Source organism: Primulina tabacum, chromosome 12 (assembly GCF_025594145.1).
Source record: "Primulina tabacum isolate GXHZ01 chromosome 12, ASM2559414v2, whole genome shotgun sequence".
Classification (NCBI taxonomy): Eukaryota; Viridiplantae; Streptophyta; class Magnoliopsida; order Lamiales; family Gesneriaceae; genus Primulina; species Primulina tabacum.
The window spans coordinates 5,676,269-5,748,357 of NC_134561.1; the positions used below are offsets into that span (position 1 = coordinate 5,676,269).

The following is a 72,089-nucleotide window of genomic DNA, read 5'->3' on the forward strand; positions in this document are numbered from 1 at the left end:
GAGAAATAAGGAGTCTATACAAAAGAGGAGCTCCAAATTGATTCACTTTTAACCACTCCAACTGGTGAACTTATGGAAGAAGATCAGATAATATCTCCAGAAAATATGACCATCAAGGACATAGTGATTCACAACGCCTTTAAATAAGAAGGAAAACATGTCCAACCGAGACCGTAATAAATGGAAGAATTGGAAAACCCATAGCCCAATCAAAATCAAACTATATGTCCCAACCCTCTTGATATGTTCAAACTTGGACCTTCAACATCACAAATCACTCAACTCTCAGAACCAAAGGACGAATAGATTGAAGAGTTTTTGGCCCCAACAAGTTTTGAATCAGTTGCATATTGTCTATTGATCAATAAATTCACTTGAAATCAAGTATTTTGCCCATACAATGGCATTCGATAATTTCAAATATCAAATTATGAAGGAATTGAAATCCATTAGGATTCAAAGCCGCATACTTGCTGCTGATCAAGTCAAAATGAAGCATCAAACTGTAAACATGAATATTGAACTATTCGGACAGATGCCCCAACTAAAGAATCATATGGATCAGCAGATGGATCATCTTCAAATAACCATTGGTAGCCAATTGCAAGAAATCCTTGAATATATGCAGCGTGATGACGTCAAAAAAGAGAAGATGTGGATTAAATAAAGCTTGAAGAGAAGGAAAGGCGGGTTGAGAAAGGAAGATATGAAGAATCAAAATAGGCAGATGAGATAAGAAGGCAATAAGAAGGAGCCATAAATAAAAAAGGAGGCATAAGCAGTGGTGGCGGCAACTCGATTCTACGCAGATAGGTTTTCAATTTATATTTTAGGTCTAACCGGCTGTTATTTTTCTTATGCAATGTATCAATGGGCTTCATTATTTCAAATTGGAATACATTTTTCAATTCATGTATTATTTGCCTTAACTGTTTATCTGTAATTTTTTTAGTTTTACAGCTTGGTTTTGTCATTACAAAAAGAAAAAAATTGTTAAAATATAAATCACTATAAGTTTTGGTAATGACAATAATAACATCAAGTTGTTTCAAGAGTCCAAATGTCATTTGTATTGCAGGACTTTCAACCCACGGATCAACTCAAGATACTCAACATATTATCAGTGTTTCGATATGGAAACTTCATAATATCATTTGTCTCTGACCGGACAATTGAGATGGTTTAAAACTTAGATTTATCCGACCAGTCAGACTGTGGATCAAAGTGGATAATTTTAACTCCAACAGTTCAGAGAATACCAGTTAAAATATTAATGTACAATATCCTACCAACTTTTGATTTACAAAATGTTTCCTAAAGTATCTAAATTCAATCAGCTTTTTCAAAAGATATGAGCTAAAAGTCGCAAAAAAAAAAACATTAAATGGGTATTTAATGCTGTGAACAATGATTAAAAGCGAAAAATTCATTATGTCAAGAGATAGTACGGGTGATCATTGAAAATAATTTTCGAGTATTGGAGCTTTTCAAGTAGATTCAGAAGTCGAGAAAAAACGGAAAAATATATAATCAACTTAACTACGCGTACTTCAATAATATTCAGTTTATTTTGATGACATTTTTGTAAATAAGTTGAAAAATAATGAATTAATTTTAAGGACAAAATGGTAATTAGAGATATATCTTTGTCATATGAAGTCCAAATGATGTGAAATTTGGATATAACGTAGAACACTCAAAGATATAGAAGTTTCATATTTTAAGTTTTGAAAAATTTGATCGTTTGACTGATCTAAAGGGATATACCAATGTTAAAATGTTAAATATTATATATTATATTAATAATATAATATATTATAATATAATTAAAAAAAAGAAGATAAATGTGAATGAATATTTCATCTTCCACCGAGAGAGGAGAGGTGAGAGAAAAATAGATATAGGATTTTTTTATTTTTTTTGATCTTGCGACTTATCGGTTTATCCAATCGACAAACATTCAGTTCTGGGATCGTTGACACGAGGTCTTCGATTTGAGATATAAATTTTATATTTTTGATGATGTTTGAAATTCGTCGATTTCTGGAATAAATCCGATAAATTGTTAAATCATACAGAAATTGAAGATTGTTGAATATTGTATGATTTTAATGAAGAAGAGATGATTATAGTGATGTTATTTTCAATTATTCTCAATTTATTATAATTAAGAAATTTTTAATCGTTGGATTGAGATTGAAGAATTAATTGTCAGTTGTTATTAATTATGATTATATATGTGGTAGAATAACCGACAAGAAACTAAGTTTTGAAGTCGGAATTGAATTATATTCTGATTTCGATTTGATATGAATTTTCGAAGTTTCAAAAGATATTTGAAACTTATATTGTTGAATTTGAATAAAATTATTGATTGAAATGAATATGTTATTGATGTAGATAGATTATTATACTGATATCTTCAAGCTACATCGACAGGAACGAAGAATCGAGGTATGTTGCGACCGAGTAACATACGACAGGTATTTGTATCATATGATATATATTTGATTGATTTGATTGATTTGATTGGGAATATATGTCTATATGCCTTATTTGTTGAGTTGATCTGGCATACATGACATACACGTTGAGCTATGATCCTTGGATACCTTGATATGATTGGATTTGATTCTTGGGTTTGTGAACACGATGCTATGTTTGGCATTATGTGGCCCTTAAAACATAGTCATTAGTGGCCCCGCTGATTGATTGAGATTTGAGATTTGATAGCGCTTTGTCGACGTTATCATACGAGTATCCCTGATTGAGGCCGGTGTGCCAGCTCGAGCATTAATTTGATAGCGATTCGATTGATTCTGACATGTCCTCAGTGGATGGCATTTGACCTGATACCTCCACGACATACAGGCATTGCATATCATATATCATTGTTTAGATATATGTGGTATATATTGTGGTTGCTTCAGACTGAACTTTTCTCACCCCAGAGGGGGCTGTTGTTGTCTTTGTATGTTGACAATGACAGGTACTTCAGGTTATCAGGAGACCGGAGATGATACTTCTGGAGGGAGTCATGGTTGAGCCGAGGTTATGTTTTGTTCCCAGCATATATATATATATATATATATATGTATCTATATACCGGGGCATGTCCCTAGGATATGAGTTGTTTGTATGTGATTGGTTTTGATTATGTGTGGGCATGTTTTATGATATGAGATTAAATACTATTTTTAGTATTCAAACAAAATGTTTTGGGCTCATTGTAAAGAAAAATTTAAACTCGTTTTTTGCTGTAATTAATTAACCCTAATCAAATTGCATTGTAATAACGATTAGGAGCTAATGGCCCCATATTTATTCAATCAAATATTAAGATCCTCAACTTAGCACACTCTTATCAGATTATATCAGATCTTCTAAGGATCATTTTGTCCTAACCCTACTATCTCAAGCTGCAAAGCTAAACGATGGTATTTGTATTAGTTTATGGTGAACTGAGGGTACTTAAACAACCATAAATTGTTGTGTGATAAATAAGAGTTTTGATTTAGACAGAGTCTTATTCGAAGTGAGTTGTTATAAAATGTTGTAAAATCAAAGTTTTTTTTTATTGCATTTATTCCTAAATGAAAGAAGTGGTGACGCAGGAGTAATCATCTCCGAATATCCATAAATTATGTCTTATTTACCTTACACACTTTATATTGTCTATTTGCATATCTAACCGTTGTGTTAACTGCTGCTTGATTTGAATATTTAATATATCACTAGTATAATCAAATTATTTTCGTACTTATTCACGTTAAGTGGTCCAAAAAATTCTAGTTGTTTAAGAAAGTACCTTAACAACCTAAAAATAGTTAAAGCAAGTTCGATTTTATACCAAATATTTTAACAGAATTTATTCACTCCTTTTAAACTTTGTTCTGATCCCAAAAAAATACCAACCCCATCTCCTATGAATCGATGATAATATAATAATTAGATGCATCATAATTTTGCGAACTTTGTATATTTGGAGATCCCATATGATATAATTATTCATATCATGATGGAGTAGGTGAATACTTGATCAATATTAGTTTTGACTTCGATTTTCTTATACAAACATTTTATTGGACGAGCATGTCGCACAGGATTTTCCCAATACTATTTACCTAACTGTAAACGTGATCCACAAGATATTATATTAATATGTAGGTTTACATAGTTGACACCAAATTATAGCAACTACACATCCATCGTCATAAAAAAAAGGTGCATTTAGCTAACGAAACCATCGTTCTAGTAGTCAGCCCTTAAATCCAAAAAATATATATACATATGAATATATAATTAATTAATTAATTAATGAGAATAAATAGAAGCTTCTGAGGAATTTTGTTCCTCGGTAAAGACTTGACCCACCACAGCCAATTTTCTTGATCATATCCTCCAAATAATTAACCCATCACGAATAATATATTAATTGTCCATCTAGAAGCATTGTTTTCATATGTATACGAAACATATAAATTTAATATAAAACTTTTAAATTGAATAAATGTGTTCCTTTCTTAAACTATCATATAACTTAATATACACCAATATTCAGAGGCGGAGGTACATGCAATGATACCGGACTTTAGTCCGGGTGGCCCAATTTTTTTTAAAAAAAAATTTATATGTAAATTCTGTATAATTTTGAAATAACATGATATTAGCCCAGGTAAATCAATTTAAAATATTAAAAGATTTTAGAGTTTAAAATTCTAGTCCGAACAAAGCCATATTTCTGACTCCGTCACTGCCAATATTGTTCGGCACACGATATGCACATGCATGTATATCAAACTTTAATATAAATATCATTTTGTATATACTATATGTTCATACAACTAGTAATTATATTATATTATAATAAATATTTATTTTCACAATAATTCATATTTCAGAAAAATAAGTATATTATCGAGAGGGAATTTTTTTAGAAATTTTTTTTTTTTGATAAACTTGGAAGTTTCTCCAAGAGTTTCACACTAGATAATACTTTAGTTTACATAAATTATATATATATATATATATATATATATGACATTGACTGCTTGGTTCTCATTTTCTTCGATTTAATCCATTCAACTGAAGAAAAAATAAATAGCCCGTCGATCCAAAAACATCATAGAAAGGAACCAAATCAAAATTAGACACGTTAAAAACCAGATGTTCATCTGTGGCAGTGCAAGCTTCAGTCATCAAGATGAAGATGATAGAGTAATCAGTTCGTATCCGGCACCGAAGAGAACGACGAAAAAGAGCTTGAGTTTCTGCAGAATCGGCAAGAATTACACCACGAAGAACCCTTATGCAAATCGAGGATTGGACAAATTCTACGCCCTTTTGTCCGAACTTGACGAGAAGCGACAGATGATCTACGCACGGTTGGGTTCCGAAGCGATCTCCTTCGTGCAGTTTGTCTACTCTAACGACTCGGATAAAATCAAGCCGATAGTGGTGAGGGTTAAGGAAAGAAAAGAAGAAGCTAACCCTACAAACCTCGCCAAGAAACCGGTCATTGCTACTGTAAATAATCCGGTCGGAATACGCAGGAGTCATTCCGCGATAGGATCCGAAAAAGTTCATCAAGAGAAGATTAATCAGGTACCCGATGAAAAACAAACGCAGAAGAAAAAGTCATGCCTCACATGTAGCGAGAGTTTTAAGGTTGAAAACTTGAGACAACCTTTTTGCTCTTTCCCAATGATGGTGGTCTTGATTTTGGTCTTTCTGGCTACCTTTGGACGATCTTTCGCGATATTATGCGCTTCGATCGGATGGTATTTGATCCCTGGAGTCATCACAGGAGATAGCTGGAGTTCGTCACCACACGCAAGAAAGGCGAAGAGGAAGGATTTCGATAGGAAATCGAGTGAAATAACGAAGATTGCGAATAAGGAGAATAATGATATTGGTGTTCAAGCTTATCCAACAAGTGTTATCAATAAGTCTGCCAAGTAACATATTGGCCACTGAAGAAGATAGTGAACATTGGTGCTCCTAAGTTCTTCATTTTCTCAAGTTTTTTTTTTTTTTTTTTTTTTTTGTAAAATTTGGAATCTTGAGAGGCCCGAAATGTAAATACTTTTCTTCGATTCGTGTTAATAAGTTTGTTCGAATGTTTGCGAAAAACCGAGGCAAGAGTAGATCATTTCTGGTGTTAGATCTGCCTAGTTCTGGTCTTGTTTTAATTTTTCTGGTTTTGTGCATGCATATTTGTTCTTGTTATTATTTTATTTGATTTTATTTTTAGCTGTTTGATTTTGAGTATGTTGATTTGATTAATTGCATTGAATGAATCCATATATTTGACTTGTTCTTTGCGCGTACATTATGTATGAAATCAATGTTCATGTTCAAATTCAACGCTCTTCATGAAATACGTGTGATCTGCTCAAAATTTGTGTTCTTTTTATGTCAATGTTGGTATTCTCTGAAATAGGAACAAAAGTTCAGTGAAGTTCATATCTTATCATCGAAAAATTTGGTTTCAATTTTCTTGCTTATGATTTTAGAGATAAAATGTTGGATATTTTATGAAGGGAAGATTACGATTTTTGGGTTTTAATCATGTCAAGTTGCGGAACTTGTTTTGGGTTTTAGTTATGTAATTTGTCCAAATTGGTGGATAAAAATCAAAAATTGACAAGTTACATGATTAATATACAAAATAGGTCAACTTACGTTACTAAAATCATAATTTTCTCTTTTATGAATTATATATGTGTGATTTTATGGCTTGAGTACAAGTTACTTTAAGTGTGTTATCTTAATAGTTGATTTAATGGTCCATATTTACCACATTAACAATATAAATATTAATATTAATCATAAGATATAGACTTTTTGATACACAATCAGGTTATTACCTTAAAGATAATAGCATCTCATCAACCGATTTTATGTATTCGAATGAGGCATATATTGACTATCCAATTTGATCATAATGACATTATGAGTAGGTCTCTTGTGAGATGATCTCACTAATCTTTATCTGTAAGACGGATCAACTCTACCGATATTCACAATAAAAAGTAATACTCTTAGCAAAAAAATTAATATATTTTAATGGATGACCCGAATAAGAAATTCGTCTCACAAAATACGACTCGTGAGACCGTCTCACAACTTTTTTGCCAAAAATTATTCCTCGATATAATTTTTAATCAAAAAACAACTTCCGGGGTGTTAGAGCATCTTATAAATTGTTCAAAACAACTTATAAGTTGTTTAAGAGCTTATAATTCCTTTTTGATAAATTTTAAAAAATTTTATCAATTGTCCAAATAAGTTGTTTGATAACTAAAAGTTGTTTTTAAAATTTGGGGTACCCCAACTTATATGAAAATGTATTATTTGAATAAAACAAAATTATTCTTATTAATTTTATCATATCTCAAATATACCCTTATATAGTATATCATCCAAATTAATTTCAAGAACCATAATAATTATTAATAATAATATTTTAAATTATTATTAATTTTTAATAATAATAATAATAATAATAATAATAATATTGAATATTTTTAAAATTATCATAAAACTAAATTTCAAATTCCATTTTATATATTTCATATTATTGAAAAATTCTGAAAATTTAACACATATATTCAAAGTTGCACTTTAAAAATAGGTCAAGTGGATCGCTTGATCATAGCAATATAAAATTAAAGTAGGTACAAGGAGTATCTATTTATCATGTATATTTGCCAAAAAAATTAGCATTAATGCAATAAATTGAGTTTGTTTTTTGCACATTTATTAATCTGATTTTCGACGAACTTCACAATTTTAGTCTAAAGTGTCAGCAATATCGAGTGTCATGTTAGCGACGTTCCATATCAATATTCCGACGAAAATTGGATTAAAAATATTAAATATCAATTATTGTACAAAGATCAAGTTTTGACCAATTAAAATGAAATGTTATTAATTTTATCCCTTTCAGACTGAGAAAAATTAGTTCATGATAAACCAAATAGAACATCGATTGACCATGGATTTAGGGTAGATTATTAACAGAAGGTTATGACCGTCATATTAAATAAATAAATCAAACAGAAGGTTACTTTTAACAACCTCTTCACAATCTTGTATTTTTTACTAGTATTTTATTTTAGAGCAAGTATTTATGAGACGATCCAACGTGAGTTTTTGTATTTATTTTAGACTAGGTCTTTTGTGAGACAGTCTCACGAATATTTATCGACGAGTCAACCCTACCGATATTCATAATAAAAAGTAATATTCTTAACATAAAAATAAATAATTTTTCATGGATGACCCAAATAAGATATCTGTCTCACAAAATACGACCCGTGAGATCGTCTAACACAAGCTTTTGCCTTTATTTTATGTTATATTAGCGGATCCTGACATATACGATGCGTGTGTTCGTGTCTTATGTAAAAGTATTTTAGACAAATCCAAAATTAAATCACGACTCCAAATATAAAGTTAGCACAAAAAATTAAGATAAATTTAGTTATTTCTAATCAAACATCAATGAAATTAACATAAAAATATAATATATCCAAACCTAATTCATAAAATTTCAATTTCTCAAAGATACAAGATACTCAAAAATTCAATCATTCTGAAATATAATATATCCAAAACTAACGTCATAAAATTTTGATATGGATATTGTAAGGAAAGAAACCCAAGTCATTTAAAACTCCATATCAAAATTTTATTGTAATGTCCGGTTATCTCTACAAATGATCTCATTGCTAATTGTGTTGTTATTGCTATCATTACGGGTTTAAAATCTTCATTATCATACATTTAAGTTCTATATGACATGTGAAGGACCGTGTGTTGGGTACCTTGAGGTGCTTCAAACACAATATTCTCCAAGAGCTGCAATAGCTCGTGTCCTAAGTAAACACCGATGAATTAGATCAGATTTGGTTTTTAAACCAAGCGAAAAATATCCGAAATAATCATTTGTTAAGAAAGCTGATACATTTTAAAAGCTTTTAAATTATGTAAACTTGTTAACTGAAATAAGAGGAATCTGTTCGAGCTTGTATCAGTTCAGTTATAGTGAAAACTGAACTAATATCAGCTGAACTGATCAAATTAGTTTAAAGAAAAAGTTAAGCAGTTAAATACACAAGATATATTTATGAATGTTCTAGGACTTCAACTGCTCCTATGTCACCCCTTCTACCTCCTTGGGTAGGATACACTAGAAGAATTTGATTTATACAACATCTTGTACAAACCTACTCAGCTTAGGACTTACTCTACTGCCTAACTGATCTCCTAGTCTAGAATGAAGGCATCACCTTCCAGCCAACACTTGTTTAACGTCTATGTGTCAAAGACTACATACACAAGTTTTACGTCTTTGTGCAAGACGATCTTTGAGTGGTGGTGTGTGTGTGTGAGAACGGATATCTGAAAACTACCCGAAAGTGTTATCACACACTGAGGGAAATATGCTTCTAAAACTAAGCTGATAACACGTTGAAGTGTTCCTTCTGGGCTGATTGCTTCTTCAAAGCTGATAAGCATTATGCATGCCCTCTTTGTTTTTCCACACACTTATTCTTTATTGGTCTTCACTAATCTTCTATTTATAGGCGGGAAGCAGATTGTACAGTGAGACTCAATAATTGTATCCGTTGCAGCTTGAATGCATTCCTTGAGATTCGTGTCTCGCCTTTTCCGACATCTATGATGAAATATTTTGTCTTTGAGCTTTGCTGCAACATCATTATTGTACTTTAATTGTAGAATTGCTTTTGTACCTTTGTGCACAGCTGGATTTCATCGTATAATCTTGCTGAGATCTGCAACTGATTGAATCCTAACTGATGCACCTAACTATTTGATATAGGTGGATTTTACATGTTTTTTTATGTTATGTGATGTCTCATTGTGTTTCACATATTGTTTAGATTGCATGTATTTTGTTGTGTTTTGTCATTTGTTATATTTTTTTATTTGCTCATATGTCGTGTGGTTGAAAATGCAGGCAATTCGGAAATAAAAAGAATAGAAGTGATCAAAGGCCGAAAGATATCCGCTCGGGCGAAAACTTATTTGCACCCGGGCACCTGCAAGATGTGGATTGGAGAAGAAGGCCGAAATATATCTGCCCGAGCGGAAACTTATGTGCACCCGGGTGCATCAATGGGAAAATAAAAGCAGATTTACGAGGGACATCCGCCCGGGCGGAAACTTATTTGCACCCGGACGCATTTGATTTTTGGAAAGATTCTAGGGTCGATTTGCTTCCTTATTTTGGAGGCCATGACTGCTATGGAAGGTTTTTAGAGACGAATTTGAGGGTAAGGAGGATTCTTCGGCAGCCACCAAGGAGCTTTGGAGAATGGAGGAGCTTGGAGTTGAAGATTATCGAGATTCCAAGCATCGTTTTGCGTTTTTCTTCAAATCTAGTATTTTTAATTTAAGGAGATCATACCCCGAATCTTTGGTTTGATGTATTAATATTCGACGTTTGTTTTGTGTTTGAGTATGTTATTACGTTCATTGCGTTATTAAAGCGTAGCTAACTTTAATAATAATCACATATCACAAGTGAGTTTGAGAGAATAACTTGTGCTAGGAACGGGTAATATAGTCCGTGGATCTACAATTTACATAGAAATATGAAATTGGGTACATGTTGATAGTTATAGTTCTAAGTGTGGGGACCCGGACGCTAATCAAGTTCTTAATCATCATTGGGACTAATTAATCAATTATAAAACAGGGTCTAAATTTTTTTTTTTTAAAATGCGGAACGTAGTGACATAGAAACATATATACATCTCAGTATATAAAGTACCAATCCTGTACCACATACATTTATTCAACTACGGTTTAACAACTAATGTCAAGTGTCCAACCCTATCTCTAATCCAAGTCCGGAGCCTCCACTCTAATCACGATCTCTCCTCATCTCCTGGACCCTGATCCTGTCCCACCTGTTGTCATGTACACATACAAACAAGAAAACAGCCGGATAACTCAGGTGAGAATAAAATCCCAGTATAAATCAACGAAACATGCAATCATATAAACAAATATAAAGCATGTAACAATATCAGCAATATGTATCAAATCTAAAATATAATCAATATCAAGCTGTCGACAATGCTCTTAACTGTGCAATTCAGACTAGACTCAATCCTAGTCTAGGGATCCCGATTTCCAGAAGTTGGCATTCTTATATCGACCAACAGTAATAGAAAAGACTCCAGTTTTATTCACGTCGATATGGTATCGATCACCAGTAATAGAAGAAGCTATGATTCTATCCACATCGGTATAGTATCGATCACCAGTAATAGAAGAAACTCCGATTCTATCCACATCGATATGACATCGATCATCAGTAATAGAAGAAGTTATAATTCTATCCACACCGATACGGTACCGATCACAAGTAATAGAAGAAGCTACAATTCTATCCACATCGATAGCCAAACATCCAGTGACAGACTTTGACACAATCACCAATACACTAACTTATGACATCGTGCAATGTGCCCGTGGCGATCCCGCCACTATCAGGCACTTCTGTCATAAGATTACTCTTCTAATACCTGCTATCTATAAATCAAGAGAACAAGTATATCAATCAAATCAATGCAACATCAATGCAATAAAGTAAAGTATGTGATTTAGGGAAACTCAAGTCTAAACTGACTCAAGTCGATCTCCCAATACCACATTGACTTATACCTTCCGTTTGTAGTCCCGGTCTGAAGCAATATCAGTTCTAAACTCAAGAGTGTCTCTGTAAATCTGAAACGATATATTGAGAATCATAATATCAATGTTCTATTCTCAATTCAACACTGAATCTGATTAATCTGGATTCAATTCAAATCACGGTATAACGGAACAATTTCAGTATCCCCGTCACTACCATATCAACAGACATCAATTACAAATCATAATTCATATCCGATATAGTCCGTAACTCATTCATAATCTAAATCTGTCCGATTTCAAATCAATATAATCATAAAATCATAACAATTCCATAATCAGTCTGTTTCTCAATCTGATTTCGATTCTATGATGTCTAACATGTCAAGAACATCATATATGAATCCTATTCAATTCTGACAATGACATAATTTCAAGACATGTCAAAACTTAATAAAACTTACGTCCAGTTGAAGCCTGCGTTGATAGAAACACAGTACTGAAGTCAGATTACAATTCGGACTGACGGATTGAAGTATAAAGGCGTAAGGATTTTTCACTCTTTCACAGAAACCTTTTCTCGATTCCTTCTGCTGGTTTTTGAAGAATATAGCAAGATATACGTATATATATATCAAGTTGCTCGGTTAATGATACGTGTCTGTTTTTCATGAATTTCGGTCGGCGCTCGGGCGGTGCTAAACTACCACTCGGGCGCAGCATTCTCTGTCCATGCGCTTGTTTATTATGCACTGGCGCTCGGGCGGTCACAAAATACCGCTCGGGCGCCGCATCCTCTGCCCAAAACATGCTCCTGTTGAACAGTGGCGCTCGGGCGGTTATTTTCTACCGCTCGGGCGCCAATAGTTCTGTCTAAAAATTGCACTCTTCATATGCTTTGGCCGATCTGGTCTCGTAATAGCCCGTCTATAATTATATCAATTCATAATCAATAATATCATATTAACAGAATCAAAATCTCGGGCATTACACTAAGGGTCGAAAGTTAGGGGATTTCATAGACCAAAATGCAATTCACATTTGATAAATAATTAAAGAAATTTAGTTACGTCACTGAGTGGAATTAGTTTGGCATAGCTCGAGAGAACATGTTCAATTGTGTAGGAAATCCTAACAAAGGCATAAACAATTGTCAATGTTAATTGGTTAAATTAGGGAGGGATAGGTGAACCAGAATTCCCAACAAATTCATTTGTCATTAAATTTTAATTAATCATTTTAATCAATCATTTAATTTTTGAATATTATAGTTATTTATTAGTTGCGTCATTTCAGTAGTTAACTATCAATCCAATTATCGTTGCTAAAAGTTGAATAGTTGAAAATAATAATTGTATAAAACGATATATGTGGGAACGATACTCGTACTCTCGTACACTATATTATTACTTGACATCGTGCACTTGCGATTATTTCGAGCTTAAATATTATAAATTTTTATTAAGGATTTTACAGTGCAAGTTTTTGGCACCGTTGCCGGGGACTGTTAATTCACAATTTTATTTTTAGTTATTTTCTTTAGCATTGTTTTATTTTTCTTGAGCTAACACTCCATATTCCATTCCAGATATCTTTTCTGGTGCATGCCAAAGACACTTGACGTGGAGCTTGAGCAGTTTGACTCTGAAATTGAAAGAAATTTCCGCAAAAGAAGACAACAGCAGAGACTTAAGGAACTGATGGAGAGGCACGAGCGCAAGCCTGAGGAGGAAGACCATAATGATAGACATGTTGAGGTGCCACGCCGTATACCGATGCTAGAGTATGCCTAACCTTCTTTGGATGGTTCACGCCCCAGCATTGTAAGGCCTATTGTGTGGGCGAACCAATTCAAAATCAAGCTAGCTATAATTCAGATGATCCAGAATGCGATCGAGTTTGGGGGATCTATGTTAGATGATCCAAACAGCACATCGCAGAATTTCTTGAAATTTGCGATACTTTTAAATTTAATGGAGTTTCTGATGATACTGTTAGATTGCGTTTGTTTTCTTTCTCCTTACGTGACAAAGCTAAAATCTGGTTAAATTGTTTTCCTGTAGGTTCTATCACCACATGAGAGGACATGACGAAAGCATTTTCAGTAAATACTTTCCTCCATCTATGACCATGAAGCTGCGGGCAGACATCACTACATTTGCTCAATTCGAGCAACAGTCTTTATATGAGGCATGTGAGCGTTTCAAAGAGATGCCCACATCACGAACTGCCACTTGGGTTAGTCGTTCAAACATTTTATTATGGCTTTCTTACTCCTAATCGTACTATGATAGATGTTGCTGCTTGTGGAAACCTATTGAAAAAATCTGCTGAAGAAGGATATGAGTTGTTGGAGGAGATGACTTTTAGCAGCTATCATCCTCAATCTGAAAGGAACAACCAGCGGAGAAGTGCAGGAGTTCACCAGGTAACTCAGCTTTCTGCTATTACTGTGCAACTTGATGTCTTGAATAGGAAATTGGACAGCTTGAATATGGGTGGCACGACTATACGTGTTCAAGAGATATATTATGATAAGGTGCAGGTGAACACTTTGCGAAGGACTGTCAAGATGGCAATCCCTTTTATGTGAAAAACGAGGCACCAGTGAATCAAGTGGGAGTCCAAAACCGTCCAAGAATGATCTGTATTCGAACACATATAATCTTGGATGGAGGCAACATCCCAACTTCTCACGGGGTGGACAAAACAGTCAGGATCGACCACAGGGAGGACAGACGTATGCAAAACAACCCATGTACAGATCTGACCCTCCCAGAGAAGAAAAGTCCAATATGGAGCAGATGATGTCTAAGTTTATCTCATCCACCGAAACTAGACTCTAAAATCAAGATGCATCGATAAAGGGGCTAGAGAATCAGATTGAACAGTTAGCTAAGATGATAGCAAGCAGAGAGCCGGGCACCTTGCAAAGTAACACAGATACCAATACAAAAGAGAAAGTGAAGGCCATCGAGTTGAAGAGTGCGAAAATTTTAGAGTCCAAAGAAAAGGACAAAAGTCAATTACCGGATGAACAAACTGAGACATTCAAAGGTAAGTCTTCTTGTTGAAACATTTCATGTTCGCAATCTTAATTTTGATGTTAACAAAACTTGTTTTGTTTGTTTCTAATAATCTACCTTAGTGCGCAGATAGCTGAAACTGAAATAATCAATTACGAGCCATAACTGAAGCTGTCGAAGATGCCAACTGAAAGCATCAACTGATCAACTAAATTAGATCAATTCAACTGACGTATCGTAAATGAGTTCAACTGATTGTTCAGTTAATAGGAGGTTCAGCAGGAGAACCTCAGAAGCCCGGCCAGCCGAAGGAGTGTTCAACTGATGAAGAGCCCAACTGAGATCAGTTCAACTGAACAAGAGTGAAATCAGTTCAACTGACGAGTCAACTGATTTCACCAGCCCAACTGAAGACCTGTTCAACTTATCAGTTCAGAACATCAGTTAGGAGCAATTAGTTGCAGATTAAGACAAGATGAACTTAGTGGAATATAGCTGTGCGCAAAGGTACAATAACTTTTGTCCAATAAAAAGGCAATGATGGACGTTGCATCAGAGCTTAAAGACAAAAGTTTTCCAGAAAGAACAAGACAAATTTCGAGGAACAGATTCAAAATGCAACGTATACAATAATTGAGTCTCACTGTACGATCAAACTTCGCGCCTATAAATAGAAGGTGAAGATCAGTGAAGAATAATAAAAAGACATATACAACACAAGAGAGAAAAGAGAAGGGCTCGCGTATAAGTTATATCAGCTTAAGAGAGAAGCATTCAGTCCAGTTGAGGGAATATTTCAACGTGTTATCAGTTTAGATTAGAAGCATATTTCCCTCAGTGTGTGAGAACACTTTCGGGTAGTGTTCAGAGATCAGTCCTCACACATACACACACACACATCAACACTCAAATACAGTCTTGCACAAAGACGTTAAACTTGTGTATATAGTCTTTCTCACATAGACGTTAAAGAAGTGTTGGCTGGAAGGTGCTGCCTTCAGTCTAGTCTAGGAGTTCAGTTTAGACGGTAGTGTAAGTCATAGCTGAGTGGGTTTGTACAAGGTGTTGTATAAATCAAAGTCTTCTAGTGGATCCCACCCGAGGCGGTAGAAGGGGTGACGTAGGAGCAGTTGAAGTCTCCGAACATCCATAAACATATCTTGTGTATTTAACTGTTTAACTTTTGTTTTCAAACTGTTTGGATCAGTTAGAGTATTCGTCAGTTCAGTTGTCACCATAAGTGAACTGATGAATGCAAAAACTAATCTAGTCTTTTGGTTATTCATTTACACAAGATATACAAATATATCAGTGTTTCTTAACGAAGGATTATTTCGAGTGTTTTTCGCTTGGTTTTAACTCCAAACTCGATCTAATTCATCGGTGTATATTTTCTTAGAACACGAGCTATTGCAGCTCTTGGAGAATATTTTGTTTGAAGCACCACAAGGTGCCAGGCAGACGATCCTTCACTTCTAACTCTACACCGACACTCACTGCACAATCCAAAATTGTTATACCTCCTCCTTTTCCTGAAGCATTTAAAAAATCAAAACTTTATGCGCAATTCGGTAAGTTTCTTGAGGTATTTAAAAAATTGCACATCAATATTCCTTTTGCCGATGCTTTGATGCAAGTGCCTAGTTATACTAAATTTGTGAATGACATATTAGCAAATAAGAGAAAGTTGGAGAATCTAATGACGGTAGATTTAACTTAAAATTGATCTGCTTTGGTGCAAAATAAGATCCCACCAAAACTTAAAGATCCAAGGAGTTTTTCTATTCCTTGCATGATTGGTGATGTTGTTTTTCATGAAGCCTTATGTGATCTTGATGCAAGTATTAACATCATGCCTTTGTCTGTGTTTAGGAAACTTGGAGTGGGAGAACCTAAGCCAACAAGGATGTCTTTACGGCTAGCAGATAGATCTGTCAAGTATCAATGATGAGTTATTGAGGATGTGCTAGTGAAAGTGGACAAATTTATTTTTCCTGCAGATTTTCTGGTGCTTGACATGGAGAAGGACATGTAGATGCCGTTGATATTGGGAAGGCCATTCCTTGCAACTGGCAAGGCCCTAATTGATGTGCAAGAAGGGAATTTGAGATTGAGAGTAGGGGAGGATGAGATTACTTTTGATGTCTTTAATGCACTTAAACACACACTCCATTCTGATAGTTGTTTTAGAATTGATGCTTTTGATTCGCTTGTGTGTAGCTATGTGCAGGATGGTATTAAGGACCCTTTGGAAACCACTCTCACTATTGAATTGAGAGAAGACGAATTGGATGAAGAGAAAGCTGAAATAAAGACATACTTTAATGCCAACCATCTATGGAAGATGCCAATAAGGATGAGATTAGAGGACCTAGGGGATCGGAGAGACTTGACCCCTCAGAAGTCAAGCATAGAGGAGCCACCAACTCTTGAGCTAAATCCATTACCTCCACATCTGAAATACGTCTATCTATGTGAAAATAATAAACTTCATATGATTATTTCTTCTAATTTGACATATGTGACGGAGGGAAAACTGCTAAAAGTTTTGAAAGCGCACAAGAATGCATTTGCGTGGAAGGTGGCAGATATCAAATGGATCAATCCATTAGTCTGCATGAACAAGATATTAATGGAAGATAAGTACTCACCTCTTGTGCAACCTCAAAGAAGATTGAATCCAAAGATGCAAGAGGCAGTAAAAGCAGAAACTATCAAACTCCTTGATGCAGGTACTATCTATCCTATATCTGATAGTGCATTGGTGAGTCATGTTCAATGTGTGCCAAAAAAGGGTGGGATTACTGTTATAAAAATGAAAAAAATGAATTAATAACCACTATGACAGTTACGGGATGGCGTGTGTGCATCTATTATACAAAATTGAATGATGTCACCAGCAAAGATCACTTTCCGCTTCCTTTCATTGATCAAATGCTTGAGAGATTAGCGGGTAATGAGTTTTATTGTTTTTTGGACGGGTATTCAGGGTATAACCAAATCATGATTGCGCCCGAGGACCAAGAGAAAACCACTTTCAGTTGTCCTTATGACACCTTTGCTTTTAGACGGATTCCCTTTGGTTTGTGTAATGTCCCTGCCATTTTTCAACGATGCATGACCGCTATATATCATGATATGATAGAAACTTTTCTTGAAATATTTATGGATGACTTCTCGATCTTTGGCTCTTCTTTTGATGACTGTTTGCAGAATCTGGAGGTGGTGCTTATGAGATGTGAGGAGACGAATTTGGTGCTGAATTGGGAAAAATGCCATTTCATGGTACAAGAAGGCATAGTATTAGGGCACAAAATATCGGAGCATGGAATAGAAGTTTTCTACGACACGCCGGTTTTTATCGGAGTTTTATTAAATATTTTTCTAAAATTTCCAAGCCTCTATCTTCTTTACTTATGAATATGTGCCGTTTGTTTTTAATTCTAACTGTCTACAGGCATACGAGGATTTAAAGGAGCGCTTGGTGACGGCTCCTATTTTGGTGGCACCGGATTGGGATCTACCCTTCGAGATCATGTACGATGCCAATGATATTGTGGTTGGTGTTGTTCTTTGCCAGCGGAAAAACAAGGTATTTCATACAATTTACTACGCAATTAAAACCCTAGATGAGGCTCAATTGAATTATGAAACCACTGAAAGCAATTACTTGCAATAGTATTTTCGTTTGACAAATTTCATTCAAATCTTGTTTTGTCCAAAGTCATTGTTTACACAGACCACTCTGCACTGAAATATTTACTTGCTAAGAAAGATGTAAAGCCACGCCTAATTCGGTGGATTTTATCGTTACAAGAGTTTGATTTAGAAATAAAGGATAAGAAGGGTGTTGAGAATGTGGTAGCTGATCACTTGTCTAGATTGTGGCTTATTAGGAATGACTTTGTAGATCATGCCATTAATGATTGATTTCCTGATGATCAGCTATTTGAGGTGAAACACTGTCCTTGGTATGCAAATTTTGCTAACTTTCTTGTCACATGCACACCACCACCCAATCTATCATTTCACCAACAAAAGAAATTTTTTTCTGACTTAAAGCATTATTTTTGGGAGGAACCATTTTTGTTTAAGATTTGTGCAGATTCCATGATAAGAAGGTGAGTTGCAGAGGAAGAGTTTGGTCAAATTCTCGACCATTGCCATGACCGTGAGTTAGGTGGTCATTTTGGACCAACAAGGACGACATCTAAGGTACTTGAATGTGGCTTCTATTGGCCGACTCTATTTAAAGATGCTCGTTTTCACGTGTTTTCCTGTGGGGCCCTTAACTCCTAATTGTTATCACAATGCAATTTGATTATGGTTAATTAATTACAGCGGAAAACGAGTTTAAATTTTCTTTACAATGAGCCCAAAATATATTATTTGAATACTAAAATTAGTATTTCATCTCACGTCATAAAATATGCCCACACATAGTCAAAACCAACTGCATACAAACAACTCATATCCTCGAGACATGTCCCAGTATATAGATACATATACATATATGTACTGGGATAGACCACTAAACCTCAAATCAATCGTGACTCTCTCCAGGAATACCCTCTCCAGTCTCCTGATAACATGAAGTACCTGCCATTGTCCACACACAAAGACAACAACATCCCCCTTTGGGGGTGAACAAAGCTCTGAATGGAACAACCATCATATATACAACAGATATCTACACAATGATATTTGATATGCAATGCATGTATGTCGTGGAGATATCAGGTCAAATGCCCATCCACTGAGCATATATCGGAATAAATCGAATCGTTATCAAATCAATGCTCGAGCTGGCACATCGGCCTCAATCAGGGATACTCGTATGATAGCATCGACAAAGTGCCATCAAATTCCAAATCTCAATCAATCATTGGGGCCACAAATTACTTTGATTTAAGGGCCACATAATTCCAAACATAGAATCGTGTTCACAAACCCCCAGAATCAAATCCAATCATATCAGGATATCCAATGACCATATCTCAACGTGCATGTCATGTATCAATGTATGTAGCAAATAATGTGTGTTAACAAAATATTTCTTTTATACATCGATAATCAATCATAATGTCATGTATGTCACATCAACTCAACAAATAAGGTACATACACACATATTCTCAATCAAATCAATCATACATATATCATATTAGACAGATACATGTTGTATGTTACTCAGTCGTAACATACCTCAATTCTTCGTTTCCAGTCGATGTAGCTTCAAGATTCTAGTATACAAACTCTATTTACATTAGTAACACTTCAAATTCAACAATATAAGTTTCAAAAATCTTTTGAAACTTTGAAAATTCATATCAAATCGAAATCATAACATAATTTAATTCTGACTTCAAAACTTAGTTTCTTGCTGGTTATTCTACCATATATATGAATCTCGACTTCAAATACATGCTATTCCAGCATTTCACTAATTAAAGTTGTTGAAACCAAAAGAATATTACCTCAAAAGAAAGCTCTCGATGCGAGGATTCCAAATATATAATTTTTTTCGTGTTTGTATAAAGTTTCGAGGTAGATTCGGATGATAGAAATCAGGGTACGGAGCCATGAGCTTAAAAAATAACCAGGGTACGGAGCCCTGGGCCAAGGAGCGGATCCCGATAGTTGGAGTGGTCGAGGTGCGGAGACTCGAGCCAGGGTGCGGAGACTCGTGCCAGGGTACGGAGCCTGGACTTAATAAATAACCATGGTACGGAGCCCTGGGCCAGGGAGCGGATCCCGGGACTTGGAGTGGTCAAGGTGCGGAGCACCGAACAGGGGTAGGGAACCCTGAGCTTAAAAAATAACCAGGGTACAGAGCCTTGGGCCAGGGAGTGGATCCCGAGACTTGGAGTGGTCGAGGTGCGGAGCCCCGAGCCAGGGTACGGAGCCCTGGGCTTAATAAATAACCATGGTAGGGAGCCCCGGGCCAGGGAGCGGATCCCGGGACTTGGAGTGGTCAAGGTGCGGAGCCCTAAGCTAGGGTACGGAGCCCTGGGTTAATAGATAATCAGGGTACGGAGCCCTGGGCTAGGGAGCGGATCCCAAGACTTACAGAATGGTCGAGGTGTAAAGCCCTGAGCCAGGGTACGGATCCCTAGACTTACAGAATGATCGAGGTGCGGAGCTCCGAGGCAGGGTACGGATCACTGGACTTACGGATTGGTCGAGGTGCGGAGCCCCGAGCCAGGGTACGAATCCATGGACTTAATGAATAGCCGGTGTCTCATATCTCCCAGGCTTACAGAATGGTCGAGGTGCGGAGCCCCGAGCCAGGGTACAGATCCCTGGACTTACAGAATGGTCGAGGTGCGGAGCCCCGAGCTAGGGTACAGATCCTTGGACTTAAAGAATGGTCGAGGTGCGGAGCCCCGAGTCAGGGTACGGATCCCTGGACTTAATGAATAGTCGGGGCCTCATATCTCCCGGGCTTGAAATATGGTGTCAGGGCCTCATATCTCCCGAACTTGCAGAATGGTCGAGGTGCAGAGTTGCGAGCCAGGGTACGGATCCCTGGACTTACAAGATGATCGAGGGGCGGAGCGCCGAGCCAGGGTACAGATCCCTGGACTTACAGAATAGCCGGGGCCTCATATCTCCCGGAATTTAAATATGGTGCCGGGACCTTATATCTCCCGTACTTTGCAGAATGGTCGAGGTGCGGAGCCTCGAGCCAAGGTACGGAAACCTGGACTTACAGAATGGTCAAGTTGCGGAGCCCCGAGGCAGGGTACAGATCCATAGACTTACAGAATAGCCGGGGCCTTATATCTCTCGGACTTTAAATATGGTGTCGAGGCCTTATATCTCCCAGAATTTAAATATGTTGTCGGGGCCTCATATCTCCAGGGCTTTAAACTTTTCTACTCCTCCTGCTATATTAGTTTTATTAAAAACCAAATCACTAACCTGGAAATACTAAATTCGAATTCATTTTTGGTAGAGTAAAACTTCTCTAGTTGAGCTAAATTAAGTGACTAATATTGATGTATGCTACTGAGTGCAGGGCAAATACTTTTCCACGCCAATCCGGAATAGCTGCTGAGTTTCGAGCCTATATGAAAATCCCTAGATAAAATATGAGTACCGAGCTGGTTGGACTTATTTTTGAATGGAAACCATATCTACGTCTTGAACTCAATTTCCCACAAACTACGCCAATGATGTGATCCGAGTTAATTGGATAAGCAGGGTCGGGGCAATCCACCGGATCTGATAATAATTGTGTTGAAGGAAAATGAGCAAGGAGATATATTTTGTGGTGAATCTATATCTCTGTTTAATATGGTTACAACTGTGTCCTGCAAACAAAGAAAGGAACTTGTGAATGGATGTCGGAAGGGTGTCCGGCGTGGCCACTTCGATGTTTAAGTCAACAGATGAAGGATGAAAAAGAAAAGCTGTATATGTGAGTGAATATACGTGAATGCTCAAAAGTCCAGAATCCTTAAAATGAAATACATACCTTCTATTTATAAAAGGGAAATCTCATGATTACCTTGTTTTTAGTGCCCACATGCTATCAGATGTAAGGTAGCTGCCCATACCATACCTCTGATAACTTCTCTAACACGCCAAACCCATGTAGTTCTGACAATAATAATTTTCAAGCATAAGATAACCCATATTGATGCACTTGAGTGAGGTGATTTTTCGAGGTAGCCCGGGTAGAATGCCTCCCGAGAGATTGTATGAAAGCCCAGGCCTTTGATAACACGGGGAGAAAAATGTCTCGGGCATTCTCCTGCTCGGTTTTTGAAGAACTCTTCCTACAAAATTACCCTGATCCGAGCTATCCATGCATTGTCCCGGACCATCCATGACCCGGGCTCTTTCCGCTGTTTCTCGAGTCATCCATGACCCGAGATCTTATCGGGATATCACCATACACAAAATCTATATATTTATGGTTATATTAATATTTTGAATTTTATCATATTGATGTTCTCTAAATTCAAATATAGTATATTAGATTCTATTTTAATAACTAAATTTTGTTTGAAAAGAACTTAGGTTAAAATTGTGATTAGACTGGACGTTTGTCATTGGAATAATGTGAAGCAACAGAAAGCAGTAAGTTAAGGTAAGGATGAATCTTTTATCAGCAAGACGAAATTACTCGTATAACAGTGTTCTACGTTGACGAAAATCGCTTCTAAGTTACAATGACTTCGAATCAAGAGAATTCAGCACAACAACTCTTGATAACAGCGAAAGAAATATACGAAAATTTCAAGCACAAAATGAACGAGAAGGGAATGCAACAAAGATGCGAGAAAAAGTGTGAGCAATACAGATGGAGGGATTATGTAACATATCCACCAGTTGCGTAGAAGGTGCATGCACAACCTTCTGGATACGAACACAAATTTCTGTGAAAGGCCAAGGGACGCACTGGATCAAACGCAGCCTTCTGGACGGACACACTGTTTGATCCGAACGTAGCCTTCCGTGGGACGGACGAACTGTTTGGTCCGAACCGAACGTTTCTGTGACAGGCTAAGGGACACAATGTTTTCGAATGAGTGCAGTCTTTATTTCGAAAATAAAAAATTATTTTCCAAATAAATTTTGACCAAAATTATTAATATGGTTAAGAGAACTCACCTCACCTCACCTCGCCACACCACACAACACAGGACTGGGCCGAGCCGACTGACTGTGTGTGTGTTTCACCGAAATCCAGCCTATCAGCGTATTCTCCCTTTCAAAATTTCTTGTGACCCTTGAGACCCAAACTCTTAGCTCAAACTTGGAGCAAATAAAGAAGACTATACTTGGGTCATTTTTCAATGTGGAACAATTCCAACTTCCTTTCTTTCACTACTCACTCAACAAAAATTTAATTTACAGAATAAAGAATGGCAAAAATTTGTGTGAGACGGTCTCACGGGTCGTATTTTGTGAGACAGATCTATTATTTGGGTCATCCATGAAAAAATATTACTTTTTATGCTAAGAATATTATTTTTTATTGTGAATATTGGTATGGTTGACCCGTCTCATATATAAAGATTCATAAGACCATTTCATAAGAGACCTATTCATAAAGAATTTATTTTGTCAAATAACTTGAAAATTTATCATGTTCAAAATATTTACTCAATATAGGGTATAATTTTTAAAATGTAATTTATGTTAATTACACTCTATATTAATAAAAATGAAGAATTGATATATTGTTCAAGTTTTATGAATGTTGGTCCATTTTATGTAGTTATATAGATAACAATCAATTTATCGATATAATGAGCTCATTTTTTTTTTTTGAAATTTTCATAAATTTTAGCTTCAACTCTCTTTTTTTATGTTGTATTTATTTTATTAAATAAGATCTTCGTCCAAATTCAAAAAAAACAAATAATAATAATAATACCAAATATATATGTGTTTGAGTGAACCAAGAAACACGAAATGAGCGTAGAAATTTCTACTCCTTTATAATAAAAAGGCCAATGACACAAAAGGGCAAAAAATCAAACAAGAAAAAGAACAGAAGATGGCCCCACCATCCCCCAAACATTCAAACAAACCAATCACTCTCATCTTTTACACACCTACTTTTCTTGATGGAAAATTTGCAACATTGATGTATCAAATCATAGAGACAGCCTTCCCCCTAATCCTATTGCATCAGCCTTTTCAGGATACTAAAAGAAAAAGCCACACTCTCTAAATGTCAGGTTTCAATGAAATATGGAGAGCCAAAAAAAAAAAAAGAAAAAGATTTTAGAACAAAAAATGGGGGACTAATGGTCAAGATTCAAGAAAGTATATTCACATCCCACAACACAATGAAACACTATTGGCTATATTTACAGCTATTTTTTTTTTTAATCACTGATTCTGATTCTTGTTTGGGACATCATCGATTTGGTCACTTTCTTTGAATTCAAGGCTTCTCCTGTTTGGTCCATAGAGCAAATTAGCAGACGAGTTTGTATCATCACCACCTTCAACTCTGTGTGAGCAGCTAGGTGATGACTTGGGGGACTTGATTTCTTGATTCGGTTTCAAGTTTCCCCACTCCAATCCCATTATTTGGTCATAGCAAGCAATGCAATCTTCCTGTAATAACAAATACATGAATACAATGTCGAAAAGGGTCATCGAAAAATATAGAAAAGGAAATAGGCGCTTTTTCGTTCTACTCTTTTGGGGACTAATACTTGTTTTCGATCTGTCCTGTCTGCGATATGTCGAAAACATCTATCCACTTGTTAGTTCTAAATGTTTTGGGACTCAATATCTAAAGATACACTATATCAGTCTCTATTGTTAGTGTTCAAAATGGTTTTAGTCTCTGTTATTTAGGACCAAAACCATTTTGGTTCATTCTTACATTGTAGTGGACCAAAATAACATAAAATCGATGAATCGAGGGACCCTTTTTTCGCAAAATAAACAAGAAACGATTTTGGCCTTAATAAATTCAACAACAAAATAAAATAATTGTCTCACAATTTCAAGAACACCACTTGAAGTTAAAGGGCTGATCTTGAGACCCAATGCGACTCTTGTCAGTCCACTGTCCAATGCAACCAATGTGGCTGATGCGCCTATCACAGAAGGCTTGTGACACATTATTTTCTCGTCTGCAAACACAGATTCTATCCATGATTACACAGCAGAAAAAAATTTTTAATAAACTGCTAATCAAACTTTTCGAATTCCACAAAAGGGATTGACAAAAAAAAAAAAAAACCAACTTCTTGTTGCGTGTAAAATGAGTTCAACAATTCTTGAAACCCCATTTCTTGAACTGTTTCCATACAATTTCTTGACAAAGAAATGAATGAATTCCAAGGGAGTGACCAATGCCGTCCTCCAATCCAATGTATTCAACACCAAAAGTTCCATCCTCAGTACATGTCTGCTCTCGAAATTGAAATCTTTCCAGCGAAACCCCGACAATGGTATTACTGTGGATTCCTCCATCTTCGCCGCAAGCGAAAGGCACGCCATTGAGAGCAACTTGATCGTCCATGGTTTCTCAGCCTGTGAAATTCAAGTTCTAAAAAACCCATAAATATTTCAAGAAAATGTAGATGATATGATCTTTTTAAACTTCTGTGAACTTACAGCAATGGGTTTTCTCGAAAGAAAACCGTCGAGATAAGCGGCTGATAAGTAAGCTGTCCGGAATCTAAGCCCAAGAAACTCCCTTTTCTGCATAAAAAACGCCATCATTTCCCCCACTCACTCACAAAAATATGAAATAGGATTAAAAGTTAAACGAAACTAACTTCAAGAATGTAGTGGATTCCACCCAAACGACCCTGTAAAATCCAATCACCTCCTTCTGGCACTTGGATCCCACCACTGGCTAGTTCTCTATCAAGTAAAGTTTGTATGTAATCTTCGTCTTCGACACCTTCCATAATCGAAGTAATTTCATCCCTCTCTTCTTCATCCACGCTAGCTTCACCTTCTTTACACACTGTCTGAAAATTCTCCATCCCTGCACTTCAAATTCGTTTCTGCATCAAAGAAAATCTGGGATAAATGAAGATGGGGCGGAGTAATTAATTGGTGCCGCCAAAATTAGTGGAACTTATCTAGCAAAGCATTAATCTTCTCATGAATAGTAATAATGATAAACATATACATTATATCCATCTCCATTATATGCATATACACTCACATGGAAATAAACAGGTTGCTAGCTGTATAAGCAATCTTGAAATGTAGCATAAATGTGGAGTGGTTGGAAGTGGCGGCGGCGGTGACGGAGACGGCGGAGGTGGAAGATTGATGGGGGTTTGGGTTGGTTTTTGTGTTAATGGCGTGGGAAATGAAACTGGAGAATTTCTATTATCTCTGGCTTTAGCTGGGTGACCTGTTGTTTGACTGGATAAAAGCCTAATATCTGTCCACGCGCGAGAATACGCGTGTTTTCCACGCCCGAATTGAGTAGACACACGTGTAACTTTATTTTATATAAAAGCTGCTGCTGCTATTCTCTTATTGGGAGTTGCAAGTTTATTTATATATATATATATATATATATTTTTTTTTTCCCCATCATTTCGTTATTTTCAAGGAAGAATTTTTTAAAAACTATTTTAAACCAATATACGTATAAATTAATTTTTTTTAAATATGAAATATTTTTTGTTTGAATTATTTTTTCCAAAAAAAAAATAGATTTATATTAAAATTAATAACTTTTAAAAATATTTTGTAAAAACTTTTTCAGTTAAGTATAATAATGATTTGAGTAAGATAAGTTTAGTATAAAATTTATGATGTTTTATAATAATTTTTTTGACAAAAACTTGTGTGAGACGATCTAATGGGTCGTATTTTATGAGACAGATATCTTATTTGGACCATCAATGAAAAAGTATTATTTTTTATGCTAAAAGTATTACTTTTTATTGTGATATCGGCAGGGTTGACCCGTCTCACAGATAAAGATTCGTGAGACCGTCTCACAAGATATACCTGCTCTAATTTTTTTAGAATTATATGTTTTTTTTAAATGCGCATTGAATTGAATTTTTTTATACTCCGGATTTGAATAACATTGATGTGGTTTTAAATTTTAGTAAATTTATAATGATTTTTTTTTCGATGTCAATTATTATATAAAATTAGATACTCTTATTTGCTCTCAATTTTACATTGCATATTCACATAATAGAGTATATGCAAAATTGAATGAGTAGTAAACATCATTTGTAAAATTACGAAGATGGCTACATAAATTCAAATAACACTCTCGTTGTGAGGATAAATGATATCCCAATAATGTCCCATGAGTAATGGGGTAGAAGGTGACGCGGATATGAATTTAAAGGATATAAGGAGATGACGGGGAGATGCCCGGCCTACCCATGGTTGGAGTCAAATATCTGAGGACCTGAGGAAATGGCGATGAGGTGATGTTACCCCAAGAGAGTAAGGTTCGAGGACTTGAGACCAGGGAGCGGGAGGACTTGGACTTGGACTCGGACCTGGAGCGAGGACTGTATTGACCACACGGTCTCAGCTCAAGCAGATAAAGAAATGACAAGGTTTTCCTGTAAATATAAGGTTTGCATCACCTTTCATTCATCCACAAGATATGCACTCTTTAGAGTTTTCTATCTATTTCGTGAGACAACTATGACTTGACTTTCAGAGTGATCAAGCCGAAAAACTCTTTTGACGCTCATTCACATGTTCATTCAGTGTGTGCAGGAAGTCAGCTCAGGTCCTCGGCTACATTTGACAAAAGACATTGCTTGGGAAATATGAAACATTTACCTCGACTTTTTCAGGTGTTAACATTGGCACCATTTGTGGGAACCATATCTAAGGTTGAGAAAGACCTCCACGAGGGTGCAGAAGGTGGGATCCTTGACCTTTGATCAGCTTAACCAGATGATCTAGACCGCGGTCAACCAGAACTTGAATGACCTCATACCACAATCTGAAGAGTCATCCTCAAGGAGAGAAGAAGGCCAGGGTACAAAGGAAGCAGAAGAGAAAAAAGCAGATGAGAAGCAAGACCAGAATGTCGGGTCGATGTGGGAAGACCAGAATGCCGGGTCCCACACAGAGACCCCAACATATGTGAAATTGATTGATAGGTCAGATGAGAGAACTGAGATTGGAGATGCGGTGAATAAAGAATGAAAAGGCATAATCCTCTCGACCAGAAAGGGTACATCGTTCACCCCAGAGGTCGTGGATGAGCCATTGCAAAGGAACTTTAGGCCCCCTCATGTGGGAGAGTATGATGTGGGAGTCTTGACCCTGACGAGCACTTGGGACAGTTTAAGAATGCATCCATGCTGCATTGTTATACAGATTGGATCAAGAGCAAAGTCTTCCTCACTACACTGTTACGGGCGATACAACACTAGTTTAACCAACTCGAGCCTAGCTCCATCACCTCTTGTCATGACTTCAGCAAGATCTTTATGCACTAGTGTTTACTAGCAACAAGATATAAGAAAACTACCCTCAGCCTATTCGATGTGAAGAGGACATATGGTGAACCCTCGAGGGACTTTGTGAAGCGCTTCAATACCAAGACATTGGAGGTCTTAACATGCCCTGCAGAAGAGCAAATCAATGCCTTTTCTTAAGGTCCAAGGGGTGGAGACCTTTTCCAATCCCTTGTCAAGAGAGCTCCAGTCGCTTGATGACTGACTAGGGTTGAGAAGTATATCAATGTCGAAGGATGGGAGTAGGGCAAAGCAGCCAATGTGACTGGGGGAGAAGATGTCAGTGAAGAAAGGGGATCTCCCAGGGCGTTTCTCTCAATACATGCTCTTGAAGGTCTCCAAGGAAAGGCAGTAGAGATATACAAGGAAGAAAAAGTCTTCCTAAGACCAAATTGACCTAAGGTAGCCCGAAAAGAGACCCAAGGAAAGTTTTGTCATTCCACTGAGAGCATGGACATGATACATCGTAATTCTAGAGTTTGGACAAGGAGTTAGAGAGGTCAACAAAAAAGTCTTCGAATGAGGTCGCTGTTAGAAAAATCGGAGAATAGTGGAAGGAGTCCGCCTCGGAAGAGGGGCCGAGGACATCTCTTGACGAGGTTAATGTGGGGAAGTGGTCCTGGCCGAAAACCCCCCACAAGGCCAAGTCCAAGGCCCAAAGATAGGAAAGGAGGGAAGAGGAGTGCCAGGAGAACCTCCTCCAGCTCAAGGCATTATTAGCATGATTTTTTTTGGTTGATTCATGGAATGGTTTGAGATTCATTGTATCAGTGTTATATATGAACATGTATTGTGCTGTTTGGGAGTGAACTTGGAGATGATTTTGTAGCGGTTTTGAGAATATTTGGAGGCTCTTTTGAGGTGATTTTGGAGCAGTTGGGCTATTTTGGAGGCTGTTTTGGAGTGGTTTTGGGGACGATTTTGGGGTCTGAATTCTAGGCTATCATGGGAGCTGTTTTCGGGCTTCTTTAAATGGTGTTAAGAGGTTTATGGGCTGTTTTGTGGTGCTGTTTTCATGTTCCTTCCAAGTGTTGTTTTGGGGCTGTTTCGGTGTTGTTTTGAGGTGTGTTTGTGGGATGTTTTGGGGATGGTCTTGGTTGTCAGTGTTGGAGTCCCCTGTTAATCTATTTATATGTGTAATAGAGTCTTGTCAGTCTTTTTATCAGAGTTTATTCTCCGGGGAGATGCCCCAAGTATTTGTTTGTGTTGTACTTGATGGTTGTATAGGTGATAGGTGTGATGTATGGTCTGACTGTGTAGGTGATAGGTGTGGTGTATGGTCGTATTTAAATTTATTTCGAATATATATTGTTGTTGTGTGTTTTTAAATTTTTTGGTATGTCCTACTTGCGGGAGGTTATGCCAAAATTTTTCTAGGCCCCGAGGTACGTTTTAAAGTATTTTAAACCATTTTTTGTTGCAGATTTTAATCCAACCATTATTTTTGATAATTAATTGTCATTAGGGACTGTTTTGGATCTTCGTAACAGTTAAGTAGTTGTAGTGATTTTTTTACAAAATTATCTATTGCATATTGTTCTCAATTCATGGCTTATTGTCTTCTAACAAGATTTTTTGCTTTTTTATGCATGACTTGTTCTATATGTTAATGGTTTTAATGCTAAGTTGTGCATGTGTCGAAAATTAACAATGATTAAAATTATGTGATTTTTATTTTCACAGGCACTGTAATGATGTTTTGGAAGATGCACCAGTAGAGAAATTCATTCCAACAAGCTACAGAAGATATTTTAGAGTTGATATGTGCAAATCTTGGTTGTAGGGTATTTTTATTTTTGTGAACTTGACCAAAAGTTTTTGGAATATGGTTACATAATTTTAATTGTTGGTTTGGTAGATTACAAGTCTATGAATGACATATTTCTGTTGTAATTCATGCATGTAGTTCTTGATCAAGTATGTTGATGTTTGAAATTGATACATATATATACAACGGGTTGGTAAAATGATTATATATATAAGACAACAGTTTTAAAATGATGTAAATCAAATCCAAAGACAACAAATTTAAAATTTTGTAAAATTGTTGTATATTGCAGCGAAAGACATCGGTTTAAAAACATTGACAAACTGTTGTCGAATGCGATAAAAGACAACGGTTAAAAACAGTTGTCGTTGCTATAAAACAACGGTTTTTAAGAGCTACGACAACGGTGATATATCACCGTTATCACCGTTGTCGTAATACATCTACGACAACGGTTTTTCACTGTTGTCTTTGAGCGAACCATTTAATCATAGGATCTTTAACAACGGTTTTTCAGTGCTATGACAAAGGTTTTTCTCCGTCGTCTTTAGACGTCTACGAAAACGGTTTTTCACTGTTGTCTTTGAGCGCACTCTTTAACCACAGGGCCTTTAACAACGATTTTACAAGACCTACGACAACGGTTTTTCACCGTTGTCTTTAGCCTCTTTTTTTTTTGTAGTGAAGATATCCGTCTCAAAAAATACGACCCGTGAGACCGTTTCACATAAGTTTTTGTCTTTATATGTACTGCATTTTATGCGTAAAACTTATCAATAAAGTGGAGTTCAAACAACAACATGTGAACTGCAAATAACAATTCTGATAAAACAACGGTTTACTATGAAAAAAAATGAATTAAATACAAAATCTAACTCGTAAAACAACTTAAATGGATCCCGACTTGACAATTGATTATAATCTCCTCGTTGTGACGTGAAAAAAACAAACAAATTTATTGAATCAATAGGATTAAAAAGAAAATTACTCCAATGACAGATCCGAAGTTGAACAACTAAAAACTAAATAAACATATATTAACTAACATTATGAACATGAAGCTGAAAAAAATGAAAATCTAAACTAGGAACGTAAAAATCGCTAGACTAAAATTATGGGAATGAGACTGAAACTGAAACTGAAACTGGTAAAATTTGCAAATAATTTGCTTGAGTTGTGTTTGACAATGATTATTGCTGATTATCCCATCTTCTTTTCTTTTACACAACTAGTGTGTTTGGTCATCCACCTTTCAACTCTGAATATGAGGCTCATTGTGATAAATAAAAAAAAAATAAAAAATCATCGTCCTTGTATCATCCTGTGTTTGGTTTGAGTTCAACAATAAATTAGTGTTAAAAAATAACTATATCATCTTTTATCTTTGAATTTATTGTGTTATTCTTATTTATCACATATCACAAGCCGAACGGTGAGGGAAATACCTTCGTTAGTGTAGCTATGTCATCTTTATCTTTCAATTTATTAGTAAAATTGATATTTACACTCCATTTTACATTATCTATACTCCACTTTATGTATAAACTATGTATCAAATTTATTCACAAATGAAATACAAATAACAAGAAATTGAGTATAAATATCAACTCTTCACTTTATTAAGTTATTCTTATTTATCACATACGACAAGAATGAGGGAAATATCTTCTTTAATGTAGGATCGAACAAATCCTTATTGAATGTGGCCCAAACTTTTTGAATCGGGTAATACCTTTCTCTTCTTTAAATTGTATTGGGCCAAAAAAGTGAAAAAAAATTGTGAATTAACAATATTTGATACAAGTACCAACAAAATATTAAAAATATTAAACATGGTATTTAGAAACACATATTTGTTTATATAACAGCAAAATAATATATATCATCGCTAAAAAAAATGCCACAATCAAAATCCAAAAAATATAAAATGAAGGTTTTTGAGAAAATCACTTAATATTGTCAAGTCAGCCCCAAAATGGTGGGGAAATTCTATAATTTAATTAGCAAATTTTTGTCCCTTCCATATTTCAATTGATAGAAGTTGATGTTAGATACATTTTATTTATATGGACTTATATGTGAATAATTATATGTTGTGGGCTGTTTATTAAGTTAAGCTCAAAATTAAAAAGATCAGTTAAAGTTTTGGTTAGTGAGCTTTAATTTATCTAATAGGTTGTTGATATTTAATGTGTAAAGATATAAGTGTAATTCCTGTTTTTATGAAGGTCTAAAACAGAAATATCAGAAGATAATGATAAACATTATCAATATATGGGTCAAGGTCCTCAGATCGCGCGACATCACATTCGATATTCTCTTCTTCATTAAGAAAATAATTTAGAAGATAAAACTAAATGATTCTCTCAAAGAAAGAGCACGCAGATCTGGAAGATCAAGACATGTTCTAAATAATTCAAAATTATATACGCTTCTACTTAAGTTTTCAGTCAAAATCTTAATCATTTAGCATGATAAATTCTATAGCTTATGGATTTTCTCCAACAGTCGAAGCTTGTTAACATTCAACTTTTGTAGCTAATAGTAATAGATGGAGAATTTATGTCGCTAAAAATGAGTAAATCTTGTTCCGAGATGCTAAATTATGATAAACTAATTTCGCTCCGACAAGGATACCTTTGTAGTCCCCACTCACATTATTGGACTAGTAATCTAGTTACGACAATCAAACATATGAACTTGATTATAATATCATTTGTAGTATCTAACACTTGTCGAATACATTATATAGCAAAAATTCACCTAACACTGTATCAAAATACTATAACCGGCAATGATTGTGCAATTCAAATCTTTCGATTGTACGACCCAAACACCACAATATGATCAACAATTCAAGATCGAACAATTATTGCTCTTAATAAGTAAATATAGAATCAGTAACTCTACCTTGCCAATGGAGTATGACAATGAATGAGACATCCCTTCATTTGCATAAAATAATTCTGTACACATTCTCGATTTGTTGATAATGATATAATAACTATATGCAATCAAACTCTAGAAAATGAATAGAAACTTCAGATCTCAATATATACACACAGACCCTGAACTTGCAACAAATACCATGAAAAGTTTGTTTAAAATTTTACATGTAAATCCTATGTTGAACATGTAAATTTATAATTTTCCCTCCAATTTTATTTTTAAAAACAGGCCAATATTTGTTAAAATAAACAGATTCTAAGTGTGGGATCATATGTTTTTAATCGAATAAAGATTATTTTTTTCAAATAGATGGGGAGGAAAGACAATAAATTTGAACGACAATCCAATAATTTATTATGCTTCACATGTTCCTAACTCTGCCTATGCTAGACCAAATATGTTCTGATATGACAAATGTGTTGTCCAAAATAAGTAATCTGTGTATTATTTAATAAAATTTATACCAAAGCAGAAGCTCAAAAGAAAAATCCTTGTCTTTTACAAATGAGACAATGATTTTATAATCGGACCAATGACCAAACCGATCCATCTTATAAAAACAGTTCGACTGAATCGACTGGAAAATTATTATATTATATAAAATAAAATAATATATTTTAAAATCTAAAAATCTTAAACATATATAAATAATAAAAAAATCATTAATATTTAAAATCAAAACAACCTACATATAATCAAATATAAAAAAATTAAAAAGTTATGAATCTATCCAACCGATTTTTAACTGGTTCACCCGATCACAACAGGTACTTGACTGGTTTGAACGTTAAAAACTGTTTATAGAGTAGATCCGGACCAGCCGGACAGGTTTTAAAAACACTGGTTTCAAATAACAAAGAAATCTAGTTGCCAGAAATAAAACATTAAATTAAACGAACATGAATGGCCTCAGCTGAGTTTTAGACTTTACAGCAACGGAAGATATGCACCCAAAGGGAAGAAAAAAAAGGAAGAAAGTACTTTTGAATGCCCACAGTTGCAAGTCGACAACGTTTTCACAATCTTAACGCTTTCCATATAGTTTCTAGATCTACGCCATCGTTGATGAAATACACATTCGATGGCCGATACGAAAAATCGGGGGATCAGCCCCTGCATGCACTGACATCTATATAAATTTAATTTCTCATTATAACCAACACATGTGGAGCATTGAATCAACCCCTTCTTTTCTTTTTTTCACAAACCAGGCTATGCGTGCTTGTATATAAAAACAGAAAATACGTACATGGGACGTAGATGAGGCCGAGGTCTCTCTAGAACAAACACAACCCAAATTTTATTCAATAAAATTATATTCCTCTCTTCTCTAAGAATAGTAGTTTATGACAGAACAAATAAAGGAAGCTGTCTGCTCAAAAATTGAAAAAATGGAGAAAGCTTCAGTAAGACTTCGAAGTTGGCTGCATTTCATTGAGCATGATTGAGAATCTAAAATTGTGTTTCTGCTAACCCAGGGATGTAAATCTGCTCTGAAATAAAAATTTTGATTTACTCTAGATTTTAACCTCAACCACTGCAATTTTTCATTTTCAATTAGCAGAAAACGTGGCAAGGAATTTCATCTCTATTACTCATAGATAAGATACTTACCGAATAGAGTAGAAACGTAGACTGAAATACATTTCCTAGTTGTCTTACTTGTCCGAAGCATCACCTAAATATTGAATCTATTTGTGTGCATGACTGCATGGATCATACCAACTCAGCATTCGTTTCTTTAGGAAGAACCAATCCAATCAAACAAAGCGAAGGACTACTAGGAATGCATAGCATGTCACATATATCAGGAGAGCATGGAAGAATGAAGAGAAGCCTAGCCCACATGGATTTAGCAGCTGGGATTTTGATTACTCCTGCACAATCTCGCTGCTTCAAGTATGATACGAAATCTTGAAACTGAAAATATGTAATTGCAATTCAATCACTTTGCTGAGTGAAGATAAAAAATCCTTTACAACAAGGGCACTCCAAACAGTAACAGCCCTTGAAGTAACCATTAATATAAAACTAGGGAGGTGTGAAATATCAGGCAACACACGCAACAGTTTGAGTCAAAGAGCAGATGGACAGAATTTTAACACAATAAGCTTTCAAATTTGGATTGCTCGGTTGGAATCTTCAAATTTAAAAAATATATATATATAGAAAATCTTCATGCTCCCTCAATCATATGCGATTGATTACGGCTTTGCATCTGCCGACAAGGGTGTCTGATTTGAAATTCAAGTAATCAAATCTGATTGGTAATTTAATCTAGGTGTTCTAGTTCAACAAGATTCTATCTGAACCAAATAATAAATATGTTGTCTGGAAAATGGAACAATAAACTGGTTTTTTTTTTTTAAAACAAACACTTTTGTAATCAACCTTGCAATAATGAACAAAATGTTTTTTCACCAAGCTGGAAGAAAGCTTTCTTGTCAAGAGGTGGAAGATTAACATTGATTTTATCGGTTTTGAATTCTATTCCGATTTATTATTATTGACTTTATTCCGGGTGCCTAAAGGAATAGCGGAATCGATGGAGAAGATTTCAAGAAATTTTTTATGGGATGGAGCGGATGGAGATGTTCATAGCCACTTGGTCGCGTGGAACCATGTGTGTAAACCGAAGGAAAAAGGGGGATTGGGTGTTGGGAATATTATATTGAGAAACAAGGCATTGCTGGGAAAGTGGTGGTGGAGATTTTTTGAGGAAGGAGGGACATTGTGGAAGAAAATAATTGTTAGTAAATATGAGATACAAGAAAATGGGTGGGATGCGGGGTTGGCAAGAAACGTCACGTTCAGGTGCCCATGGAAGTTTATTTCCCGAATATACCCGACTTTTAAGCTTAGAGTTTCAGTTAGGGTGAAAGGAGGTAACATGGTTAGATTTTGGGAGGATAGATGGTGGGGGATTCTTCTTTTAAAGATATTTTTCCAGCTTTATTTCAACTATCAACGATTCATAATCTACCTATAGTTCATTTTGTCCATTTTCATAATGTCACGTCTACTCACTCCTGGGATTTTCATTTTAGAAGGACTGTGAGAGATGAGGAGATTGTTCAGTTGTCCGAGTTACTAGGGGTTTTAGATTCTTTTAGGTTAGTTGAAGGGGTAGATGATTTTCTTGAGTGGCGAGGGGATTCTTCGGGTATTTTCTCTGTTAGATCTTTCTATGACTCTTTCTTTCCACATACTCGCTTTCCCGTTTTTCCTCTTTTTCATGTTATTTGGAAAGTTCTCATCCCGAAAAAGATCCAGCTATTTTCTTGGGCAGCAACTCAGGGTAAGCTACCGACCTCGGAGAGGATTCAAAAAAGATGGCCCTCAATTGCTTTGTGCCCAAACTGATGTGTGTTGTGTAGAAATGAAACAGACACTCAGGATCATATGCTCATCCTGTTGTGTGTCCACTGTTCACTGATGTACTCTTTCTTATGTTATTATTAATAAAATATCGTTTCTTATAAATAATAATAAAAAAAATTGATCAGAAGGCCAACTTACCCCCTTGTGATCTTCTTGAGAAGAAGGAAGCAGCCAGCAAACCTCTCTCTGTCACGATTAAAGTTAATATCATCAATAGGTTGTTAAAAAGTTTAAATAATGTAGAAGCATATAACTAAAATTTGTACTAGATACCATATGTTAATACTTCGGAAGCAAGATGAGCACATTTTGAACTTTCAGATGGATTCTATGCGACACGTGCTGAAATTTAAAAGAGGTGGCCCAGTTTTGGGAATGGAAAAAACTAGGGCTTCAAAACCACTAATTACAGGTGGATTCAAATGGCATAAAGTCTATGGGATAAGGGCATTAAGTGCTCAGTGAAACATGTACGGATAGGTGGAAGAAGGGCAGTCAATTAAGAGGCTGGCGGAGAAAATTTGGGTATTGGTAAATTACAAATCATTTAGCAGGATCAAAATAATGTCCAGTAGGAAAAACTAGGCCTCGGGATGGATATGAAATCAGAGCTCTTTGCAGTTGATGGATGGGTTGAGACTTTAGACTGACAATTTGTAAATCATCTGATACATCCACACAGAGTCCAAACCTTGCTTCACAAATTATTTATGACAAATCAGAGCTCTTAGCAAGCTTGGTGAATAGACACATTTATTTCCAACCTTAACGTAAATGGGTATTGCTAAATCAGAGCTACAATTAAAGTAAGCGCAAATTTCAGAGACAAGTTAACTTATTTAACAAATTGTGAGGTACTGCTAAAGGATTGAACAAACATTGGGTCTGCGAGATACTGCACACATATGCACAATGAAAAAAGGGGTGTGAGGACAATATTGAACTAACTCTGTGAGCTGGGGAGCTAGAAAATGTTGATTTCACATGACGAAAATCTGTCCGCTTTGTCATGTCTAACTTAATAGGCCATCTGTGCAGATGCATCAAGAGAAAATCATCAGAAATTGCATTTCTTAAGCAAAATTATCAAAACAAGACCAAAATCCTTACTCAGCAGGCTCAGCAACATCAGATGAATAGTTGCAAATATCAGAATCTACTCTTTGTGCAAGCAAAGTACAGTAATAAACACCACTTTTACTCAAGATCCCCTGCCAGGTTGATTTCTGGCACAATCTATAACCTCCACCATTTAGCGAGTCAGATGGTGGAGGTGGAGGGGGGGAACTTGGAGGAGGGGGGAGTGGAGGAGGTTGGGAAGGAGGTGGAGGAGGTGGAGGCGGAGGTGTCGGGGGTAATGGTGGCCGCAGTTCATGCTGAGGAGGCAATGGAGGCCGAAACTCAGATGAAAAAGGCAACGGAGACCGGAAATCGGACTGAGGAGGCAAAGGAGGGGGCACGTTACTAAGAGGAGGCAAAGATGATAAAGGAGGAGGAACAACAGGAACAGTATACATCTGATCAAATGGAGGCATAGAACTTCCTTGTATTTGTGATCTCGGAGTGACAGAAGCAGGTAAAAAAGGAGGAGCCTGCAGACTACCATGAGCATTGGCAGGTGTTACACAAGAAATTGGATTTGGAGGCAGATGGTGACCCAACCCACGTGCATCCCACATACTATTTGGTGGTGCATATGAAGGTCGAACAAATGTAGATGACTGAACCAGCTGTGGTGGCGTAATTGGTGGTCCCTGATTTTGGGTGGGCATGGGTCCCATGCTTCCTTGCCCAGAAGACATCCCAGTTTCCGGTTTTCCACACATCCATGTTTGTTTGGCAGTAGAAAATCTTCCAACTTCGAGCATTCCTGAATCAGTCCAAGTTGTCTGGAATGGAGGATGCACATTTTGCATCATTGGTCTAAAAGTTTCTTGACCAGTCCTTGGTGATGTAAGCTCCAGAGCATTGTTATCTGATCTGACTGGGGGAGAAGATCCATGATGCTTTCCCCGATTCCTGTTCAAAACATAGATGTAAAGTTTAAGATAAAGGAGAAATAAAAATGGTTCTTTACATACATGAAAGGATGATTGAAAGAGGGTGGTAATTCATAATCATGAACCTCCAACACCACAACTTCAGAGAAAGTTGCCTTAAGTAACAATATTGGACGAGAGATAATTATATTTAGAGTGGCATTTTTTTCCGAAACTAAAAGATTGCTGCATAACACAAAAATAAATAATATAATTCTTCCAAAAACCTCATGTCAAACTTGCTCCAAATGTAATGATAAGTTGAATCAATGCCTAACTCCAAAAAATATAGAGATTCAAAATTGAATAAAGACATGGATTTGTTGAAGAGAGAAAAAAGAAGACCAATTACACATAAGCAGCATAAAAATATAAATAAAAAGAATTTCCCAAGTAGTGGAAAATAACAGCACTTTATATCAGACGTATGCATTGAATAAAAAAATGGATATCAAGACTGATGACTGATGAAACAGTTATCAGACAACAGATAGAATATCAAGAGAACAATGTTCATAATCTGCGCAAATGAGAGGCCTACAAGACTACAAGTGAAATATTAATGCAAATTGTGTTCATTAGTACTTGTCCATTTGTCCCAGTTACTCTCAAGGAACATGAATATGATTCTAAATCTCAACAGGATCTTGGGGTAAGATGTATCAAATTTGGACATAAATAAAGGTAAAGAAGACAACCCTGATGTCCTTGTCATGTAACTGTCGTAAGGCTTCTCAAATACATTCTGAGCATGAGGTGATCCAATCATACTATTAGCAGAATAATTGTTTCTTGTATCCATATGTACAGAAGTAGAAGCAGGCCTTGCACCTTCAACATTCACCATCAAATTGGCTGGACATAAACTGGAAGGAGGAAGGATAAAATTACTATTTTCCTTGCGTTTCCATCGCAGATGAGCCATGGCGACGGTAGATTCCTTTGGTGAATCAAATTCCATTAATAATGCACCTTCACTACTAAGATCAGTAACCATGAGAGGGCCTTTATGAAGAACTTTCTTAAGTTCATGCATCACCTCATCCTTGGCCCATTTGCTATTAACATTTCCTATGTAAACATGGCAACTAGAACCAACAGAGACACTATTTACCGCTCCTCGAGTTCCTAAACCTGTATCCAGAAATTTTATCAGGAGGGGTGCACCCCAAGGGGTGCGTCCTCGCATTACTTCTCTAGCCTTTACGGCATCCATAATGTATCTGTATTCAATTAAAGCATACCCTTCATATTGAAAATACCGTAATTGACCTATAGGACCGAACTTCTCGAACAGAAACCTTATAAGCATTTCAGATGCATCAGGACCTAATGATCCCAACCAGAGTTGTTTTGAAGCTGGAAATACATCCATGGCATCTGGGTCTCCATCCAAGAACCGGGTCAAATGATTTGCTGAAGTATGTGGCACAGGAATATCATGTTTGGGGGATTCAAACGAAGAATTCGAAGTTCCTATGGAGGATCTGAAAGCAGTTGGCGAGCAGTCCAAATTTGGAATCGGGCTCTTCTCTGTCTGCAAGCCATGGATTCTTCCATTGAGTGAATTACTTCTGAATTCCCTTGGTGTTCTCTCTCTAGGGGAGAAAGTTTGATGATTGTGCAATTCCATTGCCACAACAAAATTTCTAGCATTTGAAATATCTTCAGAATTTGATTCTCCACTTTCAATAAGATCAATACCTGACTTCATCACACTACGATTTTTCAAATGGATGCCTACACCTTTTTCTGGACAATCTCTCCCAGAAACTACAGAAGGAGATCCTTGTTGGCTAGATATTCCAGAAGCCAAGTGCTGACTAACATATTTGGATGAACCAGATATATCTTCCTCAATATCTAATTGGCTGCCTTCGGATGTGAGTTGCTGCAGAAAAGATTTAAATACTCTTTCTAAAACTGAAGTAACATACGTAACAATTTCAGGAGATGCAGAATTACATAGCCTCCTGTACCTAGAAAAAATCCAACGTCTATATGAAGGATCTTTGCGAAAAACCTGTACAAAGAACAACAACAACGTAAATGCAACAGCCAAACCTTGAAGCCCTTGTCCCTTTCAAAATGACGAGTATTTTTATTCCAAACAGTCCATCACATGGAGTAGTAAGAAGTATTATCGAGTAAAAACTAAAATAAAATGTCATGCAGCTACAGACTTGTTTGGAAATTTTATTTACACCAGCCTCGTGAGTTTAAGAGACCATGGAAGCAAGTTTGAATTAGAACACCTCAATGCACATTTATTCTAATAATAAATGTATGAAAATTTGACATAGATGAAAGAATGCGTGAGAATAAATTGTTACATAGTTTGGCATATTAAGGCTTTAGTGAGCACGTGAACTTGTAAAATATCTAGTCATACAGGAAACGGAAAAAATGAATGAGCATTTGAAGCCCAATTAAATAGCACATTCATTTCACAATCTAAGTATCTCTCACCAGAATCAGGTGGAATAAATAGATAACCAACATGAGGACAATACTAAACTACACCAGAAAAAATGTTTGGCCATGCCATCTGACAATGAAATGCTATAATTAATGAGCCTTACCAGTCCCAACAAGCAGTTCTTCAATAAAATTGAGGTGCCATTTGAAAAAAGGTGCTCATTTGAAGAAGAAAAATCATTAAGATGCTTGCTTTCACATTTTGCTTCTGAGGTATCCACTGCTAATTTATTTCTGCCGTTTTTCTCGTCCAGACAATCAATGCGAAAATCATTCAGTCCAATTGTCAACTGATTTAAAAAGTAAGCACCTTTCTGTGACTCCTTTGATTCGGTACATTCAAGAAGTTCAAAACAACAGGCAATTGATTTTTTAGGGTGATTGGATAAAATCCTCGAAAAACAAAGAGCACGTAACTTGGATAGCTTAAGCAACACATAATTATCTTCCTCCAAAAACTCCCTCTTGAACTCAAAAAAAGATTCTGCGACATCATGAATCTTCAAGATTCTCTGGTCAACAATCTGAAATATGTCCTGCCCCTCAAATGAGGATATGAAGAAAGTAAATACATTGAGAAACACGATAGAACATATTCCTTGAATAACAGGAGAAATTGAAGCTTCTGAGGCAGCAGCTTCACATATATCAACTAGACCTAAAATGCAGGCCTTAGAAATCTCAAAAGCAACGCCATCAACATCTTCTCCCCTTTCTATTACAGTGAAACACCTATTATGGATACTGATGACAACCTTGGCTGCATCTTCAAGAGCAGCAGGACAATATGATGCATAGCGAGGAATGAAATTCGCTAACAAGCGTTGTACACTTGTGCCACCTGCAAATACCTCATTGTAATCACAAAATCCCAGAAAAGACGCAGCAACATAACTTTAGCATACTGAAATACCAGAGACAAAATATATGATATATTTTATCACAAAAATACAGGCAATGTCTTGGTTTAACATAAAAACTGAACATCAATAAACTTAAGGGGAGGCGATTACAGAGGAGGGCGGAGGAATCAAGACTGAAGGTTTCTCCAAAATTATTGTTCCAGATGTTTATGTTTGGGGTGACGTTATTACATTTGCCTCGAATTTGTTAAGTGGAATCAAGAAGATTCGAGCACATCGATCATGTTATTAAATCTGCTGACCAATATCCAATCCTCCCAGGGTTATTTAGGGCGCAAGACGCACTAAAGTGCTAGAGTACCCTAGAGCCTGAAACGCAAGACGAAGTGCACGCTTTATCGAAGTAAAGCACATTTGGCACAAATTTTAAAATTCAATATATATATAGAGTGATTTATACTATATGGTATAGTTTAGTACACTGGATAAGAGAGGGATTCATAAATAATCCCTTATTATCCCACGTTTGGTACCTTCCGTGATAAATAATTTTATACAAGGATAAATTATCTCTTTTATGGATTGTGATAATTTAATTTAATGATAAAAAAACACAACGAATGACTTAATTGCCCTCAATATATAATCAAGTTCTAAATTAATATCACTGGATATAATTATATAAATGATTTTTATAAATCTCTGCTAGTAGGTAGAAATTAAAATCAAATAAATATTTTTATTTATTTTTATATATTATATAATATGATAATTATATAAATGAACTCGAGATAATTATATAAATTATTTTTATAAATATCAATAAAATTATTAGTATCACTAGATTAACCTTAAAAATTGATATTTGAATTGACTCACAAAATCAAGGGCTCAATTATAATATTATATAATATATAAAATTAGGTAAAAATAAATAAATAATGCAAGCACTGTCGGCGCATGAACAGATAAGAAATATGAACTCAAGCAACAACTTTGAAATTATAAAATTTATTATGATAAGGTTAATTTTGTCATTACAATCTAATATATAAATTTAATCACTCTTATTAAAATCATACCAAACATTAAATATAATATCTAACATCTTATTTATCCTTAACTTATCTTTATATTATATATCACATGTTTATCCTATCATGTGTACCAAACTATGTCTAAATCTATAATATTACATAAATTAAATATTTTTCACAAATATAGCAAACATTATAACAAAATTAATTAACAGATAATGTAGCATAAATCATAACCAGAAAAAAAAAACACTTTAATGATCTAAAATTCATTAATAAGTCATCAATTCATAGTATATTAAGAAAAAACTTCAAATATCTAAATCATCAAATTTATTTTCATCCTCAACTATATTATCATCATCATCTTTGAAAATCAGGGTGAGTCATGAGTGTAGAAGAAATTAGAGTAAAAGTTTGCATTGAGGATTACAATATCATCTAAATCATCCAATTCTTTTTCATCTTCCTCGACTATATCATCATCATCATAGGAGGAAGATGAAAGTAAAAGTTTGCACAAAAGACTTCTGAACTTTCTGATAAAAAATTCTTGCATAAATGAGTGATAATAGGGTCTTTTTATCATTAAATAGCCATGAGCTTTGCTAATTGGGCTTCAAATCAGTTGGGTTCGAGTTAATTTAAATATAAGTCAACTTCTTTAAAGTTCACGCTTATGCGTCTCTAGGATGCCTCGCACCTAGGCAGAGGCGCACACTTGTTTCAAGTGCTGAGCCCAAGCGCAATGGGTGTGCCTGACTGGGTCTGTCGCCTAGGCACAGCCAGCACATGCTTTTAATAACTATGAATCCTCCTTAAATTGGCCTAAAAAGCTAGAGCATTGGAGTATTCGACCTGGTTTTAAACGAGCCTCAAGTTTAACTGAAAGGAAGGATGGAAATTATTTGTTTTTTGAGATCATAGAGCTTAAAAAGAGACAACTCAGGAGGATGATGAAACCACAAAATTCAGGTTTCTAGCTACAGCCTTGAGGACAAGGCTACTTCTCAAGGGGCGGTATTGTTATGGATTAGTTGGGCCTAGAAAGCTAATGTCGTCTTATTTGGTCAAAATATTTTGAAATGCTAACTTGAAGAGCGGGAAAGGTTGGGAAGCGGGAAAAAGAAACATATGAGATTAGAGTTGGCTAGAGGGAATCAATCTTTTTTTTTTTGTTGCTAGATTTGGGTAAGGGCAAGGAGAGGGAGAGTCTTTCTTCTTGTAAAAGGGATTACCCCTTGGCTGAGTTTATTTACTCGGATAATGCTCACCGAATCAGGCTGTTTTCATCTATATTTTGTTTTTAAAAGTTGAAATTCTTCTTTCTGTTGGATTGAATGCAAATTAGCACATGGTGTCATGGCCCGACTTTGATTGGCTTTCATTACGAACTAGACTATCTAGTGTAGCATCATAAGATTACACATGTTTATCATGGGACTTGTAATACACTGTGTAGCATCATAAGATTACACATGTTTATCATGGGACTATCTAGTGTAGCATCATCCTAGATTCAAACTTCTGGAGGAGGACGTCAACTTAAAAAATACACTGTTCTTTTTTTTCTGGCCTAAAACCAAGTCTGCTTTTGTTCAAAAAATTGTGTACGCCAAGCAATTAAAAACCATGCCCCGTATCAAAAATCCCCTATATTGTCCTATTCCACAAAAGAAAGGAGCTACATACTATATTAGATTACACCAAAACTCTTTTCAAATTAATCAAATCTAAAGCAAAAAAAAAAGGCAATTTAGTATTCGTTTTATTTTCTACAATAACCTAAGCAAACAACAAACAAAAAAAAAGACAAATAACAGAACAGATTCATAAATAAACAAGTTGAAACCAGGAATGAAATTCTTCCCAAAAGCCCAAAAAATCCCAATTTCGGTAGAAAATCGTATTAATATTTAAGCGAACATAGAGAAAGTGCAATTGCAACCTCTCGCTGCAGAGATGAGACAAAGGTAGGCTTCTTCCGTCTCACGCTTATCCTTGTGATCGATGCAGAACTTAATTCTCTTGTAGCACTCAAAAACATCACGAATCTCTTCTTTGTTTCTGCGCCTCTGTAGTATCTCGTCCGGAGATATAGGAGGCGGCGTTGGCGGTGGAGGTGGTTGACGCGGCGGAGGAGCTGAAGGTGGGGATGGATGAGACGATCGTGGGGAGAGCAACTTTTGCCTCTTTGGCGGCTGCTCAGCTTCAATCATGGCGGATCGATGAAACCCCCGTCGCTGTCCGGAGGTGGGTGCGTTTGTTTATTGGGATTTTGTTTTATTCAGCCTTTAATTTAATTCTTCGACAATATATATCTACCTGCTACTCTGGCACAAACACTCAAGTGTTAAATATATTATTATTATTTTTATTTGATTAAATAATATTAAATAATTAAAAGAAAATATTTTCAATTTAGAAAAATTATTCGATTTTAAAAGATTTGTTCGATTTAAAATGAAAATTTTGTTTAGATTTTTTTATGTAAAATATGGAATGATTTGAGGAAATTTTTAGTATGATGGGAAAGGTATTTATGGAATTAAATATTTTCATGTTCTCTAAATTAGTTACTCTAAGGATCTCACATTTAATAATATAGTATATATAAAAACAAAATAAAAAAGTTTATTTGAATCTTAATAGATATATATTTTTTAATTCGATAATGTTATTTGAAAATAATTTTTAAAATTATATTTATATATATTTAAAAGACTTATTAACAAAAACATAAATCAAAAAAATTACGGATTTTTTGTTACCAAATTTGAGTAAGATGATGACTATAAAAAATTGATCAGATAAGGATTAAAGAATTACATATTTGTTTTTTAGGAAAAGAAATAAATATATATTTTTCTAAGATATATATATATGTAATTTGACATTAGTATCGATATGGTAGGTGATTATCTTTACTTTTTTTTATAAATGATATAAAATCAAAAGGAGCTAAATGAGTCTGCCATCTTGCAAATATTTACTTAGAAACATCATGTTTAAAATATTTTTTAAACATAAATTTTGCAGATTTGCAATCAGTTTTTATAATAAACTTTTGATTATATAAATCATCTTGAAATTTTAAAATACATCTCACAATAGCTAAAATTTTTAACATAAATTTTGCATATTTGCAATCAGTTTTTATAATAAACTTTTGATTATATAAATCATTTTGAAATTTTAAAATACATCTCACAATAGCTAAAATTTCTTTTGCTACTGTAGAGTACTTTTTTCTGGGCATTATTCCATTTCCCAGAATAAAATCGAATACGATATTCTTGATTTGTTTTGGGGTCTATTTGTTTTAGAATTCCACCAAAAACTATATCATAAGCATCTGTTTCAACAATTTTATCCCATTGAGGATTTGCAAGCATAAGACAAGGAAGATTTTTAACTTTCTCTTTAATATTTTTGACTGCTGTAGCATGTTTTTCAGACCAAGATAAAGGAAAAATCTATCATATAAAATAGCAGAATCTTTATTAAGATTTTTATAAGGAGAAATATAATTTAAACTACCTAAAAATCTTTGTAACTGAGTTTTACCAGTTATAATGTCAGGAAATTTTGAACCAAATTCAATACTTCTTTGTATAGGAATTATTTTCCCTTTTTCAATCATATGATCAAGAAATCTAATATTAGTTTGAAATAAAATCATTTTAGATTTTGATATGACAAGACCATTTTGAATAACAATATATTTAAACATATCTAAATGTTTAAAATGTGTTTCAATATCATTTGAAAATACTAAAATATCATCAATATAAACAATTATAAAATTACTGTAATTATAAAAAATATCATTCATAATTTGTTGAAATTCTGAAGGAGCATTTTTTAATCCAAATGGCATTGCAGTCCATTCATGTTGAGGATCGAAGTTGAGTTTAGAGGGGGGGTGAATAAACTCTACTCGTTTTTTCTTTCTTTTGATGAGGTACTAAAATCCTGTTAGAGATAGTAGTTTATCTTGTTGCGTATACCTTCACCTAGATTACAATTATAGGTGCGGAAACAATCTGATGAAGTAAGTAAAAGACAATAATAACAGTAGGCAGTAGTTGTTTATGGAAGTTCGAAGATGAAATCTTCTACGTCTCCCCTTCTCCTGTTTCCAGAAGGTATAACTAAAAGACTTTGGATATTACAGTACAACTCTTGTACACACCCACTTCAGAAGGACTTACACCTTTGCCTACTGAAACTCTTAGTTACTCGACTCAAAAAGAACGTGATACAAAAGGTTCTGAAAAGACTCTTTTCAGATTACAAACTCTTCCTGATAAAGTATAAGTGTTAAAAGATTGTGAAAAGTGTAAGAATCAGTAGCACAAGATGATCTTCAAAAGATCAGATATTTGCTATGAAGCGTGTGCTACTTTTCTTTGTGTTGAACTCAAAGTTATCAAGGAATTTCGAGGTTGTCTCGTTGAGTGAAATAGCGTTAATCCTTGAAAAGATATTATGCGTAGAGTTCTCTTTCTGTAAGGGTTTGTTCCATGTATATATAAGCGACTGAGTTCAACGTTTATGATCAGAAGATGTCTTCAGATTTCTGATAGAGTCAGCTTTATTACCAAAAAAAGGTTCCTGCAGAAAAGCTATAAAACAATCAGTCTTGTTTTATACTAAACTCGGTAAAGTGAATTAAATGACTCCGTATAGTATTTAATGCTGCAATTAATACTAGTACTTGATAACTTTAACGGTAACATTTAAAGTAGTCACGTTAGGCAACATCTTCTACTGATTCTGTTTTTCTATCCTTTCTACTGCTTTTGTTTTACTAGACCAGTAGCTTCTGATTTTCTTTTTGTCTACTGTTTTCTTAAAGAGTGCTGCTGGTCTGCTGGTTTTTATTTTCACCGCCACAATTAATTCATGTCTATCAATTTCCCCCTTTGTGGTGATGCCAAAACCTAAACAGTAGGAAAGCGTTAAATAACAGATAATCAGTTAGCAAAAGAATAATATCAATGAAATTAACACAGTAAATTGTCAATCAGTTCCAATGTCCCTGTAAATGACTTCTTCATCTTCAGGATCCTGAAATCTTCTATCTGAAGGTTCAGCTTCTGATTGCCTTAGTTCTGCTTCAGATGGATCTCTTCGTTTTTCTTCCCCCTTTTTGGCATCAGTGGCAATCACATGGGCCATAAGATCATTCATTCTTCCAGACAAGTTTTGAATGCCATTGGTTAACATCTCCAGATACGGAGCTTGAGTAGAGATACGATCATTGAGAGTAGTGAGAGATTGAGTTTGAGAATCAATCTTGGCATCCATTACTTTCATGGAGGTGGAAAATGATCGAATGAGATCATCATGCTCGGTGAGTCGATTTAGTATATCAGTTTGAGCAAGCACGATGTGACTATAATTTCTCGATACAGCTTGTCTGAAAACAATGGTTTCAGCATGCATTTTCTCCACGGATTCCGCCGTTTTATATATTTGTTTGCTCATTCGTTCTCTGAAGAACTGAGCACCACTAAATTCTGATATGCTTTCACAGGACATCCGCTTGACTAAATCAGACAGGTTATTGAGTTCCCTTTGCAGAACGTCAATCTGAAACTCCAAATTGAATGATTCTGATTCAGGTGAGGGGGTTCGCGCAAGCATGCGTTGCCTCATTTCAGCAGCGCGAGTGTTCGTGAGAGTTTGAACAGGATCAGTGACAATCAGTGCAGTAGAGACTTGATTGGTGGTGAGGGAAGTGGTGTCCATCACAGCAGTAGAAGGACCAGGGTCAGCAGAGGTTTCATCTGGAATAGCAGAGACATTTGGTTCGGCAGTAATTATGGTAGGAACAATCTCTTCATCAGGAGCAACCAAGTTGGAGACCAAGTTCTCTTCTGTTGGAGCAACGGCAGTAGGTGAAGCTGATTGTTCTGCAGTTATGGGTTCAGATTGCTGGTTCAGAAGAACTTTCATTTCAGCTTGATGAGCAGCAGAAAATTTCTCTAGATTTGGCAAAAGAGATACAGCATCTGATTCTGCCATATGTTGTTCTGCGGTTGGAGAGGGTGATTGTGGCAATGAAGTAGCTGGAACTGCTTCCTGAGTAGTAGGGGACGTGGGAACAATTGACTAAATGACTTCTTCAACGGAAGCCAGTTCATGCACAGACAAAAGAGATGATGACTGAAGAGGCCTTGTTGGTGATGCAGGAGTACTGAGAACAGAAGCTTTTGGTGAAGCTGTAGTCCGTTCCTCAACTGTCTGGATCTGTGGAAAGTCTGGAACAAGGCCGACTTGATATTCAATTGGCTCGCCAAAGCCCTTTTCTTGATCAAGAAGTTGCTCACTCATCTGTTTCAATTTGTCAGTTAGAATCAGAATGACGTTTTGATCCTGAACAACAGTAGGAATTGTAGGATCAAAATTTGATTTAAGAATTTTCAGAACCGATTCCAACTTCTGACATTTCAGCTGTTCGAGGATGTAGCTTCTTCTACGCAAGGCCTCGATTACATTTTCTGTTTTGGCAAGCTGAAAGACCCTCTTCTCAGCGTTCATTATTTTCCCATAGGATCATTTCTTCTTGAAATAAGCAAAAGAATGAAAAATTCGGACCTTGTGCCACTCTTCAAAAAAATTCATGTCATCATTGGCAGAGCTTTCTATTTCTGCCAAATGAAGATCAACACCTGTGGTCACAGTTGATCTGAGTCCAAAAAGTTGTGGTTCTTCAATCATCTTTCCTTTGCCTTTGTCGGTTGATGAAATAGGTAAAATGGGTCGAAATGCAGAAGACCTCCTTGTTGGTTCTCTAATCACTATTCCAGACATTGGTCTGAAAGTAGAAGTAGTAGATGTTGCTGGAACAGATGCAGCAGCTTGCACTGAAGTAGGAGCATTGGATCGTGCAGATGGAACCACTTCTGGAAACACCTGTCTGATTGACACTTTCTCAATTTCAGAAATTGTTGTTGTCTTCTTGATTTTAAGAACAGTCCGTGCTTTCTTTTTTATTTGAGTTGGTAGGGATGGTTGAACATCAGCAGCAGACTCTTCTGATACTGTTTTATCAGAATCAGTAGAGACGATCACTCTTTTCCTTTTAATCTTTCGTTGAGGTTTCTGAGTCTCAGAAAGAGTCTCTCCAATCTCCTTTTTCAAGGCAACAAATTCAGCCACGGTTGGCTTGGGCCTTAAAGCGAGTACATTCTCAGCATCAATCATTGTTATCGAAACAACATCCTGTTCACTTGTAAAAGCGAAACCAGCATCCTTGAGCATTGTGCTGATCTGAACATCAAATCCAGAACTTTTCTTGATGACCATGTCTTTCATGATTCTGAATATGAAATGGCTCCAATCCACTTTAGTTCCCTTAGTGATGACAGCCATCACTTGAACTTTCTCCTTTGTTAACTTGTCGAACGTGCCAGCTTTGACTAATATAGCCTTCGCCACAATATCAGCCAGAATTTGATATTCCATTTTGAGTAACTTTTTGTGGCAAGAAGGAGACAATTCTTCTCCAGTGGCTGAGAAAGTGCTAAGAGCAATAGACATTTCTAGCTTGGAAATATCAGATAGTTCAGAAGTACCTGAAAGTGGGAGGAGAAAAGTTGCGCCCAATAGTGCGGCATCAATGGAGATGGATGCATCTCCTTGAGAGTGGACGATCTTTCCTTCATGCACAGTTGCCTTAGCGTAGAACTCCAGAAGAGCATTTTTGTATATCACAGCTGGTGCTTCCAAGAAGTTTCGAAGTCCTGATTTCTCAAGATCTTGAAACATTTTAACAAGATTCTTATCTTTGACATTGAGAACTGAAGCAAAGTTGACTTGATATGCATTAAGAGTGTATGCTCCGGCCATTTCTCTACGATGAAAGGATCAGATAAAATTTGCAGTAGATAGAAGATGATTAAGAGAAAGCAGTAGCTGAGTAGCAACAGTTTTGAAACGGTAAAAGTGAAAAATGAGAAGGTGATATTTTAAAATGAATGTACAGCCGTCAAGTAAACATAAGGACACGTGTCAATATGTTTATGGTTGAATGTTTGAAAAGACTTGCAAAGTTTGTCAGAGACGCGAATGATTTAAAAATTTGAAATAGGCGGGCTGTCCAGACGGTTACTAAAAATAATCAGAAGAAGATTTGTCGTTTTATGATAACGTCTGCTGGAAGTTTCAGAGTGCTGAAATATTTGAGCACTGTGACAAAACCAGCAGACTTGTTGTTTTATCGAAAAGACAAATACTCTATATGTTTTCTGAAAAAGGTATAAAAATCTTAGTCTGACTAAGATACTATTCCCCCTCGGTAAATGCAACTAATAAGTGGATATTAAACACCAAACGACTTTTGGCAATCTTTTAATCTGAACCGTTGAAAATGAACAGTCGCAAGAATTTTGTGTCTTCCGAAGATTACTATAAATGCCTGCACAACTTAAACGAAGTTAAACATTCATAATCTAAAATGAAAGCTCAAGTTAAAGAAGAGTTAGAGTCTGATCCAGGAGCCGAAGCAAAAATGTTCAGAAGGAAGTTTGAAGATGTCATTCTTTACGTAATGATCCTTGGATCAAACTCCTGGAGTTGTAATGTCAACGGTCAAAAAGATTTGTTGCTTCCATTTAGTCGGAGATGTAGCATCGATCTTTTCCAGAGGCTTTCTAATGCAATAAGAGAGTGCTGGTTGATCGATGAAGCTGATGCCCTGTAAAGTATCTGATTATACATTAGTGCTAACAAGACCCAAGCTTGCTAAATTCTTACTAGACCCAAGCTTGCTGGAATCTTTTCGAAGCAGACCATCCTTTTCCTGCTGAAGATACTACGATCTGCTGATATTACTGAATGCAAAAAGTTTAATGTAAAGCTTCTTGTTAAAGAGCATTTGTTGATCTACTGCTTTTACTTCTGCATCGTTTAATGTATTGGAATGGTTTCTAATAAAATTTCAATTTAAGTACTTGATATTCCCTTCTGCTTTCCTGCAAATAACTTACTGTTGGCTAAATAAGATAAATAACTGATGAATGATGAATAAAATTCAGAAGAAGAGAAGTCGTCTTGATAGCTTCTACTGGAAGATAAAATAAGCCTTGTTTTGTTAATGAGACGAAATACCTTTTGCTTCTGACACAGAATCACAGAATATCAGAATAAAGTTTTTCCTAAATTAGTGCAATATATGGTAACAAATCCGATGAGAGCTAGATATGGGATGTTTCATATATCTACTGTAGTCAAGACTTTCTCGAGCTTTGGTCCCTGGTTTTCATCTATAAATATGAACATGGGTTAAACCAGATAGTCATTCTTAAGAAAAAAAAATGGCAAGAGATAATAGTCCTGATTTGGCTGATGAGTTCATGAGAGAGGTGACCGCTGCAAGAAAGGAGGCAATAGAGGTCAAGGTGCTGAAGAAGACACTTGCTACTTGGACTAAAATCCAGGAGCTTAGGTCTTCCTTCGAGAGTGGGCGAACATCTTCTACTAAGGAGTTGATGATGATGTCGCAGTATTATCGACGTCTCCATAGTGCTGATAGTGCTGACGTTGTCTCTGATGATGGCGTCTACCTTCTTATGCTCTTAAAGGAGCTTAAGACTCTGAAAAAGATTGCTTTTTCAGATGAGTTTTTACGTACCTCTACTGGAGAGCTGACCGCTTGGTTGGCATCCTGGAGAGTTTACGTTAAAACAGAAGTGAAAAATGTACGCCTCCGTTTCTATTATCTTTAATGAAATATTATGTCTACTTATTGTCTCCATCGTTCAACTTTTACCTTCTGCAAAATTAGAAACTGAATAATCACAGAGGAAAAATTAAGCCAAAATATCAGATAATGATAAATAATTAAGTTAAATCTATCAATCCAAGTGTATTTCGAAAGTAAGAAAACTTATTCTCAGGGAGAGGTTTTGTAAAGATGTCTGCTGCTTGCTGATTAGTAGGAATGTATTCCAGACGAATGTTCTTCTTATGCACATGATCTCTGATGAAATGATGTCTGATGTCTATGTGCTTCGTTCTGGAATGAAGTACTGGATTTTGTGTGATTGCAATGGCACTGGTATTGTCACAGAAAATAGGTGATTCGGAGGCTTGAATTCCATAGTCTTTTAACTGTTGCTGAATCCATAATATTTGAGAGCAGCAGCTTCCAGCAGCCAGATATTCTGCTTCTGCAGTAGATGTGGCTATGGAGGTCTGCTTTTCACTAAACCAGGATATCAGCCTGTCACCAAGAAATTGACAAAAACCACTTGTGCTTTTCCTATCCAGTTTACATCCTGCATAATCAGCATCTGAATATCCAATAAGATTAAACGACGAGTCCTTGGGATACCAGAGGCCTACATTTTGAGTACCCTTAAGATATTTTAAAATCCTTTTACCAGCAATGTAATGTGATTGTTTAGGGTTTGATTGAAATCTAGCACAAATGCAAACAGCAAACATGATATCTGGTCTACTGGCAGTCAGATATAACAATGAACCAATAAGACCGCGATACTGAGTTACCTCTACTGGAATTCCACTTTCATCTTTATCAAGTTTAATAGATGAGCTCATTGGAGTAGAAGCAGCAAAGCATGCTTCCATACCGAACTTTTTCAGAAGCTCCTTGGTGTACTTGGCTTGATTTATAAAAATTCAAGTATCAAGTTGTTTAATCTGTAATCCTAAGAAGAATGTTAATTCTCCCATCATGCTCATCTCGAACTGGTCCTGCATTAACTTAGCAAACTTTGCACATAATTTGGGGTTAGTTGACCCAAATATGATATCATCAACATAAATCTGAACTAATAATATGTGTTTGTTTTTGGCTAAGGTAAACAAGGTTTTATCTACAGTACCAATGATGAAACCATGATTAATGAGAAATTGGGAAAGTGTATCGTACCAAGCCCTAGGTGCTTGTTTCAGACCATACAATGCTTTATATAATTTAAAAACATGATTTGGTAACAAATGATTAAAAAAACCTGGAGGCTGTTCAACATAGACTTCCTCTTGTAGTAGACCATTAAGAAACGCACTCTTTACGTCCATTTGATATACTTTGAAGTTTTTGAAAGAAGAAAAGGCTAAGAATATTCTGATAGCTTCGAGCCTAGCTACTGGTGCAAAGTTTTCATCATAGTCTATTCCTTCTTCTTGTCTAAATCCTTGTGCCACCAGTCTTGCTTTGTTTCTTACAACTGTTCTTTCCTCATTTAGTTTGTTTCTGAATACCCACCGAGTTCCAATGACAGCTTGGTGAGAAGGTCTAGATACTAGAAACCATACTTTATTCCTCTCAAATTGATTCAGCTCTTCTTGCATAGCTTCTATCCAACTGGGATCCAAAAGAGCTTCTTCAATCTTCTTTGGTTCATCTTGAGAAATAAACGCAGCATGTATGTATTCATTTATCATTTGCCTTCTGGTTCTCAAAGGCGCTGCTGGATTACCAATACCCAATGATGGAGGATGAGATTTTCTCCAAATAAAAGGATTTAAAAGGATATCTTCCTGATTTGATATGTTAAGATTGTTCTCGACGGAACCAGTAGTAGGTTCTTGAGTGTCTTCTGCTGGTATTGGCAGATCTAATGTCTGTACTTCTGGTTCCACTATCGGAATGTCTGGTTCTGGATTTTGAAGATCCTTGATGTTTGCTTCTACATCATCTTCACTGTCCAGTTCCAAGTGGATCCTGTCTAACCTGTTACTTAAATTTGACGTGTTAGATATTTCAGGAGCACTGCTGTCTTCATCGAAGACAACATGAATCGACTCTTCAACATTAAGAGTTCTATTGTGGAAAATTCTAAAGGCTTTGCTTACAGCAGAGTAACCAAGAAATAGTCCAGCATCTGATTTTGAGTCAAATGCAGTTAAGTGATTTTTGCCATTATTTAGTATAAAACATTTGCAACCAAACACATGAAAATAAGATACGTTGGGTTTATTCCCTTTCCATATTTCATACGGAGTTTGATTGTGCCTTTTGTTGACCATAGTTCTGTTTTGCGTGTAACAAGCATTGTTAATTGCTTCAGCCCAGAAGCGCTGAGAGATGTCTGCATCTGCTAGCATTGTTCTAGCTGATTCTTTTAGAGTTCTATTTCTCCTCTCAGCTACTCCGTTTTGTTGAGGTGTTCTGGCAGCTGAATATTCATGATGAATCCCCTGTTCATCCAAATATAACTCAAGATTTTTGTTAGTGAACTCAGTACCCTGATCACTTCTGATTTTAATGATGGAAGAAGATTTTTCATTTTGAATCCTTTTCAGAAGCTTGATCAGGAGGCTACTGGTTTGATCTTTTCCTGCGAGAAATATTACCCAAGTGAATCTAGAAAAATCATCAATAACAACAAGAGTATATTTCATTCCCCCTAAGCTCGTGATAGGGATTGGACCAAATAGATCAATATGCAGTAATTCCAGACATCTTGAAGTTGACTTGCTATCTTTGTTCTTGAAACTAGATCTTATCTGTTTCCCAAGCTGACAAGCAGAACAAACATGATTTTTAACAAAATTAATATCAGGTCAACTATATTCTGCTTTTTGAGATGATTGATTGACTTGAAATTCAGATGATTCAATTTCTTGTGCCATAGCCAGTGTTTATTACTAAGCGAGGCAACTAAGCATGTAGGAGTGTTGACATGATTTGAGTTCCAAGAGACTCTGTAGGTGTTGCCTTCTCTCTTTCCAGTTAATACAGTAGTTTCAGCAGAATCTCTAACTACACATGAGTGCTTCTGAAAAGCTACAGAATAACCATTATCACATAGTTGACTAATGCTAATTAGATTGTAACAAAGGTTGTCAACTAATAACACATCATTAATGGTTATGTTACCATGGATAATCTTACCTTTACCCACGGTTTTACCTTTTGAGTTGTCTCCAAAAGTTATCTTTGGTCCAGTGCAACTCATTATCTCGGAGAGTAGGTTTTTCTGTCCAGTCATGTGTCTGGAACATCCACTGTCCAGATACCATGTAGAGTTACTGATTTCTGTTTTCTTCTGTTGTTCCTGCAAACACAAATTTTAGTATCTGGTACCCAAATCTATTTGGGTCCAAGCCTTATCAGTCTTTTGGGGACCCACGTTTGTACAATTTTTGTACTTCGGGTATCCATGGAAGTGTGTGCAACAAAGGGTCTGTTGTTTTTAACATTGTGCATCCTAGTATGTTGTTCTTCCCTTCTGTTTCTGTTGTCCAGCCTGTATCTCTTCTGAAAAGGTTTAGAATTATAGTACTGGTAGTTTTTAACCTTCATAGGAGGTTGTCTTCCTGAGTTGAATCCACTCATGATTCTAGAATTCTGGTCAACTTTTTCTTTAGGTTTAACATAACCCAGACCATAGTGCATTCTTCTGTTCATCTGATTTACATTCTTTTCTACTGAAACAGTAGGTACTTCTGGTTTCTGTACCACGCTGGATTTCACAAAGTGAATATACTTCCCTTTGCACATATCCAATTTTGGCTTAGTATTTGTTTCAGAGGTGCCTTCATTATTACAAAATCCGAGACCACTCCTGTCTCCAGATTATTTTTGTAACTCTTGCATCTTTTTCAGTGAAATAGAAGACTTGTTCCAAGCATTTACCAGTAGTGATAACTTTTGGTTTTCAGAAAGCATCTTCTGGTAATCTGCTTTTGCTCTTTCATTCTCCGTTTTTAATTTACTCATCTCAACTTGTAAATCATTACAGCTGTCTACTTGCAAGCAAGTTAACTTACTATTCTGATCCTTTAAGTTCTGATTTTCGATCTTAACTTCTTCGAATGATTGAGAAAGTCTAGAATACTCTTCTACCATGTCATGTAATGCATTAATCAGATCAGTTCGTGTGAATTCGTTAGAATCAAAATCAAATACCTCTCCAGATGTCGAGGTTGAATCAGTGTTTGCCATGAGACATTTAACTTCTTCTGCATCACTGTCACTGGAATGACTTTCTGAATCAGATGACTCAGAACTGGAGTGCGCCCATTTGGATTTGCTTTCTTCAGCAATCATTGCTTTTCGATCTCTTCTGGACTTTTTGTCATTCCTCTTGTGATCCTTTCTCTTCTGGTCATCCTTCTTTGGTTTAGGACAATCAGCAATGAAGTGACCTATTTTTCCGCAGTTAAAGCATCCGTATCACCAGATGGTGAATCTTTCTTGAAGTTGCGATTGGGACCCTGATAAGTTCGATGGTTCTTTTTCATGAACCTGGAGAATTTCTTTACAAACAAGGACATAGCATCACTACTGATTTGTTCAGCAGTCTTCTCCAATGTACTGTCAATGATCACAGTAGGTAATGCTTGAGTTACAGCTGTAGCAGCAGTAGAAGAGGTAGTAGCAGTAGCAGTAGCAGCAAGAGCCTTGGTAGGTAGACTTGAGGGCTCTTCTCCACTTCTTACCTCCAGTTCGAACTCGTATGCTTTCAGGTCTGCAAACAAGTCGTGCAGTTCCAACTTGTTTAGATCTTTGGACACTCTCATAGCCATTGTTTTTACATCTCATTCTCTGGGTAAGGCTCTCATCACCTTGAGAGCAATTTCTCTGTTTCTATGCTCTTTACCCAGAGCTGTTAGCTCATTTACCAAGATACTGAATCTTTCATCGAACTCATTTAGAGTTTCACTAGCTTTCATTTTTAGATTTTCGAACTTCTGCATTGCTACAGACAGTCTGTTTTCTTTCGTTTGCTCATTTCCCTCACATATCTGGATGAGCTTTTCCCAAATATCTTTTGCAGTAGAACACATTTTAATCTTGCTAAAGGTATTCTTGTCGAGAGTTTTATATAATATATCATTTGCAACATTATCAAGGTTGGCCCCTTCTTCTTATCTTCGCTGGTCCATTCACTTCTTGATTTTTCAACCATCTGCGGTGCACCCTCAGTAACAGCAACAACTGTGTTAGGCTTTAATATTTTCAATGGACCATCTGTGATGACATACCACATGTCATCATCTTGTGCTGCAAGATGAGCTTGCATTCTAATCTTCCAATCATCAAAATATTCCTTAGAGAACATAGGGATCTTGCTAAAGTGTGCCATCTGTTGTAGTTTTTCACGAACAAGAATAACCTGCTCTGATACCAATTGTTGAAGATCGAAGTTGAGTTTAGAGGGGGGGTGAATAAACTCTACTCGTTTTTCCTTTCTTTTGATGAGGTACTAAAATCCTGTTAGAGATAGTAGTTTATCTTGTTGCGTATACCTTCACCTAGATTACAATTATAGGTGCGGAAACAATCTGATGAAGTAAGTAAAAGACAATAATAACAGTAGGCAGTAGTTGTTTATGAAAGTTCGAAGATGAAATCTTCTACGTCTCCCCTTCTCCTGTTTCCAGAAGGTATAACTAAAAGACTTTGGATATTACAGTACAACTCTTGTACACACCCACTTCAGAAGGACTTACACCTTTGCCTACTGAAACTCTTAGTTACTCGACTCAAAAAGAACGTGATACAAAAGGTTCTGAAAAGACTCTTTTCAGATTACAAACTCTTCCTGATAAAGTATAAGTGTTAAAAGATTGTGAAGAGTGTAAGAATCAGTAGCACAAGATGATCTTCAAAAGATCAGATATTTGCTATGAAGCGTGTGCTATTTGTCTTTGTGTTGAACTCAAAGTTATCAAGGAATTTCGAGGTTGTCTCGTTGAGTGAAATAGCGTTGATCCTTGAAAAGATATTATGCGTAGAGTTATCTTTCTGTAAGGGTTTGTTCCATGTATATATAAGCGACTGAGTTCAATATTTATGATCAGAAGATGTCTTTAGATTTCTGATAGAGTCAGCTTTATTACCAAAAAAAGGTTCCTGCAGAAAAGCTATAAAACAATCAGTCATGTTTTATACTAAACTCGGTAAAGTGAATTAAATGACTCCGTATAGTATTTAATACTGCAATTAATACTAGTACTTGGTAACTTTAACGGTAACATTTAAAGTAGTCACGTTAGGCAACATCTTCTACTGATTCTGTTTTTCTATTCTTTCTACTGCTTTTGTTTTACTAGACCAGTAGCTTCTGATTTTCTTTTTGTCTACTGTTTTCTTAAAGAGTGTTGCTGGTCTGCTGGTTTTTATTTTCATCGCCACAATTAATTCATGTCTATCAATTCATAATGTCCTATTGAAACATTGAAAGCAGTTTTATATCTATCAGATTCTTTTATTTGAATCTGCCAAAATCCTGATTTTAAATCAAATTTTGAAAATATAATAGCATTTGCCAGTCTATCTAATAAATTTTTTTTATTAGGAATATGATGTCTAATCCATTTTAAAACCTTATTAAGAAGTTTGTAGTTTATGACTAATCTAGGAATACCTTTCTCCTGCTCAGAATGTTTATTAACATAAAAACAGTACATGACCAAGGTGATTGGGAAGATGTTATCAAACTTTTTTCTAATAAAGAATGAATTTCATTCTTACATAATTATAAATATTCAGAATTCATTTGACAAGGACGAGCCTTGGTAGGAATATTATTTTCATCAAAATTCTCTTCATATGGAAGAGAAATAATACGCTTCTTTCTATTCCAGAAAGCATTAGGAAGATCATTACAAATTTCTAATGAAAATTTATTATAAATAATTTTAATTTTTTCCTGTAATTTAGGATTTTGTAATTTATCATCTATAATTAGAATTTTTACTTCTTCTTTTAAAGAATTTATTTGAAAAGTTTTTCTTTCAATTTTTTCTTGTAATTCATTTAAAATTCTATGAACATGTTTAGTTATGAACTGAAAAGAAATAGGATTACCTTGAAAAGTTCCTATAATACATATTTCATCAACATAAGTTAAAGGATAAATTTGATAAATAAAAGGAAGTCCAAGTCTAAGTTGGCTAGAAATATCTTTTGCTAATAAAAAACTGGTTTGAATACAGTTTTTATCTTTGCAAATATATGCTTTTGGTAATTTATAATTTATTTCTAATGGTTCTCCTCCAGCATGAGAAAGAGAATGAGTAGTTTTATGAAAATATTTTGTAGGTATTAATCCTTCCTGTATTACATTTAAATCTGCACCACTATCAATCATAGCTATAAAATTTTTCTTATAAGAATTTTCAATTAATAGAGTAATATTGGTATACCATTTTTGAGATATAATCATACTTAAAACAGATAAATGTTTTTGATTTGGATCAGGAAATGAAATATCTTGAATATTTTCAAAACTTTCAGAATTATGATTTTCAATAGATGAAATACGATAATTTAAACTATTATTGTTATGTTGTAAAATTTTTAATTGTTCTTTAAGATTTTCTATTTCTTTAACTAAATCATGTATAATAACTGGATTTTGTTTACTATATTTTTGTTGTAGAATATTTTTTACTTCTTTCATATAATAAGCTTGTTTCAAGCAACTCTTGCTATGTAAAGACAAAAATAATGATATTTTTCCGAAAATATCACATCAACGACTTAGATTTTTTTTAAAAAAAATTTATGAGTTCGATTTTCTAAACTAAAAATTCATTATCATTGAGATAGGAATTAGGTTTTCATCATTAAAAAAAATAGATTTTCAAGTAACCTATCTAATTTCCTACCTTTTTTTAATACAAAAACTCTTGTGAATTCGTCTTACAAATTTTGTGAGACGGATCTCCGACTCAGCCGAATTCATAAAAATTTATTATTTTTTATGGCAAAAATATTATGTTTAATAGTAAGTATGGATCAGGCTGACTCGTTTCACAGTTATAGACCAATTAGATGATCTCACAAGAGACCAACTCTTTTTAAAATATATGGGAGCGGGAGATTTGTATCTACCTAAACCACATTTGCGTTTTCAGTCTCTATTTTATAAGTATCTATCCTCAAATTCAATAGTTAAGGTCGGAATTGTCTCCTTTGTCCTTTGCTCCTTCCATTTTTTTTAAAACCAAAACTTCATTATTAAGCCAAACTTGAACAGCTGCAATTTGAGTAGGAGACATCCCTTTGGTCTCCCAAGATGGGTTTTCAAATATGAAACAATGCAATGTATTGTCTATGGATTTTATTATTGCCCTCACTTAATATTTGAAAAAAAACCTACATTGCTTTTACGCTCGTGTGAAAGAGAGGAGATGGGTGAATCTGATGAAAAATGGGAAGTAGGATGTAGCATCTTGCCAAGTCAATACAAACATCGTCTACACCAACTCACATATACCTATGTACAATTTTATAAATTGATTAAACAAAGTAGCGGGACACTAAGTTTTTGTTCGCTCTAAAATTTGTATGCATGCATGCTAGATTTCTGTTCGCTCTAAAATTTGTATGCATGCATGCTAGATACTGAATCGTGCCAATATCTTATTAATTTGTAACAAAATATTTTTTCGTGTATTGGTAAAAAAAACATGTTTTTAGGTGGAGAAATTATATTTCACCAATCGAGTCACATATATCTATATATATATAACATATTCATACCTAACGATTTTCCACAAAGTGGCGACGAAGCACATCAATTATTGCGCAGGTTTCTGCACGGACTAACTAAATCGTAGCAATGAATAAAGGCCAATATATGTCTGAAGCAGCAGCTGTGGCCATAGCAGAAGGGCCGAGCATGGAAGCAAGTCATTATATCAACAATAATAGATATAGAGGCTATCGAGGTAACTCTGTTCCTAATCAAGATCATCCTAGCTTACGTAACCATGAGAATTTTTCGTTTGCAAACAACAATAATGTGTTGAATCCTCCTCCGAGGTTCAATGCACAAAAGGGATAAGGCAAACCATCTCGTGAGAACTTGGTCAGTACCTTTGTGACTGAGTCTTCAAAAAGGATGGAGCGGACAGAGACTAGGTTTGACAGCCTAGAGACACATATGGCCAACGTAGGAGCGTCATTGAAAATCTTGGAGTCATAGGTTGGGCAGATAACAAGGCAGCTCATGCATCAATCTTCAGGCGCAGTACCCTATGAAGTAGACAAGAAATTTGGATAATTCAATGATATTTTTGTACAACGTGAGGAGATTGAAATGGCAAAGGAAGAAGAAGAGAATGTTGAGCCAACACTCGTTCAAGAAGAGTCGAATCCAAGTGTGGTGCCCCAAGCCTCGCCACGTAATCATACAATATGTGATGTCATATGCATAAAAATTTTCTTTTCGATGACGTAACAATATAATGCATATGTGATAAACTAGTGCAATTACACTCCATCTACATCAGTGTAGCAGAAACAATATAAAAAATACACACACATAACTCGAATGAAACAATGAGCTATATTGTCTCTATCCACTATCAACTACATGACTACTTTGACTAGACAAACCTAGTCCTTCACCTCTATCATGTCTCAGCACTAGTCATGTAACATGTCCAACAGAAACAACCCCCAAAAAGGTGAGCATACATGTAACGACCCGAAAATCAGACTACGTATAAGCCATGCATAATTATTAATATTTAAATTTAAAAATGATTTATATATATATATATATATATATGAAGGGTCTAATTCATTTTGATATTTGACAAGTCATAACTATTTATTTTAAATGCAAAAGTTTAGTTTTATCTTTTCAGTTAAATACGCGAGTACGGACCGGAGTTTGAAGATTAAAGATAAGATTAATAATAAGGAAGACATTCCTAAATTTAATTTAAGTCAAGGAATAATTTAATTTAAAGAAATAGAATGTTTTAGAATTTATTTAATTAATTAGAGCTAAGTTGGTAAATAAATTCTTTTAGGTTCAATATTTAATTAAAGCTTAAATTAAAATATGTAAACAAGAGAGAATGAATTAATCTAAGTATGCAGTGTTCAAGAAATTAAACATAGTATTTAAATGCTTAAAGTTAAATCCATGCAATGCCATGCAAGAGGTCATTATAAATTAAGGTGTAAATTCATTAAAATGTAGAATGGGTATTTAAAACCTTAAGCAATTAACATACAAGATGTAAACAATAAAACACCATGCAAATAAGTAATAATTTTGGGTCCAACATTTAAAATATTCAAAGGTGGATAACTCTCCATTCCAACAATTCCTAATTACAATTCATGGGGTATTCATTTCTCATTTTAATTATCTAATGGGTTGTAAATTTAAATGCAATAACATACCTCATTTCTACTCAACCTATTAGACAACAAAACCGTGTAAATGCAGTAGGAAATAAGGAACAAACCAACGGCAATAAGGGGATTAAGAAACAATTCTTAACCCTTCACCTCCTTCACTTGTAACTCTCATTTTAATGTATATTATGGACACTTTAACACCATTATTAACATTCCTCTTCCTTACCTACACGTCCTACATTCATATGCTCAAAAAATCAGTAGGAAACATCTGAGAAAAATCGTGAATCAGCAGCAAGGAGGAGAGGGTAGGAACAACAACACTAGAGGAGGAAAAACAATTCATATCCATTCAACTTCTTGACTTGTAACCTCCAACTAAATGCACTTCAAGACTCCTTTATCACCCCTTGTAACCTTTATACTCATTACCTAGCAGCCCTTCATCCATAATTTCGAAATTTACAGAAGAGAACAGCAGCTAAAAATCGAGAATAACAGCACAAGAACAAGAAGGAATTCTCAACTTCGACTCCGTCGCTCGTATTCGTCGTATTGGTTTGTTTTCGTGTCAAAACAATTTCCAGGCATGTATATATTGTTTCTTTGCTCTTCAATCAAGTCATATTAGATAATTTTAAGCAGTATATGTTCATGAATCAAGCAGCATCACGAAAATGACAGCAACATTTAAGCAAAAATCTGCACAAAATTTCTTGGCTCTCTTGTTTTTCCACATCACGGTTTGGTGTGTTTTAGTTGCTTACTGTAGGTATTGATGAGGTCGAGACCGTGGGCGGAGACCAGTGAGCGATCTTGGGACAGCAGTAGTAAACCCGAGAACCTCATGATTTAATTTATGCACCTTTTATTATTCAAACTCAGTTTTAATACGTTGGATTATTTTTAAGTTGATGTTTACGTTTAATTATTTTTAAATTGTAGGTTGAAAACAATATTTGCTTCCGCTGTTATTTTAAAGTTAAAAATTATTTACATGTTTATTTTAATTAAATGAGACAAGATAATTATTTATTTAGAAAAATTTTAATTATTCCGCAAAATTATGAAAATGAAATACGGGCCTTTACAGTTGGTATCAGAGCATATGATCTTGTAAAGGGTTGTACTACTACTGCTCTCGAGAAGCTCATGAAGTCACGTCTTCGGTCTGTAAGTTTTACATTTACGCATTTTATTTAAAGCATGAATTATTTTAACAGCATGTTTTCATGAAATGTTTTTACGTTCAGATTTTAATTGTTCAGTGTTTATTTAAATTAAAAAAAATAAATTATGGAATTATGCATGTTGGTTACGTTTGGAATTGGAAATGTCTAAGAATTCGAATAGTGGGCTTTAGGAGATGTTGAAAATGATTTGACTATATTAATTTTTAGGTCAATAGTACTGATGTCCTCCTTATGGGTCATAAGTTAATCTTGAAAATTATGAATGTTTTTGGGACTTGTAGAATTTATAAGAAATTATTGATGGTTCTTGGTTGCTAGTCGAGTAAATTTTTGAGGATTTCATATAAGCAATAGCGATTCGAAGACTACGACAATCTTTAAGATTATAAATGTACAATTTGAGGATTTTAAGTATCTATGAAAATGTAAGATTAATTATGAGAATTTATTTAGGATGCATGCTCTACATAGTTGGATTTAAGGATTGAATTGCAGGAATTGAGAATTTTAAAGATCTGATTGTAATTAATAATAATTTGAGGACCTAAGTGCAAAACAAAATTCTAAGGGACTATTTTCGAATTTACCAAATTTTGGGGATTAAATTTTGAGTTCGAGAATCTAAAAGTTTAATGAGGTAAAGATGGAAAATTTTATGGGGACAATGATGCAGATTTCGAAGAGTGTGGGGCCAAAATGTAAATTGGGAGAACTGTAAGGGTCATGTTGCAATTTTCAAAATTTTAAGGATTAAATGCGAACTTTTGAGGAACACTTGGGATTTTAAGTATTTATAGAAATGTAAGACGTGTTATGGGAATTAATTTTGGGTTTAATAAACTTAAGACTATTGAACCTTATGATACGAGAAATCTATAAAATGAAATTAGAAATACTGAGTACTCATGGGTAATTGTGGAATTTTCGAGATTTAGAAAAAGAAAATTGGACGATATTCGAGGAAAGTAAGAATTATTTTTACAATTTTAAGAAATTTGAGAACTTATCTAGTAGTAAGTGAGAATTGAACGGTTTAAATTGTAAGAATTTTCGGTTATTTAGGCTCGAAGGAAATATAAAATATTTAGATATTTGGATTATAATGTTATAATGAATGGTAACCAAGGACATTGTAGGATGAATCAACTTAGGCATGAAAATTTAAGCGTTAGTGAAATCATGTTGTGGCAAATTAAGGATTTAAAGTGATGTCGATTTAAGGTAAAATTTGATCGGTTAGTTAAGTTATAAGGATAAACATTGAGTTAGAAATTTTTTTGGGAATTTAAGTTTGATGTGTCGTAAGTTTTAACCAGGATCTTAACAGTTAGAATTATACCTTTGGGGGAATTTCGTTTTTCTAGAAAGTTGAGTATGATGGATGATTAGGTTACTCGATAGACGCATGCAAGAATTGAATTAGACACCTTATCTTGAGGAATTTTGAAAGTCATTAAGAAATTTGGGACTAAGCGGATATGTGGGCTGGAGTTATACTATCTAATATTATTTGTGTTGCAGAAGCTTGAATTTCCAGATTTATAAGATAGGTGTTCATACATAAGTTTTGGGTGAAAAAAAAAAAAAAAAGAATTAGAGGCGTTCAACATAGAGTACCAATGAACTAACATTCAGATTTTAATTGAGTAAGAAATCCGAAATCTTGATATGGGAATTTTAGAACTCTATGGGTGATATGAGCGAAGTTGAATTATTAGAGTAAGTTTATCGCTAACATGAGATAACTTATTATGTTTTATACACTAGACTTAATTAAGCATTGATGATACTTAAGAATGCGACATTTGTTTCAATGAGGAAAGTCCAGAGTCTTAGGCCTCAACTATATTGTAATTGGAAAGAAAATGGTTTAAGCATATAATTGAGACTTGAAGAGCTTTAAAATATTGGTAGAAGGTCGATTTTGTATAATTGGGTTTTATGGATTAACGTTTATTTGAGGTTTAATATTTGCAATAATTTTATATTTGGGGTATACTCGTAAATAGTTAAGTTATATAAGTTTGGGCTGTAAGATAAAGATTCGATTCAAGGATCTTAGAATAATTTTGTTATGGAGCTGAGATAAGATTTAACCTTTAAGTGTATCACTGAGGACAGAAGTTGATCAGTAACCTTTGGTGCTAAGAGTCTTTAAGTTGGACTGCGTAAATGCTAATGTAATAGGTCGTTGAACATTACGGGTATAGTATAAGGAAGGTAAGACATGATAAGTTTGAACCACCAATTCTAATATTGGGAACGATGAGAAAAGTCAGAATTCGAGGTCATAGTAAAGTAAAGCTAAGTTACCATAAGTCGTTTTAAGTTGCGATTCGCAAATGAGATTTTTGGTAGGCAATCTAATTAGGATTGAAGAAACGTAAGGACAGCCTATGACTTAATTTTTATCAGAGTAGCGCAGCGGTAGCGTGGTTGTTGGGATAATAGAATTAAGAATCTAAACTTTTGGATTATCGAGGACTAGCGAATTTCGGGGACGAAATTCAATTTAAGGGGGGAATATTGTAACGACCCGAAAATCAGACTACGTATAAGCCATGCATAATTATTACTATTTAAATTTAAAAATGATTTATATATATGGTAAATAAATTCTTTTAGGTTCAATATTTAATTAAAGCTTAAATTAAAATATGTAAGCAAGAGAGAATGAATTAATCTAAGTATGAAGTATTCAAGAAATTAAAAATGGTATTTAAATGCTTAAAGTTAAATCCATGCAATGCCATGCAAGAGGTCATTATAAATTAAGGTGTAAATTCATTAAAATGTAGAATGGGTATTTAAAACCTTAAGCAATTAACATACAAGATGTAAACAATAAAACACCATGCAAATAAGTAATAATTTTGGGTCCAACATTTAAAATATTCAAAGGTGGATAACTCTCCATTCCAACAATTCCTAATTACAATTCATGGGGTATTCATTTCTCATTTTAATTATCTAATGGGTAGTAAATTTAAATGCAATAACATACCTCATTTCTACTCAACCTATTAGACAACAAAACCGTGTAAATGCAGTAGGAAATAAGGAACAAACCAACGGCAATAAGGGGATTAAGAAACAATTCAAAACCCTTCACCTCCTTCACTTGTAACTCTCATTTTAATGTATATTATCGACACTTTAACACCATTATTAACATTCCTCTTCCTTACCTACATGTCCTACATTCATATGCTCAAAAAATCAGTAGGAAACATCTGAGAAAAATCGTGAATCAGCAGCAAGGAGGAGAGGGTAGGAACAACAACACTAGAGGAGGAAAAACAATTCATATCCATTCAACTTCTTGACTTGTAACCTCCAACTAAATGCACTTCAAGACTCCTTTATCACCCCTTGTAACCTTTATACTCATTACCTAGCAGCCCTTCATCCATAATTTTGAAATTTACAGAAGAGAACAGCAGCTAAAAATCGAGAATAACAGCACAAGAACAAGAAGGAATTCTCAACTCCGACTCCGTCGCTCGTATTCGTCGTATTGGTTTGTTTTCGTGTCAAAACAATTTCCAGGCATGTATATATTGTTTCTTTGCTCTTCAATCAAGTCATATTAGATAATTTTAAGCAGTATATGTTCATGAATCAAGCAGCATCACGAAAATGACAGCAACATTTAAGCAAAAATCTGCACAAAATTTCTTGGCTCTCTTGTTTTTCCACATCACGGTTTGGTGTGTTTTAGTTGCTTACAGGGAGTTGCTCGGTTCCAGGCACACATGGCTGCTACTAGGCATGAATTAGAGTGTGTTAGAGTGTTATTGGTTCATTGGTTTACATCCATACACACACCAACAAAGTAGTGACAACAACTTTTCCTTAAGTGCAGAATTTGAGTCCAAGGTTTTATCATTTGGTGGTTTAAGGTGAAAGTTCGAATCATGGCTGTCCTAAGGACTGTAGCCATGGTTAGAACCCTTCCATACCATGTCTAGGACGTGACCAAGGTGTCCCTTCAAGGTTTGGTTCATGGTTCCCTCAAAATTTTTAAAACAACAACACAAGTGCATAGTTTGAATTTTCCATTTCCTGTATTAGTGTGTCTTCGGTTTTGGAGTGTGGTTTGGATTGTGGTTGGCTTTTAGCCCTTAGCCATGGTTCAAGCCATGCCTTAGGATGTTGGTAAGAGTTCTTGGGAGGTGGTTCAAGCCATTGGTCAATAAATTTCAGAGTTTACACCACAAACGCACAAGTTGCCACTGCTGGTTTTTTTTTGACAGCAACTTTCATCTTCGGTTTTGAGGTTAGTTTGAGTTCTTGGTTGGCTTTTAGCCCATGGCCTTGGACTGGACAATACCTTAATGAGTTAGGAAAGTCGTGTTTTTGGCCGTTCGTGATTTGGTCGAGTTTAGAGGTCGTACGAGAATTTACGGTGAAAGGTGCCAAAATGACTCTCGAAAGAGTGTTTTATGTTTTTGGATTCCTTTCACCCATTTTCGTGTTTTACACTTATTATGCATATTTTCAGTATGTTTGGGGTATTTTTAATCATGGTTAAACTTCAGTTTAATGTTGGTTCGGGTTGGTACGAAGCCATGGTTAAAAATCAAGTTGTTGGTCCGAATCGTCTCGTTTTTGGTTCTATTGTTAAGATTTTTGTCAAGTTAAGATTTATTTCATGTGTCACATATTAGTAGTAAATCGCAGCAAGCCTGGGAACGATCCAACTCATCCGGTAAAAAAAAAATAATAAGGTTATAATTATATTACGTGCATAAAAATATAAAATGTTTATTTTTGGAGATATATGCGATATGTCTTGTGGCCACCTTATGCTTATGGGTTTGGAAGTCGGTAGGAACAACCGAGGACCTCTCCGCCCGGTGACTTACGACCGGTTTATGATTATGTATGGGTACGGACATCCAGTTCAAGGGCTGTGATTGATCTCTACCGCCCGGTATACTGTGGTTTAGTCTGATCAGGCGCTTACGCTATGTTATGGGCCACTTGCTTAGAAACATTATCTCTACCAGAAAATTTTGATATGTTATGACAGAGCTCTATTGAGCAAAGCTTTTACGTATGATTTTTAGATATGCACGTAGTTATAATTATTCATGATTCGATTTTCCCCGTACGCTTTACGATACTTTATTTTTACGTTGCATGCGATTTTATGATATATTTACTTGTTATTCACGATATATATATGTTGAGTCTTTAGACTAACTAGACTTGATTGTTGTAGGTATTGATGAGGTCGAGACCGCGGGCGGAGACCAGTGAGCGATCTTGGGACAGCAGTAGTAAACCCGAGGACCTCATGATTTAATTTATGCACCTTTTATTTTTCAAACTCAGTTTTAATACGTTGGATTATTTTTAAGTTGATGTTTACGTTTAATTATTTTTAAATTGTAGGTTGAAAACAATATTTGCTTCCGCTGTTATTTTAAAGTTAAAAATTATTTACATGTTTATTTTAATTAAATGAGACAAGATAATTATTTATTTAGAAAAATTTTAATTATTCCGCAAAATTATGAAAATGAAATACGGGCCTTTACAATACACAACTCACATCATCAAAATACATAACAATTATATTAAAAAAAACATAAAATATAACTGAAATCATAACGGAAATATTCTTTTTGCTGTTTCTGGATATCAAACCACCAACAATAACAACAACATCACTCTCATACTGTAAGGTCTGAGATTTATTAGTCTTCATTGATGCGATATTCAAATATATGAGAATGCATGACATGTAATGAGAAGCAATAAATGAGATGGGGGAAGGAGAGACATGAAAAATTAGAATTTTGAATGAAGGGCAGACCGCACCCGCACCATGAAAGATACCGCACCCACGGTGCATGGACAGAAAATTGGTCATTTTTACAGTAGGGTCACCGCACCCGCGGTCCAAGAAAGAGTGCACCCGCGGTTGATGGACAGAGAGTTGGAAATTATTTACAGAAATGACACCGCACCCGCGGTTCAAACGTAACTGCACCCGCGTTTATGTCACCGCACCCGTGGTCTTATATGTAGCGCACCCGCGGTCGTCGATTTTGGAAAATGAATGGACTGCCGAAGCTTGAGCGCACCTATGGTCTAGAGGGAGCGCACCCGCGGTGCTGCATGCGAGAAAACCACTTTTGTTTCTCAAGTTGACACATGGCATGGTATATATATAGAAATGTGCTGATTCATTTCTCTCTACTTTCATCAGCTGAGAAACGAAGGAGAAAAGGGTTCCAAGCTTTCTTCCATCTTTACTATTTGATTGTGTAAGATTTACTTATCCAAAAGTTAATCCAAGCTTAAATTCTTGTTCCTCACTTCAAAGGCTACAAGAGGATGTAAGTTTCATTCATTTGCTACATGATTTGAGATATTGATGTTAGGAAAACTTGGATATGCTTGTAGATATATGTTTTTATGATTATAAGCAACGGTTATTCGCAACCGGATCGAAGAAATGGTCACGTATGTAATTGTTATGAATTCCAGCATATGTATGATTTAACATGTTCAGATTTCAGAGTTAATGTATATTATGAAGAGAATGGTGAATTGTTGATATTGATTACATTGTGTTGATTTATGAGTTGATCGGTATATCGAGAATCCGCCGTTATGCCGTCGAATTGTATTCAGATTGAAGATTGAGTCCTATATGTATTGATAGAATACACTTTGATCATGCCATTTCAGATTCTATTGGCAACTTTGATAGCGAGACTTCGACTACGACAGATTGTGCGACGAAAGGTATAATTCATGTTTTGTTTGGGGAAGACACAACTCAAATGAGATTCAATTTGAGTTTCCCAACCAAATCACATACTAGAATTGTTGTTTATCTTTTGATATGGTTTTGATTTGTCTATAGAATTATATTTAAATCTCTTGATATGATGATGCCTTGTTTATAGAGTTATATTCAAGCATTTGAGATAGAAGAGTCATTGGCAGACTTGCCAAACTAGACGTTCGGTGGTATCGACGCTTCAGATCAGATTCAATCCGATTGTAGACATTCGATACAGACAGGGCCGAAGTCTAGGAATAAGATGTAAGGACCGTGTATCGTATTATCGTAAATCCTATGTTGATTATCGATAATTCATGAAATTGTCATGTGATTATGTATATGATGTATATCATGACAATGAAAGTGAGAAAATAGGTGGTGAGGATGAAAGATTATATTAGAAATTGATTTGTATTTGGAACATGTGATGAACCGCAACAGAAAAGTGACACATGTTACGGTTTTTAGCATAATTAACAGAGTATTGGTCCAAATGACATGAGGCCAATTTCATTGGAAATATAATACATAATACTAAAACTTTCATGTTTTGAGTTTTGTCCAAATCCATTTGGAAATATGGGCAAAATCATCCCGAAGTGTTGGGAGAATGAGCATAACTCTCGCATCCGATATCCAAATTGAGTGAGGTCAGTGGCAAATGAAAGCCAAGACATAGATCTACAACTTTCCTGTTTACCATTTTTGCTAATTCGAAACCTAAAATAGCGTTTCGGACAGATCAAGGCGCGCACCCGCGAAGAACTACGCGCGGGCAGAACATGTCGCGCATATGCGCGAGTTAGGTCGCGCATATGCGCGAATACCTCT

The 72,089-nt window shown here is 35.3% G+C and overlaps 4 protein-coding genes across 6 annotated transcripts; 2 read left to right on the forward strand and 2 right to left on the reverse strand.

Annotated features, from left to right (window-relative positions):
* Window positions 1-5,063: 5,063 nt before the first annotated feature.
* LOC142521462 (uncharacterized) lies at window positions 5,064-6,263 on the forward strand. Its single transcript, XM_075624664.1, has one exon. The coding sequence runs from the start codon at window positions 5,167-5,169 to the stop codon at window positions 5,959-5,961; it is 795 nt and encodes a 264-aa protein (XP_075480779.1). The 5' UTR covers window positions 5,064-5,166; the 3' UTR covers window positions 5,962-6,263.
* Window positions 6,264-16,734: 10,471 nt separating this feature from the next.
* On the forward strand, window positions 16,735-18,629 carry LOC142520171 (uncharacterized). Its single transcript, XM_075623171.1, has 4 exons — window positions 16,735-17,463; window positions 17,913-18,053; window positions 18,157-18,291; window positions 18,363-18,629. The coding sequence occupies exons 1-4, from the start codon at window positions 16,735-16,737 to the stop codon at window positions 18,627-18,629; spliced, it is 1,272 nt and encodes a 423-aa protein (XP_075479286.1).
* A 5,540-nt stretch (window positions 18,630-24,169) lies between these two features.
* Window positions 24,170-26,527, reverse strand: LOC142520813 (cyclin-D5-1-like). Of its 2 annotated transcripts, none has more exons than XM_075623960.1 (6): window positions 26,358-26,527; window positions 25,960-26,174; window positions 25,796-25,882; window positions 25,423-25,711; window positions 25,175-25,308; window positions 24,170-24,781 (listed from the first exon to the last, which is right to left on the reverse strand). In XM_075623960.1, the coding sequence occupies exons 2-6, from the start codon at window positions 26,170-26,172 to the stop codon at window positions 24,551-24,553; spliced, it is 954 nt and encodes a 317-aa protein (XP_075480075.1). In that variant the 5' UTR covers window positions 26,173-26,174; window positions 26,358-26,527; the 3' UTR covers window positions 24,170-24,550. The 2 variants fall into 2 exon arrangements, with proteins under 2 accessions (XP_075480075.1, XP_075480074.1); XM_075623959.1 differs by having other exon boundaries at window positions 24,171-24,781; window positions 25,960-26,193.
* An 8,129-nt stretch (window positions 26,528-34,656) lies between these two features.
* LOC142521263 (uncharacterized) lies at window positions 34,657-45,466 on the reverse strand. 2 transcript variants are annotated; one of them, XR_012814114.1, is made up of 8 exons: window positions 45,114-45,466; window positions 41,370-42,106; window positions 39,486-40,810; window positions 37,859-38,767; window positions 37,697-37,778; window positions 36,887-36,934; window positions 34,982-35,287; window positions 34,657-34,904 (listed from the first exon to the last, which is right to left on the reverse strand). XR_012814114.1 is itself a non-coding variant. In XM_075624493.1 (7 exons), exons 1-7 carry the CDS (start codon window positions 45,382-45,384, stop codon window positions 35,084-35,086), a joined length of 3,576 nt encoding a protein of 1,191 aa, XP_075480608.1. In that variant the 5' UTR covers window positions 45,385-45,466; the 3' UTR covers window positions 34,657-35,083. The 2 variants fall into 2 exon arrangements, 1 of the variants encoding a protein (XP_075480608.1); XM_075624493.1 differs by having other exon boundaries at window positions 34,657-35,287.
* Between the last annotated feature and the right edge of the window lie 26,623 nt (window positions 45,467-72,089).

Bases quoted from the DNA above. Each gene is read 5' to 3' on its own strand.
- LOC142521462 (XM_075624664.1), top strand. From the start codon at position 5,167: ATGTTCATCTGTGGCAGTGCAAGCTTCAGTCATCAAGATGAAGATGAT.
- LOC142520171 (XM_075623171.1), top strand. From the start codon at position 16,735: ATGCCGTTGATATTGGGAAGGCCATTCCTTGCAACTGGCAAGGCCCTA. The intron at 18,054-18,156 runs GTTTTTATCGGA...AACTGTCTACAG, and splicing joins AAGTTTTCTACGACACGCCG to GCATACGAGGATTTAAAGGA. The intron at 18,292-18,362 runs GTATTTCATACA...AACCACTGAAAG, and splicing joins TTTGCCAGCGGAAAAACAAG to CAATTACTTGCAATAGTATT.
- LOC142520813 (XM_075623960.1), bottom strand. From the start codon at position 26,172: ATGGAGAATTTTCAGACAGTGTGTAAAGAAGGTGAAGCTAGCGTGGAT. The intron at 25,712-25,795 runs GTAAGTTCACAG...TGAATTTCACAG, and splicing joins TTTCGAGAAAACCCATTGCT to GCTGAGAAACCATGGACGAT. The intron at 24,782-25,174 runs GTGAGACAATTA...TTGTTATTACAG, and splicing joins CAAGTGGTGTTCTTGAAATT to GAAGATTGCATTGCTTGCTA.
- LOC142521263 (XM_075624493.1), bottom strand. From the start codon at position 45,384: ATGATTGAAGCTGAGCAGCCGCCAAAGAGGCAAAAGTTGCTCTCCCCA. The intron at 40,811-41,369 runs GTAAGGCTCATT...TTCTTTGTACAG, and splicing joins AGAACTGCTTGTTGGGACTG to GTTTTTCGCAAAGATCCTTC. The intron at 37,779-37,858 runs GTAAGGATTTTG...GCATCTGCACAG, and splicing joins GATGTTGCTGAGCCTGCTGA to ATGGCCTATTAAGTTAGACA.